The sequence below is a fragment of the Misgurnus anguillicaudatus genome, chromosome 25, assembly GCF_027580225.2.
Source record: "Misgurnus anguillicaudatus chromosome 25, ASM2758022v2, whole genome shotgun sequence".
Taxonomy (NCBI): Eukaryota; Metazoa; Chordata; class Actinopteri; order Cypriniformes; family Cobitidae; genus Misgurnus; species Misgurnus anguillicaudatus.
In genome coordinates this window covers 25,342,501-25,405,201 of record NC_073361.2, presented here as the reverse complement: position 1 = coordinate 25,405,201, position 62,701 = coordinate 25,342,501, and the positions used below count along the sequence as shown (strand labels likewise).

The window sequence follows — 62,701 nt, the reverse complement described above, 5'->3', positions numbered from 1 at the left end:
ATAGGACAGATACTGTAAACTGTGTAGGCTGTGTCACATCTCGCACACATATACAGTGCACTAAAATGTATATACTTGAATAGGGGTGTAAAGGCACATACTGTGCTTATATGGCAAGAATAGATTGGGACATTCCCAAGTATTTGGACATGCAGTGCACATTTCAAAACTTTTGCAAATATTCCAGAGGGCCAAAAACTCAAAGATTTATATCATATAGTGAGTGCTGCTGACAATGATGGTTACAGGCTCAGACTTCAAACCATTTACACAATCTATCTTCACTGACGAATGCAAAAGTTCTCATCACTGCCATCATCAATTAAACGCTGAATCAAATGGAGAGTCGATCTACAAATGGCATCCCGGAAGCCAAAACCCAACACAACAACTGTTCAATAAATTGAAAGGCAGTCAGCAGGCTTCTGTCTCTCATTAAACTTGCAACCATGCGGAGCTCCTTCTTCACAAAACAAATGACAATTAAATATTGTCTGTGGAAAATCTCTTACACCTGCACGTACAGAATCCGCGTATGACTGATACTGCCGAAAACATCGTGTACGTGTAGCATTCATCTCAAAGCTGATACACTGAATAAATAATTCATTTACATCCATGCATTTGGCAGGTGCTTTATCCAAAGTCCAAATATTTTCAGTATGTGTGTTCTCTGGGCACAAAGCACAAATAACTCACATTTGTGAATGCATACAAAATGATTTAATGTGTATCGAACCTATGATCAGTTGATCTACCGAGATGCACAGAATAAAAGCAAGTATTTTTGTGATGTATTAGCGGTGCTCATCTGTGCAAAATTCTTGCATGTTGTAGTTGGTACTGCATTGCTATGCAATTGGTAGGGATGCGGTTGCTATGGTATTCTTGGGATTTGCTATTGCGTTGCATAAACATATCTTTAAAATAGTCTGGTGCCTGTATACTAACTCAGTAAACACCATTAAGAAATGTTAACGTATTTTTTCAGATCAGCTAAAGAATTGAAATCTGTATTAAAAACTGCCATTGATACACACCAAAACATATTTTGCAACACATATTCAACAACAAGCACACACATCTGTTTCACTGATTTATCATAGACATCCATTGCTTTGATATAGGTTAAGTGTCATGGTTCTGCTATCTTATCCTTTGGTTATTCCAGTCTGGTGGCAGGATCAGGGGTGCGTCCCACTCCAGTTTTAGACACGCACTCGCGAACTTCCCTAGACACTTCCCTTCGGGGGAATCCCTGTCGCAATTTTGAAGTGCGTTCCACTTCGTCAAGTGGACGAGGGAAGTTTGTATGGTCAAAATCGAGGGAGCGAGTCTGCTTCATATGTACACTTCATGCAGCTTCATATCCCACAATGCAACACGATTGTGACGTCACTTCAGCAACTCGCGCTTTGCACATGGAGGGGGTCTCCACTTTCCATGTGATCAAGGGCTTAGGGCGATCCATTTGAACCTACTTCAAGTGTTTCAGCAGTAGTGGACACTCGTACAACGTAAGCAATGACGTACATCCGAGTGAACGAGACTGAGGGAAGTTAGCGAGGGAAGGTCATTAAAAAATGAACTGGAACGCAGGGCATGACAGGTCCATGTTTTGTGTGGGATCCAACCTGATCTCACGAATTTCCGTGGCATGGTCGCGGAGTTTTTTGCTGGTTTTTCCGTGACATTCTCACGGATTGGTTGCTCAACTGTTTTGTCCTATTTTCTTACCATTTTCGCTTCGGTTTAGGGTTAGATTTACATGAAATGACATCCCTACCCAAACCCAACTCTAACCCCAACGCCAGGCGACAATTGTTTAAAGTTTAGAAAATATAAAACAATAAATCAGAAAAAAATAATATAAACCAATATTTAAAGTGACATACTAACGCAAACACCAAATCTAACCCTAAAACGAAGGGAAAATGGTTTGAAAATAGGAAAAAGCAGTTGAGTAACCAATCCGTGAGAATGCCACGGAAAAGACAGTCCGTAGCAGGGCCACGGAAAAATGCAGAGATCCGTGAGAATGCCACGGAAAAATGAGCACAAAATTCCGTGACTATCCCACGGAACTTTGTGAGATCATGTTGGTGGGATCACGTGGTCCTAGTATGGGTTTTACTAGACCACGTGTTCCTGGCGTCTTGTCACTTTTACCTCGTTCCCTTGTCACCCTCATTGTTTAATCCATGTCATCTGTTGTCTTCATTAGTTCTCCCCTATTTAAGGTCCTTATGTTTGTTACTCTGTGCCTGTTCATTGTTGTTCCATGCCTCGTTCCATGCCTCGTTCCATGCCTCGTTCCATGCCTCGTTCCATGCCTCGTTCCATGCCTCGTTCCATGCCTCGTTCCATGCCTCGTTCCATGCCTCGTTCCATACCTCGTTCCATGCCTCGTTTCTTCCTGCTCACTACTGTGCAGGACTTGTCCTGAAATCGCTACTGCGCAGACTCAAGACCCAAGATGTCAGCGCTGTATCGGGACACTGACGGCTTCACTTTTCACCAATGGAAGAGAGCGAACGGGCGTCGTCCATCTTTTTGTTACAGTCTATGTGCTAAACGTAGGCAAAGTGTCAAAAAAGCAGTTGGACGTGTTACAGAGTATTTCTGTGCCGAATGGACTTTGCCAGGGTTGGTACAAGTTTCGGAAAAGTTTTTTTTGAATACTGGTCCAGCTGACGATTCTGGGGTAAGCCACATATATATGTATATATATGTATATATATGTATATATTATATACACATACACTTTGGTTAATACACATACACTAGATGTCGCCTTGGGGTTCTAAGCATGTGTCAAAACCGCCGCCATCTTAGAACAGCGGTCTTGTCATTGGAAGTACCTAGGTAACGCTGCTATCTCCGCCTGTACTACGAATTCATGGACGATGCCGGTGTCATAGGGGAGACCGAATTGCCATGGGGTACCGAATTGCTCATGACACCTGACTTTTGTGCTGCGTATGGATGTTAGGCCTACTAGCACTATGCATTATAGTTAGAAAAAGTAGATTTTCAAAATATCAAATGCTAAATACATGTCTGACTGTTGAAACGAACCAAAAGAAAACCAAGAAAATCACATTCATGAAGATTTATGGTGATTTTATTTATGTTACACCATTGCCTACAATGACGCTGATGCGGGATTCCCCTGTTTCAAGATGGCGGCTTTATTTGACGCATTCGATCGAATGAAAATCGTCACGTAAGTGCCTATTATATAAACGACACAAACGTAGTGAATCATAAGTTATCCAGTGTTGTATTGCATGACTCGTGACTCGCTCCTCCCGCACCTTGTGACTCCTCCTTCCGAATATTTTTGTGCGTTATCGGAAAGAATCCCTAGAGCTGATCTGTTTTTTATAAATCTGATAAAACTAAAGACTCTTCAGAGATATGAAGGATGTCATACTACTCTTGAGCTGCTTGAGCTGTTTTAAGCGAACTCAGCTTGCACTAACAGTGCCTTTGTTTTGTGTCAAAATGCACATTACTTTTTGTAAGCTATGTTTATAAAAACGACATAAATTTGATTAATCTAAGCCCTGTCTGGGAAACTTCCCCATAGTGTAATAACTTTTATATTTTAAAACACAACCCACAGCCCCAAAATGTTCTTATGGCTAATGGCTAATAAAATATACATGAATGACTACCCTGTGAAAAATAAGTAGAAGGAATCTTTTTTTTTTATCTTCATCTATGCCTTATGTTCATCCACTGAGCAGAATCCTGTCAGGTTCGACCACAACAGCAGGACACAACAGTGGTGTTGACTTGTGTTAGCAGCAGTACATCAATGACAGCTCCTGTGGCTTTAAGACTCATGTGCATATTGCAAGTCAATTAAACCTTGCTATTTCCCCTTATGTGGAAAGCATTTTCACACTTTGACAGGTACTGACAACTTGGAAGGTATTGGGATTACTGTACTATATATGAACTCCATAACTCCCCTGCGCTGACAGTGGCGGATGCAGAACGTGACATATGGGTGGGCATGGATTAAGTCCGGGTGGGCCTGAATCTATGGGTGTCACTTTTGAATAAGAAACTATAACAAGTCTATAAAATTCGTCAAAACTTCAGAACACTAATTTAAACAGCATACACACACACCCGAACTGCACGTCACATTTTTGACATTATTGATACTTTAAATTGTAATGCAACGTGACATTTATTAAGCCTTTTTGGTAAAAAAAATATTGGGCTCTCATAGCCTACAAAAAAGAACCTGCACAAAGTGACAGGAAATATAAATGAACCCAAAAAAACCCTATACTTTTTTAAATAACCTATTAAAGTGTTTAAATAAATACGGCTACTAAATGCTTAAAATGAAGCTTCTAACATCATATTCTCCTCATGCAAATCACTAAAAATATATTTTCGTTCTCACATATTTAAGTTAACTTACTAAATAAAGAAAGAAAAAGGGAATTGCTAGAATAATGTTAAACTCTGGGGTTAAACGAAATGACAAATAAATAAACATTTTTTTAAATAACCTATTAAAGTGTTTAAATAAATACGGCTACTAAATGCTTAAAATGAAGCTTCTAACATCATATTCTCTTCATGCAAATCACTAAAAATATATTTTCGTTCTCACATATTTAAGTTAACTTACTAAATAAAGAAAGAAAAAGGGAATTGCTAGAATAATGTTAAACTCTGGGGTTAAACGAAATGACAAATAAATAAACATTTAATATACTTTTTAATGAGCACAAGAGCAAGCCTACTCGTGAAGAGCGGAGCCGAGGAGCGCGCATATCAGACGTGAACGAAAGGAATAATGGATTTAATGCTTTCACTTCATTGACAGTTTCACTTGTTAGTGAGGATAGTAATGGCTAACAAGATGACGCCGAATTACATACAATATAATTACCTAACTAAATCTGAGAGAATGCAAACACATTACAATATTTTTTCCTCCGCCCGACGGCCAAGGCGCATCATTTTTTTTAGCCCGACAGGAATTCGCCATAGCCCGTAATGGACGTCGGGCAAGCGATTTTGCGAGGTTTGTTTTGTAGAAAGACTTTCTTTAAAGTGAATTTCGTTTTGTATAAATTGTATCTTAATATTAATCAATGTTTGATCAAACAACTGCCTCGATTTAATAAATAAGAAGCAAACCAAGAACGTCTGTGGTGTGGATTGAAGTGAACCCACTATATTTCCGCAGCCTACGTCTTTCTGCTTTAATGCATTTCTTAAATTAATGTCTCAATTACACAGTAGGCTTATAGGTTGTTATGATAGGCTATTTGTTGCTTAAAAGCAATAGGCTATATTGTATAAAGTGTAGCAATAAACGTGGCGTGACTTATAGTGCTGCTATATAGCTATATCAAACAACATCACTATGATCAGATGTTTTCTTTCTATTTTTTACCCCGCTGTCATATTTGTTGTGTGTTTATGTTATTGAGAGGAAAGCGCGCAGCACATATTTGTAACGTGTTGTTATTCAAAATACGTTTTCTACTTGCTTGCAAAAAAAGTTGTCAAAGTGATCATGGCTGAAAGCTGCTCGGGAATATTTCATTATAACGCAACATTCAACTGCTTTAATAGTTTTTATCAGGCTTACTTATAATTTTACTGTTTTTAACATAACATGCAATAGATAAATTACACCACATAAAGTAGTATACATGTCTAACTATAGAGTAGTATTTTTTACATTTCTGATTGGGCGGGCCAGCTGTCAATCTGGGCGGGCCCAGGCCCGCCCAGGCCCGCCCATAGCTCCGCGCCTGTGCGCTGAGCATAACTCATTAAATGTTGCATGCTAAAATCACCTCAGGTCCTGCATGTCAGACCAAAGATGTAGCACAAAGAACTCACATTTGTGAATGCATGCAAAATGATTTAATGTGTATCATTAGATTGCAAAATGGTCTTCTGTGAGTTACAGTATGCCTTCATTTCATTTTCAAAATCTTATTTCAAAAGATGAAGGTAAACTGTTTTTCATTATATGAGACACCCCTTCATCTCTCTCTCTCTCTCTCTCTCTCTCTCTCTCTCTCTCTCTCTCTCTCTCTCTCTCTCTCTCTCTCTCTCTCTTTCTTTCTTTCTTTCTTTCTTTTATTATGCCTCATATCCAGTTTAAATATGAGCAACAGCAGTCTAGCTTAAATCCCAATTAATTTTATTTAACTAAGCTTCCCTAAAGATGTTTATTACACGGTCCGAACTGACATTCCCAACACTATGATTGTCAGATATCATTTCAAAAGTTTTATCCAGCTGTAATCATACAGTCACACATTTACAATCTAACACAACCCCTAGGGTAGCCTCCTGCCCAGAATAGAGGGTATGCATTGCCGTCACTTTCCACGTGACCATGCCAGAACTCGCCCTGTTGAGTGGCAAACGTTTAACAAAATGGCTGGTTTTCATAGCGGGTGCTGCGAAAATGCCAATAAAAATGACTATCAGCTTAAATTGAATTTAGTTGGACTTTATACACTGAAAAAAATGATTCATTGAATTTAATCAATTTTTTAAGGTAAGTGGTTGCAATCAATTTATTTAAGCTGCATTTAAACAAAAAATTTATATTTTATTTTACTTTACTAATCTTTTTTGTTTAAATGTAGCTTAAATAAATTGATTGGAACCACTTACCTTAAAAAAAAAAGATTAAATTCAATTAATAATTTTTTTCAGTGTAGCAGAGGCGGACAGTACTAGTTACATTACATTTTCCAAGCATCTGTGCTTTATTAGGATGTTGTATTGGGAAAAACATTATTTCACTACATTCTAAAGCATAGAATCATACTGTGTATTCTTTAATATTGCATATTACAATTTATTTAATACCTAATTACATTTAAATTGGGTACTTTTACTTGAGTAAAAGTACGTCATGTACTTAAATATTAAATGTAAAACAAAAAACGTATTATTTATGAAGTGTAATAGAGTAAAAATTATGATAATATGCTTTGGAATCTATGTTTTCCAAAGAAAAACGCGGATAAAATACAAATACTTGAAAAAATAAGTTTAAGTAGAAAGTAAAACCTCTGCTTGATAGTGACCCTAGCAACTTATCAACCCACATGTGGTCTGTGGCCTTTGGAATGAACGATCAATATCTTCTCCTTTCGGTGTTTTTTGGTAGTTTGTAAAACGATAGTTCCGAATTCTTGTTAAAGAGTAACTAAACCCTAAACCAACTTTTTTTAGTTAATGATCTGTAAAAATGATGCTTTATTAGTGCTGTTCATTGATTTTAGTAAGTTTTTTGACATTTGGATATAAAGTGTTTCAATACTGCAATATATGGTGTAAAAACGTCTGAGTGCTGCCCTCTTCAGGTTAAACGGTGGCTACTGCAGTTGAATTTTCCTATTTGATGTTGGGTCCAAAAAATTACACGTGACGTAAGCAGGTTCAAGCTCACCACGCCCTTGTTACGATCTCACCACACACTTGGTACGAGCTTAGTTCGTCCCCTCTATCTCCGTTGGGATCTGCCCACTTTTCTTGCATTTTTCAAATATTGCCAGTGGGTGGAGTCAGGCTCTGACCAGGGGTTTAGTTACGCTTTAATCTGTTAGCAACAGTCTATCGCACAACAGCTTTTTCAATTTCGACGTGTGTTTATCGTGTTTTTGCCGATGTCACGCTGTACTCAAATGCTGCCGCTCTGTCTTTTGCCACTCAGTGGGCATCAACGCAGTCCCTCTTGCTGACAGTGACGTCATGTGCATACCTTCTATTGGACTTCCTTCCTGTAGGGAAGCCTTGACCGGTGAAACGTTAAGACGGGAGGGGGTTGGAACAACTTTCAAAATTTTGTCTAAAAGTCTAAAAAACTTCCTTTTCTTATTGCCCCGTGCCTTACATAACATCAAAGTGACCTTTCTCACTTACAACAGAGTCAGACTTGGGCCCAGAGGGTCAGCAAATGAAAGATAAAGCAAGACTTTCAAAAAAAAAGTTTGAGAAGATTCTTCCGTCTCAACTTGATTCCACTTGGGGTGAAAGAGTAGAGGGAACAGACAGAACAAAAGGAAAGAAATCGGGAACAAGGGTGTTCGCAGAATCCCAAAGCATCCGTGATCCAGCACCTCGGCAATAAAAAGGATGCCTTGGTCTGATGGGTCGTGAGACAGATCCTTTCTCCTGCCATCTTTGTGCAGGGAACTGTGAACAGACACAAAAGTTTCTTGCATTCAACACAGGGCGTGAGGTGGCTCGACCATATCTTCTGTCTGTGTTCCCACAGGCAGACAGTTATGCATTTGGATGCATCGTGCCACACGGGTGTTTAAATGAAAAAATCCCAGAGAGACGCTTTTCTCGCAGACACTTTGTTTAAACTAATCAGCGCGGGGTAATGACGGGAATGATTGAGATGTGCATCATGGGACGAAGTGACCGAAACCCGATGTGGAATAAGCTGTCATTTTCTGCAGAGGTGAGAGAGAGCAAGAGACAGAGAGAGAGAATCGTTTTAAAACCTCGCTGGCTGCATTACAATTTGTACGCATTTACCATGCTTAAAAAGAATAAAGGATCCATTGTTGGCAATAGGGGTAATTGCTGCAATTTATCTCAACAGGTCATTGCTCAGGGTAGGAGTATTTTTAAAGGCATGTTTTGTATTGACACATGCAGTAGGCTGCAAAAAACTAGTGAACAGATTGTAAAACACAGCGTATTAAACACACTTTGACCTATTGTGACAACATGCCCCGCTATTGTGATGTGAAGTAGGCATAATGGTAACCTGCCCTTTAGGAGCAACAGCCTTTATAGACTTTTTAGAGATGAAAAACAACAGAACTATTTAATGAAACTGCAAATGTAAACGCTATGAAGCAAAAATATAAAATGATATGGCAAGCAAAATGTTAAAGGTCCCGTTCTTTCTGTGTTTTTGAAGCTTTGATTGTGTTTACAGTGCACAATATAACATGTGTTCATGTTTCACGTGTAAAAAAACTTGGTATTTTTTACACAGTTTTCTTATCTGTATACCGCTGTTTTCACAGTCCTAAAATCGGCTGATGGCTTCCTTGTTCAATAAAGTCCCTCCTTCAGAAATACTTATCGAGTTTGTGATTAGGGCTGAAACGATTCATCGGGTTACTCGATTAACTCGATTCATTAAAAAAATTCCTCGATGCAAAAATTCTGCCTCGAAGCCTCGTTAAATTCCTATGACGCGCACTACACGCGCAGAGATCTGATTCACACGGACGTGTTCAATGTTCAGGAAGCACATCATAGCGCGTGATACATTTTGAATTTAGTTGGCGTGATGGCGGAGAGTAAATATGTCCATAAACGGCAGAGAAAGAATGTCTAAAGTTTGGGATCATTACATTCTTATCATTACATTACATTCAGCATCTGAACCGAAAACATCCACGTCATTTTCGTTATGCATTATTTGTTTTGGTTGTTTAAAAACACACAATAAAAATTTAATCCGATTACTCGATTAATCGATCGATTCAGTGCTAGATTAATCGATTACAAAAAGAATCGATAGCTGCAGCCCTAGTTGTGATTGTGTACTTTGTTTAGTGTGTTGTGATTCGATAGCAGCTTAGCTTGCTGTTAGCTTAGCTGGCCACGGACGTATTCCTGTGGGCGGAGTTTAGTCAAAAAACTGTTTACTGACGTCATTAAAGCAGGAAGTAGAGGGCTGTAGTCCAAACCGGCTGTTCGCTGTAGGCTTTGAAAGGCGAATTCTGTTAAAGAAAATATATCACCTGGCAGTAAAGTTTGAGCTTTATCATTTTACAAGTATTATTTATGCTATAGAGACAGAGCGCAGCGCGTCACAACCTGAAAACCACGCCCACCGGGGGGGAAATCAATCCAACAGCCTCCATTGACTTTGTATTGCAAAAGGCCGCCTCCTTGTCATTTCTGGCTTATAACAAAAAACTGAATAATGCCTAAAAGCTGCTTTGGGACAATATGTACAGCTAACAAGCCAAAGAACACAGAAATAAGTTTTTATAAGCTGTCGAGCCGTAAAACCCAGTCTTTAAGGAGAATAAAGTGGATCGCCGATTACGTTTCCCCCTATTGGACGCAGTTTTACTAATAGGAGTACTATGAAAAGTTGCCTGTTTCCATTTCTGTGTCTTTAAACGCTCGTTTTTTGAAGTCGACAGCTTATAAAAAATTATTTATTTATTTTTTTGGCGTGATAGATGTACACCTTGTCACACAGCAGCTTTTAGGTATTATTCTGTTTTTAAGTTTAATCTGTAAATAAGTTTTTATAAGCTGTCGACCCCAAAAAACGAGCGTTTAAAGACACAAAAATGGATACAGGCAACTTTTCATAGTACTTCTATTAGTAGAACTGCGTCCACTATGGGGAAACGTAGTCGGCGATCCACTTTATTCTCCTTAAAGGCTGGGTTTTACGGCTCGACAGCTTATAAAAACTTATTTCTAGGTTCTTTGGCTTGTTAGCTGTACATATTGTCACACAGCAGCTTTTAGGCATTATTCAGTTTTTTGTTATAAGCCAGAAATGACAAGGAGGCGGCTTCTCGCAATACAAACTCAATGGAGACGGTTGGATTGATTTCCCCCCCGGTGGGCGTGGTTTTCAAATTTGCATAACGGCGCTCTGTCTCTATTATAGCAACATTACATACTAACTAGGGTTTAAAAAATGGGATCAGAAAGAACGTGACCTTTAAAGAGTAACTAAACCCTAAACCAACTTTTTTAATGATCTGTAAGAATGATGCTTTATTAGTGCTGTTCATTGATTTTAGTAAGTTTTTTGACATTTGGATATAAAGTGTTTCAATACTACAATACACGTCTGAGTGCTGCCCTCTTCAGGTTGAACGGTGGCAGGGATGGGCAGTATTTCAAATACATGTATTTAAAATACGTATTTGAAATACAAAATAGTATTTTGTATTTTGTATTTTAAAGCCTTTGAAAAAAATGAAATGTAATTTGTATTTAAATACATTTAAGATGAGTATTTTTGTATTTTTAAAATACTCAAAATACTTTGAGCCAGTCAACCAGTCAGGGTGCTGTTTTCATGCATCAACCTGTTCAGACCAGACAACAGAGTTCAGGTAAGCAAATATATCTGTGCAGCTTTTAGTGGGCAATAATTGAAATGTTGGAGTGGGAAATAAAGCAAAGGCGATTGAATTATTGGGTGTGATGTGATTTGTGTTATAACTGTCGCAAAAGAAAATTCAAATTCACAGTTCCACGTTGGCAGGCAGTTGCACGCTACAGTTGCACTTGCACATTGCACGACTGAGACAGAGTGTGGAACGCTGACAAATTGGCCTACACTTTTGACTTAAAGGAAAACCACATTTTTTTTTTATATTTTACCATGTTCTTACCTCAACTTAGACAAATTAATACATAACTATCTTTTTTCAATGCATGGAGAAAGAGCACATAGTTTGCAGCATTTCGACCTCAGCGCGCAGTAACATCTTCACAGGAGTAATGATGTTACTGCGCCAGAGGTTGAAGTGTTGCAAACTAAGTGCTCTTCCGCCATACAATATAGTTCTCATTTTTTATTCACTTAAAAATCACGTTTTATTTTGTGCCACCATACTTACTTGTGTAACTATGTAACAGTCTTTAAATAGGGAAAACATGGAAGTGTTTGGTGGCTTCTAAATTCATCCCTGTTTGGATCCAAAGGAATAAACGGGACTAGGCTAAATGCTAACACATTCATGACATGCTGTGCAAAGATTAAGTGCACATACAGTATTGAAAAAAGATAGGCATGTATTAATTCATCAGGTAAGAACATAGTAAAATATTAAAAAACTGTGTTAACCTAAAAGGCTTTTAGGCTTGACGTGCTTTCCATTGTATAATTCTGTGAAATGACAGAGGACGACTCGTGAGTAATTGTTCTCAAAACCATCAAAAAGCAGCAATGAGAGGAATTAGTTTGCCGAATAATTTGTCTCGTGAGACGTTTGTAAATGCATGGATTTCTTAACATATAAACTGATTAGGTTGTGGGTCATTTTGACGACACATGAAAAAGTTTTTATGTTTTTATAAAACATCACTTTACTTGAGGGGGTGTTCGGGCTGGCATGACACATTCATAATCATAACATGACATGTGTCATGAATATGAAGGAGATTTTATGGATGTTTATGACAACTGTCATTAAGTGTCATTTGTTCAATTATGTCATTTTTATTGCAAAGGTGACATTGTTTGAGATGTCTTTGTTATGACAACTTGACATTAAAGCAACACTATGTAGTTTTTTTACCTTTAAATAATGTCTCTAAAATTATTTCAGTGATAGAACAACTTTTAACTGGACAAATTGTACTGTTGCTGCAACCTGAGCAGCCTCCTAGTTGCTACGAGCACACTCTGAAAGTGGCGGTGGAGGGTAGGAAACACAGCCCCGCCCCTCCCCCTGCCTGCAGAAGAGTGTCTGATACCAGGCACTGTTGCACTTTTCAACCACATGGGGGAGCTGTAAGTCATTTCTACATGGAAACTACATTGTGTTGCTTTAACCCATACATCACAACTTGCCATGACAACTTGACATTAACCAAGACAACATAACTGACCACTTTTTACCAGTGATACAAATATAATTTGTCATTAAAATGTCATTAAGTGTTAATACTCTGTTAAATAGTTTTTATAACAGCATCATGAATATTCTTCAGTTCATAATGTTTATTAGACCGAGTATTAATAATATTTGACATAGTATTAACACTTAATGCCATTTAAATCATGGTTTAATGTAATGTTAACCCACAAAGCTAGGTAGTTTCTTAAGTTTGATAATTATTGTTTATAATTTATAACAACTTGTGTTGTATTGGTTTATGTGTCAAGTTGTCATAACAAAGATATCTCAAACAATGTCATCTTTGCATTAGGGGTTACATAATTGAGTAAATGACACTTAATGGCAGTTGTCATAAATGTGCATAAAATCTTCTTCGTGTTCATGACACGTGTCATGTTGTGATTGTGGATGTGTCGTGTCGGCCTTGTGCACACCCCTTCAAGTAAAGTGTTACCAAGTTTTTTTTCTAGTTTTTTATTTTTTACAGGGCAGGGGAAAGCAAGAGGTACGTAAAATAAAAAGAAAGTTTCTAAGCAGTTGCACACATCTAAATGCTTTTTGGCATTCAGAAATAGACCCAGATAGATTTCAGCCTAATAGGGATGCTTGCACAGAATCACCAATTTCACATGTATTTTGAGTATTTTCAAAATACAAAATACTGTATTTGTATTTAAATACATTTTTCCTCACAGTATTTTGTATTTGTATTTAAATACATTTTTCGACACAGTATTTTGTATTTGTATTTGAAATACATTTCCATGTATTTATGCCCATCTCTGAACGGTGGCTACTGCAGTTGAATTTTCCTATTGGATGTTGGGTCCAAAAAATTACTTGTGACATAAGCAGGTTCAAGCTCACCACGCCCTTGTTACGATCTCACCACACACTTGGTAAGAGCTTAGTTCGTCCCCTCTATCTCCGTTGGGATCTGCCCACTTTTCTTGCATTTTTCAAATATTGCCAGTGGGTGAAGTCAGGCTGTGAAGGGGTTTAGTTACGCTTTAAATCGGATCCAAAATGGTCACTGGGGAAGCACCCTTTAAAAAGCTCCTTTAGCTACTGACATGTATACATTTGGTACCAATAGAGATAATAATCAAATATTTAGGTAAAAAAGGTGTACTGTACAACCCCGGTGACAGCTAGGGGCCATATTTGGACATTTTTTTAAACAGTGAATAAAATGAAGACTCTGTACTCAAAGATACTTTTATAGAAAAATTCGTAGTAGGTTAACGTATCATACATTTCCTAAATGTATTAACTTTATACACAGAGTCTTTTATTTAAATACAATATACAGTATGTTATGCTCTTTCTCTCTGATTGAATACATCACTCATGTTCAGTTTCCTTCTGTGGATCTCTCTCACTATAGCTTTCTCTGATACTGTTTCTCATTCCTGTTCTCAAGATAAACCAGACAGTTGTGATAACAGCAGAAATTGATCATTATAGAACATCGACTGTATCTGAAGTCCCCTGTTGTTTCAGGCGTGTGTAATATGGAGCTGCTATTTGTTTGACTGTGATGGAAAATAGGTTTTCAGTGATTTATGTAGGTGCTTTCATTTTCAGTTTTTTGTGGTTTGTATCATTGTTTTGTATCATCAGCTTGCAACTACACTCTAAAAATGCTGGGTTATTTTCAACCCAGGGTTGAAATGGGACAAGCCCAGCAGCTGGGTTGAAATTAACCCAGAAAATGTTTATATTTTGTGTGGAAACATTCTAGCATGGGTTAAAACTCAGCGGGCTGGGTTCATCCCCTTTTGACTCAATTCTGGGTTGAAAATATCCGTTGTTACGTAGTTGGGTCGAAATTGTCACGAAATCCAGACTTAAAAGGTGTCCAGCATCAGAATTTTCAAAAAGCCCTTAAAGCCGAAATTTTTTTAAACATAAGATTAAGGTTTGAACTTACTATAACCAATATTTCCTATAGAATTATTTAATTTTTTTTTTGATCATCATTATAAAAAATTTTCATTACTGCAACATGATATTACATTAAATATATGCATTTACAAACTCATGTTTCGGTAATAAGTTGTCTAGGTAAAAAGTTGTCTATATAGCAAACAAAATTTCAAATTTTATCTGCAGAGAAAAAATAAGAACTGCTTACCTGGAAGCCATTTTGAGTGTGTCAGTCAATTATGTCCCTTCCAACCATTTTTTTTTTTTTATGTTAGTTCCTTGAGGGCTTAAACAATGATTGAAAATTTTTGCGGAGGATGAGAAAATTGGTCTTGGACACATTTATATTCCTTATTATTGTCTCTACATTTTCCAATGATCACCAAATACCACGTTTCTTTACTGTAAATGTTTATAGTATAACATGCACTGAAGCTTTTTATTTATTAGATTTTTTAATTATAAATATTTCCATGTTAAAGAACCTAAATCCAGTAATGGACATGTTGCGGTAATGAAAATCTTCCCCTTAAATGTGGAAAAAACAACAAAATTGGTTTGTATGATGTCATTTGAAATCATGTGCAAAATAGTACATGAAGAGATGTTTGCAACTGTATGCTTCTTATTTTGATACTCTTACTTTGGATTTACTTTTTTTATCAAAATATTTCATGACACCTCATAAGTTGCATTCAATGTCATACTTTCATTAATCCACAATGCAATTTAAAGAAAAAGTGCCTTTCTTTTAAATACTGGTACACTCTCATAAAAAAAGTATTAAATCTGTCACTGAGGTAATACCCTATCAAAAAACACCTTTGGTACCTTAAAGGTACATCTGTACCTTAAGGGTACATAATAGGACTTTTTAAGCGGTACTATCCCAGTGACAGCTTTTGTACCATTTTTTTCTAACAGTGTATATCTCTATATGCCCTATTTGCATTTTATTATTTCCTTTTAGCACTGTTTTTACCTTTTTCCACCATCCACAATACAGACCCACAGCACCTTTAAGTTGCAAAACACTAGAGATTCAAAAGAAGTGCTATTTAAATATAAAAAACATGCGCCTTTGTGTACACACTCACACACTGTGAGAGCTCTTTAAATATCTCTACTATTCAAACCGGCAGTCCCATTTCTCATTCACACAATTTTTTTCAGATATTTAGCCGTGTAAATGCTTGCACAAAAACACACAGTTTTGCTGTACTGTAAAAATCAATGTAAAGACAAGCACAAGCTCGCATTTAAAATCCATAATCATTTTGGAAATGCCGGTCTGAATAACAGTCTAAAAAACTAGTGTGTTAGTAAGTCACTTATGGCTGGACAAACTGCTCTCCTGTGACGTGTAACTGGACTATGACTCAGCCCCGAAAACTGATACTCTTGCTTAATGCAGCATTACAATCCTCCTGTGACTGAAACTGCTGTAATTAGTGTTGTGTTTACCACAGTTATCGTAGTCCTGCAACTTGTTTTGCATTTTTAAAATGCCACCCCTCAAGCACTGCACTGGTTTTTCCAATGTTCAGCGTTGGCTAAAAATGCACTTACATTTATGCATTTAGCAGATGCTTTTATCCAAAGGGACTTACAGGGTGACCAAAAGTGATGTCCACTCTGAAAAATTGACATGTTTGCTCTTTAATTTAAATATTTTTTGCATAAACATGCATTAAGTTATTTAAATGCATGTTGCATTTGGTGTTGGGAGTATAAATTGAGGCTTAACGATGTTTGGGAAAAAATCCACATAGCGCAGGGCAGAGCAATGACTACAAAATATTAACACAAAAGAGGATCAGCAAATATAACAGATACTACTTTGGTCAATGTATGCTTTATTACCTGTGAGCATGTTTTATAAAACCCAGATTCCCTTATATGCTGTTGTTTGCCTTTTGCCAAATTATTTTGTTCAATAAATACTTTACGTTTAGTGTTTTGTCCATGATGTACTCTCTAATATTTTAAAGGGGCAGTGAATCAAACAATCAATTTTAACTTGATATTCTGTTATATAAGAGGTCATCATACTTAAATGAACATCCTGCAAGCTTCAGGACTGAAAACGTCCTCTTTACTGAAATATAGTAGTTTTTGGCACCAAGCCAAGAAAATAGTCAATTCAGGAATGTGCTGAAATACAGTATGACGTCAGATTAGAATTTAAACACCTCCTCCAAACCCAAATACAATGACCACTTCTGTAGCCCCGCCCATAGCTTCGCGTGACACACGTGTGGGCCATGGGCAAAGCAAAACATGCAGTGTCTCAACAATGAGTAAACATGTCATTAAAGATTGCCAAATGTAACCAAAATCACCTTTTAAATAAATTTTTCCTGAGAGATTTTTATTTTGACGCAGTGATCTGTTATGAGTACCCATGGAAACGGAGTGTTCGGTTGTGGAAGAACCGTCTGGGAAGAACACAGACGCTGTATAACCTTAACTCAGAGGTTTGGAACATATAGGAATGGTTAAAGTTTGTTTTTAAAGAAGTTCCAGCTCGCGTGGGGAGTGTTTGTTTACTTTGTGTACCACGGATTCATTTGTAAAGTCGATGCTGGATTTGCAGAGAGACTGTGATTAAAAGCACCACTAATATTGGATCTGACAAAAATGACACAGCAGTAACGTATACACAGTAAGTAAAACATTTTACTTTTTTTAAGTTACTGTGTTTCACTATTGCTTTGTTAGAAGAGATTGTTTTAATTTACTAAAAACATTAAATGATTAATAAAGGTAATTTAGGCGAGTTGCGTTTAAAAGGTCCAACTCTCAACAAAGCTTTTTTTATCATACTGTATAACTGTGGTATGTAACGTTGAGTGTATGTAAGAGCAACCTCACAAGCACAATAGAAATATACAAAGTTAGTGATAAGTACCGAGCCCCTCAGGTGACATTGGAGTAAAAAAAATCGAAAGTTTAGTTTCATGTGCTCTTTCGTGTGTTCACGCGAAAAATTTTTTAAAGTTTAGTTTTGCCTGCGCACGTGAAACTATCTCATGCGCATATGAAACTTTCGCTGTCACGTGTGCGCGAAAGTTTCACGTGGGCACGCGAAACTAAACTTTATTTAATTTTTTCTCCATGTCCCCTTAGGGGCTCTGTAGATAAGGACTTATCAGCCGCGGTTTAGATTCTGATGCATGCTTACTGTGTTGTATACGGTAATTTAGTCACGTCGAGTTTAAAGTTTATTTTCTACTTTACCATACGTATTGTCATTTATGTTACCCAGAATATTTTGTGGCTCAAACCAATATATATGTTCAGCTGCTATTTTTACACATTAATGTTTTTAAAACATTTCCCCACATGTAATGACGGGGAATGAAGCTATCCAATCATAGCAGTGGGCTTTTACGTTCAGGTCTTCAATGCAGCCCGCCCCTTCAAACGAACCATTTCACCAGAGAGCCACTAATCCATGTTACAAAATAGCCTATTACTTATTGCTTTTGATGTTTTTGAATGTAAAAACCACGCAAACATCATAAGTACACCTCAGGAAACAGTATAAAACAATAAAATCGGCAGATTCATTGCCCCTTTAATGGTTTATTCTAACCTGAGGCAGCATTAAAAGCAAATATTGTACAAATTTACGCCATACATATCGGTCTATGTATATCACTTTTGACCATTACTTTATATTTCATCAGTACGTGTGTTCCCATAACCTTTTGTGCTGCTAACAGAATTGGCCTAATTAAGCTACAGGAACAAGTTTTGTAGTGTTCCCAAGCTATTAATGGATAAAATGCAAGAATAATTCATGTGCACTGAAAAAAAAACATAAATCTTGTGCGTATATGGGTGGGTGGATATAAACGTCTCAATAGCCATGATTACAGTATTATGATGTCTTGCTTAATTCAGCTGGACTTAGGTAGGAATAATGTTAGGCTGGTGCATTAGGTTTATCCTAAAACCTGAAGTAATTAGACATCAAAGTCACCATGAGAGCCGAGAGTTTGATTGTGAGGGTGCACTTTAATGGATGGCACACATAGCAAACTCTGACATTGGGAGAACAATAATGGATTGTCATAATGAACCAAGAGCGAGTAGCAATACCGTGCATTTTACAAAAGCAAGCTTTTCAGTGAAACAAAATGTCCAGAAACGCACAAAGTGCTCAGGGTAAGTTTTAGAACCAATGAAAATCATCACCAGGTGTTGCTGAGCAACAAGAGAAACATAATAATGAATGAGAAAGATGGAGCCAAGTCTTATGGCGAGAGAGAGAGAGAGAGAGAGAGAGAGAGAGAGAGAGAGATTTTCTGAACATTCACAGCATTTCGACAGCTCTCTATCTCTCACAATCTGCTCATTAACGCTGGATCAGACCACACACACATCTGCATTCTTTAAGAGTTCCCAAACCCTACAAGCACACAACTAAAACTCTTGTCAATCCTCACTTGTGTGCTTGTCTGTGTTAGAAAGTTTGCATAATGGACAGGTGCAGCAGAAGAATCTGTAAGCAACAATACCGTCTGTTGGTCATTAGCGAAAGTAAACAGTTTTATAGACCCCTCTGAAAGCCTCATGAATTATGCAAGGCAAATCTGAAAGGGCAAATTACAATAAGTTTAACATAAACATGCAGAGATTCAACAAAAGCTCATTTTCAAACACTTGACTTTGTTTTCTCGCAGAAGGCAGTGTGTGCTAATAAATCTGAAATGAGAATTTCTTCAATTTGCCATCCTCAAACAAGAAGCCCTGCGAGCTATGAACTCAAATTGTTTGCTGAGCATAATTTGCCTGTGATGAGGATTTACCGCGTGTGAAGGAAATCTTCCAACATGAAGAAGTTTGATAACTTTGTAGGATTCAGCTGAGAATAAAAACCTGAAAGCAAATAAAGTTTCTTCACGCAGAACTCCAGTCAGCTCTGTGTGAGGTTGAAGTAAGGTTTAATTATCCTGTTGCCTGTGTAATTAACTGATGGGTCTAATATTTGCAAAAATGACTGAAATGTAGGTGATCTTTAAAAAATAAGTTATGGCCAGATCTTTAGAGAATAGCCACTGGAGAGTTCAACTGTATTATCTGGCCAGAAGGTTGCTGTTGTGAGCCTCGAACCTTTTGCATCAAGCAAAACTAACAGATGTGGACAAAAGGTGAAATGTGAGTGTATGTGTATGTGTATGTGTATGTGTATGTGTCTACCCGTTCTCACCAAGATGCGTACAAATGACACGCAGTGTGATTATCGTGCAATAGATACGCCAAATTCCGATTTTGCGTGCATATGATACGCCAGTCCTTCCCATTCACTTATATGGCGAATCGTTTCGTGACGTTTTATTTATTGTTTTCTCATTTGTTTTCTGTTTTTTAAACCATTTTCGCTTGGGTTGAGGGTTAGATTTCACATTTGTTTAAGCAGGTTATTTAATATACAGGTTTCTCTATGTTTTTATCTATATTTAAGCCATGGTCGCTTGGAGTTGGGGTTAGAGTTGGGGTTTGGGTAAGGATGTCATTTTTATATAATAAAAAGTTGTTCTAACCCTAAACCCAAGCGAAAATGGTAAAAAAAAGAAAACAAATGAGAAAACAATAAATAAAACTTCACGAAACGATTCGCCATATAAGTGAATGGGAAGGACTGGCGTATCATATGCACGCAAAACCGGAATTTGGCGTATCTATTGCACGATAATCACACTGCGTGTCATTTGTACGCTTTTTGGTGAGAATGGGTATCTATATCTATATCTATCTATCTATCTATCTATCTATCTATCTATCTATCTATCTATCTATCTATCTATCTATCTATCTATCTATCTATCTATCTATATATATATATATATATATATATATATATATATATATATATATAGACCGTTTCAGCAGTAACAACATAAGCGGCTGTCGCGGTCCGCACGTAACTTCCGGTAAACTCCGCTAAGAATAAATAACAACAAAGTTTTTTAAACGTAGTTTATTTATATAACAAGCAAAAAACAACACATAGATTACCTAGGAAACCAAAACATTTGTTATTTTCAACGAGGCATTTGTTCAAGAGATCAGTTTAGCAACTAGTCAGACCATTAAAAAAACGAAACCGGAAGTAAGGTTCGGATCCAGACGTGTATCACGTGCGTCCGATGAAACCGTCATACAGTATTTTTAAGTGTCAATGATTTATGCAAAAATAAATAAATAAATATACATAAAAAAATATATATATATATTTATATTTATGTATATTTATGTATATTTATTTTTGCATAAATCATTGACAATTAATGATTTACGCAATTTATTTACATTGACATAAATAAATAAATAAATAAATATTTATTTATATTTGCATAAATCATTGACACTTAAAAATACTGTAAGTCAATATGTCCGATTGCAATGAAAGGTATGTATATTTATATTTATTTTCAGTGTTTTCAGTTTTAATTTAGTCAGTGTTAATTCTGTTACCAGCAAACTCTGTTTCCAAGGTAAGTATCTGGCAGTCTCTCTCTCTCTCTCTCTCTCTCTCTCTCTCTCTCTCTTTCTCTCTCTTTCCCTCTCTCTCTCTCTCTCTCTCTCTCTCTCTCTCTCTCTCTCTCACACACACACACACACACACACACACACACACACACACACACACACACACACACACACACACACACACACACACACACACACACACACACACAACACATGCATGACTGTCAGAGTTTGACAGTAACAGAACTTACTCTAACTGGACATTGTGATTTTCAGCTATATACTTTTACATAAATATTATATTGTATAATATATCTATAATTTAATTTTCCTTATTTATGCCGCTTTTTAACATCGCATATTTGTTTATCTGGAGGTTTACATTTTCATTGTAGGTGGTTGAACTTTCTGCATCATAGTGTTGCATTGGAGACGCGTTACTGTCTCGCGCAAACGCTCAACAAGTTATCCAAATCTTTTTTGGCACCGTATCATTCAATGATGTCACATCCGTTGCGAAAGACTCGATCTCACGTCGGTTTGTCAGTATCAGCTGGATGCTGAATCCTCACGCGCGTGCGGTCGTAACTTTGGGTAGCGCGCGCTCGATATTGGCTGCACGCGGGAGCTGGCGCAGCGGAGCATCAGGGTAATGATTGTGGATCTATCCGCCCTGTTCGGTTCGGGCATCATCTCCCACACCGAGAACGTGATATTAAGAGCAGAAAAGTGCAATACAAACGGGACAGCATGCATGCTCTTTTCGGTCTATTGAATCTTCTGCTTTTCCTAATTCTCTCCCGACTGTATCCGTCAATGGTAAGTTGTGCTTATGAGCTGCAACCATAAAGATGTAAAGATTGTGATTTTTCTATGCGACGTATACCATACAGCATGAATTTGATGGGGTGCGCAAGCTGGTGCTTTTGAATATAACATATATATTTTGTTTTGAGAGAGACTAAATTATAAATATTTAACATTGCAAACGTGTTGCAGAGAAATAAAATATGTGCACTTGAGGTTCCGTTAATAAACTTAAAAACTTGATAAACCACTTTTTCAGCAAATCAATGCTAAAACAATGTTTAGATGTGCAGATTCATGACGCAGTATTTATGTTATTATTTTATCATGCAGTCGTTATAAATATGATGTATTGCTGTAATTGCACATCTGTTCGTAGTAAATGGGAAACACGTTGCAGTCATTATTTATTATTTTTCTGTTCTGAGAAGTGCTCAGTATTTTTATTTAAGGGCACTCGAAATGCAGCTAAAATATGTGAGTACTTTAGTCATTATCACAAATGTATGCTATAGCATATAATGATATTCAGAATTATGTGCTTTTAATTTTATAGCAACAGTTTGGGCAGCGCACCTTTATTTAATTCAAAATGACAATGTTCATTTGTACAAAGCAAGGTTGAAAAAGAAATGATTGATTCAGTCTGGTATGGAAGTACTTGACTGGTCTGCATAACGCCCAGACCTGAACCCAGCTGAACACCTCTGTTATGACTTGCAGGCTATGAGCCAAATACTCATCACCCAAACCCGTCAATGATTTGTACAGTCATTTTAGCACAAAAAGTCCTTTCAAAAAGTGTTGCAACAAAGATTTAAATTCTTTGAAATGGATTTGTATGGCATAGCATTCATATTTGTTTTGATTGGAATAACTGGAATAGATAAATATGTTTATGTATGCTTAACACCATTTCAGCATCTATATAGCATGGCTGTATTGGTTGTTCACCAGGTTAAAAATGCAGGATTGGTAAATTTAAGATATCCCTCAGTAGGTCAACGTGTGTATAGTTTTTGGACCGTAGAGGGAAATATACCACCACAGTAAATCCATGCGGACACACAGAAAGCCCTCCCGACCCATGCAGGGCTTTAACCAGGGACCTTCTTGCTGTGAGACAAGTGTTTTGTTTGGGGTGGACACTGTGCCGCTTCAAAAATCTTTATAAGGAGTATATTAGTATATAGACTTCTGTCTATAAAGTGTAAGTACAGTAGCTTATCGTATTGAGAGAGGAGCTGTCCACACGGCCGTGGTGCATGTTGTCTGTGTAACTATATGTCATTATGTCGTTGAAAAACATAGAGAGTACTTGTATGCAATGCACATTTTGACCTTCCAGACCACTTAGTAAAACTAAAACTGATTTTGTGTATTATTTCTGTGATCCTTTAATTCACAGTGCCATGTTAGACACATTAAATTAGCACAAATAAAATGATATACAGTAGGCAAAAATGTAATATACTGTATATGTTATATAGGGGAAAGCGGGGCGCAACCTAATGCTTTTGGTCTGTGGAATATCAATCAAACACACAATCAACACACACATCTCTGCTACAAATGAACACTTAAAGTTGTTTTGTGGGACCTACCGTTATCGTAAAATTACACTGAAAGTGACAGGAGTGCAAACGTTACAACTTACCCCATATGGGTTCATTGTTACAAACAGAGGGTTTGTTGTAACACCTGCTAGAAAATTTAGTTTAAACACAAATAATTCACTAAGATTCTGGTGGACATTGTCTATATATCTGCCTATAATAGATATATATCTATACATTCATCCATCCATGATCCATCATCTAACTATCCTTGTATTGTGCATCAATGCACATAAATAGATTTTTTTTAAATGGTTGCACAATTAAGACAAAATTGATATTGTATTAACAGCATTTAAATTGTTTTCATTTCATTATCATTGTATACTGGAGCACACTGTGTTACAACTAATCAGTTACTAGAAGTTGCTGACATGTTTCAAAATGGTACTATGTTTTAGGTTACAAGACAGTGATTAAAATTATTTAGAAATCGAAAAAACATAAGACGAAGAAATTTACTTTTATGCCTCTAAAACAGTCTTTGTTCAGTATCTTAACCAAAACATATCAAAACTTTTCACAATTTCACAGTTCATCTTCTGACAGTAAGCGAAAATGACTAAAAGCACAGATTGCTCGGCCCTGTGTAAATATGTAAAGTTGTAAATTAACCCCACGTTAGTTTGTTCCCCCGCTCACCCCTACATTACAGTATACAAATCCTATACCACAGGATGCATAGTGACTATATTATATAAAAAACTATACCATAATAGGTAATAGTGACTATAAAATCCTTAGAGATGGATGGATTGTTGTTTTTCTGCTGTCTGAATGAATGCCAGCATGATGGGCTTCTAATTGTTCGTGGGATGAGTGATTCATGAAGATTAATTTGACGTGCTGAAATGCGCTTTTTATAGTGACAAATTGCATTACACACCTAGGGGACCCTGCTTTCCAAAGTCAGTGGAGAGAATCTAATTCCAGCCACCGTATAAACCAACAACACATTCAGCATTCGGTAATTAGTTTTCCCCCAATAAACATAGTTTTGGGTGTGCGTAGAAGGCAGGGTAGTGTTGATATTGGTCTTAATGGTGTTAAAATATCTAGACAGTCCAGCTTACTTGTTTAAACCTTATTAAAACTTATTTTGCTGACTATCTGACTTTCTAGCCCAAACATTTTCAATTATGAAAATAAAAAATCTAGTTTAGTTTTTCAATATCTGCCTAACTTGTTGCTGTGTTTACAAAGCCAATAGCAGCAATCAGGTATTAAAAAACTCAATGCACATCGATTTTGCACAACTCAACGCACAAAATATATCATTAAAATAAATAATACACCAAGACATTTTTATTTTGTCCTTGTGCAATATTCATGCTGATTATAGTGGTATGCATGCACGTTGTGCTTACAATTCATATCATGCTTACACAACATAACCAATTCAATCAAAACCTACCAAGCTGATTACTCTACAGATTTCTTTTAAAGACAAATTGCCGGCAGCTATAAAGTAGTCTTATTCTCTCTAGCCGTCTTTCAGAAGTGCACTCACATATGGAGATATGGTCTAGAGGTCAGAAGACTGATTAAATGTGGGACTGCAACCTATTCCTGTCTAATAAACCTGAAAGAGCCCAATTCTGATTTCTCTATACAGTACTTCTACCTGTTCAACTCCAGAATACCTATATTACAGATATATACTGTATGATTTGGTGTGGTATGATATTTGTATTAGCAATATCTGTACTGTCAACCCAATCTCAAGGCAAGTTGTGTTATATTCACAAAATATTTGATTAATTTATTTGTGTTCATGGACACGATTTTCAGCTTTTTTATAGTTTTTTTCCTATTTTTTTATCATTGTCCCTTAGGGTTGGGGTTAGAACGAGTTTCTGTTACATTTCAGACATCCTAACGCCAACCCCAAGCAAAAATAGTTTTAAAATCGGAAGAAAAAATGTAGAAACCAATACATAAAAATACATCCTAACCCAAACCCTAAATCGACAATGATTTAAAAATATGAAAAAACAATGAGAAAAAATGACATGAAAAAGAAAGTCGTGCAACGGACACGAAAAAGTATTTATAGAAATTCGTTCTGAGTGACACAAAAAAGACATTTGTCCTCAATGTCACGAAAAAAGTGGAAAATTGTGTCCATGAACACGAATAAATTAATCAAATATTTTGTGACTATAACACGACTTGCCTTGAGATTGTGTCGGAACTGCATATATAGTAGGGCTCTTTACTAGGGCTGGGTATCGATTCAGATGTTCCAGGGGTGCATTTCTCAAACAACGACATAACTCGTTGCTGAACGACCATAGTACGATGCATCGTTGGAGAAACGAACTACCTTGTCACGAGTGTTTCCCGAAAGCACAGTTACTTTGTCGCACATTCGTCGTTTGACGCATGTTTGTTTAACAACATAGTTGATGATGTCACGTGGAAGGTGAAGTACTAATTAATCTGTGCAAATCGATTTAATGTCAGATTATTGCTGTAAATAACATATATTGCATCGGAAGACTGATTTTGTTATTGTGATTTAGTTATCTGTTGTTTATTTTCAAAATATTTAATTCACGCGCAAGTTCCCTCTTACGTCACTCCTCCCAGGGATTCCCCAGGGTCTTAAAGCTCGTAGTTTTGTGCACATGCGCAGTTTTCAAATGAAGCGCTTTCATTCTGTTTACAAATTAAAAGCCGTAAAATAAAATTTTAATATATTTCTAATGATGGATATAGACTGTACTACATGTTTTTTGCTTATTTTGTTCAAAAGCATGATCAACGTAAGTCTACATATGATAATAACAAGGAACGATGCTTCTAATGACTGGTAAAAAGAGCTGTCGTTCCAACGACACAAGTTAGCGATTTGTTTGCGAATGTTCGTTTGAAATATGGTTTCGGGAAATACCAAATCGTTATACAATGTTAGTAACGATTGAACTTACGATGTTCATTGGCTAATGATGCTTTTGAGAAACGCACCCCAGATCGTTTCGATTTCGATTCACAAACTATCAAATCGATTCGATTTCGGTTCTCGATTCAAGTTTGGATTCCGATTCTCGGTTCGCTTTTTATACTCGATTCTCGATTCAACTTAATGAATATTAATAATAGATTTAATACAAATACTATATTTATAAAAAAGAACAGTAAACAGAAGTTTACAAGTGGGTAATTAATAAAAAGAAATTAAAAGCCACAACACTATCATCGTCGTCTTGCTTGCGAAATCTAAAATGCTTCCATACCTCAGACTTTTTATATGAAGGTGGCATTAAGTCGACAAACACCTGAAACCGCCATTTTAAACACTGAATGAATGAATGAATGACAGGCTTGCCTCTCGCTCCTTGGTAACATCGCGCAAGGCAAAAAAGAGGGAAACATCCATTGGAGAAGACTAGTAATTAGGTTAACGTTAATCTTATGTTCAATGTTTGCGGAAATAAATATGAAAAAAATCGATTCGTGGCCGTCGATTCTGAATCAACCACGTAAAAAAACGATTAATCGAAAAATATATTTTTTTTTTGCCAGCCCTACTCTTTACCCTTATTAGGACCTGTTTACACGAGAACGCTCGAGGCTGAAAACGTAAAAGTATTTTATCGGATGTGACGGCGTTTTGGTAGCCTGGCTCCGCCCTCCTACGTGCTTCCGCTTAGTTTTCATTTCGCTTTAGTACTACGTCTGGGACTGCTCCGTAGAGTTTTGTTTTCTCCTGCAAAAATCTGCAGGACCAATCAGCAAACAGAGGGGGGTGGCTAAGAACGATGACGTTGAGGTCGTCGTGCGTCAGTTTGAGTTGTAGTTCAGTAATGGCAGCGGAGAAAGACGTGAGAAAATCTATTCGGTCCGTTGTTGCAAAACTGCCGAATATACAGAAGTTAAAGCCGGAGCAAGAGTTATCTAAGTTTTGTTTGCTAAGTTTTGTTCGTCTGATTATTCTTACTTGTTGTTTCCGGCCGGTTTCGGTGCATGATATACGTCTCGACCACACGTTAGCAATTGGTTATGGCAGATTCAGACTGACTCTGGGCAGATCCAATCGTTTTAAACTTCAAAAGAGGACCCTCCTTAACGGAAGTAACGCTTTGCAATGGAGCGTGGTTTGTGACTCTCTGTACAAATGAAATGAATGTACGAGAGTCTGGTTGGACCAGGCTAGCGTTTTGGGGCTTAAAAATGCAAAAAAACACCCTCCAGAGTGGAAATCTTAAAAACGCTCTACCGTCGCATTCCTGTCTAAAGGGTAAAAACGCAAAACTCTGCTTATGGTGACTCTTGTACTTGTTTTCGTCACAGGCATGCGCCAGTTCAGGAAAATAACAACAAACATGTCGGATTATTTCCATACGTTGGACCTTAAAGTTGCCATAGTAGCTCTGATAAATATACAAGAGTCTTTCCAACAGTTGTACGAAATGTTCACAGCTAGTATTACTGCTCAGAGAAGGCAAATTAATTACCTCCATCAAATTGTTAATGCGCCAATTCATTGGAGGCAAACCAGACGGCTTTGGGCGAGACCTGGGAGAACAAGGAAGAAGGTTGTACGCAGGCGTGTGGATTTGGTGTTGTTGTGTGTCAGTGCTTCACATTGCCACCTAGCCGCCTGGAGTGTATACTACATCGAATATCACACACTTTTGCGTCATCATATGCACGCAGATTTCCCCCTCAAAACGCTTGTATAAACGCGGAATAAAAAGTGATAATGCAACGCCACTTTTGCGGTTTCTCTTCAGATCATTTTCGTGTAAACGTAGCCTTAGTTTGTTAATCTTGATTGGTGTAGTTACCATGTATCTCTCTAGACAGACAGACAGAAATATCCAAATGGTCTTTTCTTCTCCTGTATCAATGCATCTCACAACCCTCAGTGCCACCACATAAATAGCCAACACAGGTCTTACTGCTATAATAAATAACACAAGCAACAGGCAAAGGCTTTAAAATACTAAACAGGTGTTGTTTATTTCAGCGGTTAACTGCACCAAATACTGGTGGTGAGAGCAGAACATTGGGGGACCTTGTTGTTTCAATCACAGTACAACTATCACATATGCATTCAGTATTGTGTAAGCACACCCACTAACAACCAGATGCGTCTAACTGCTTGTCAAAACATAAGTGGTTTAAAATGTTTCAGTTTAGTCATCACAGACAATGCCACTTTTTTCCATCAAGAACAAAATGTGATTCTGTTTAAAAAACATAATTATCAGTACCTGTACGTCATGTTGTATTTTCAGACCTCTGCCTGGTGAGTTGTTTTCGGACAAAATATACACAATGAGGCCTGAGACCACTGGAGAACATCATTCTGATTTACATTTTTCTAATTTGTGGTCGTGCCTGTGAAAACCCAGATTAATGTGATTTACATAAAATCATCCTACATAATGAAAAGAACAATATAACCTTGATATATTCAACATCGAATGAGAAAAGCCATTTACAAAGATTTAAATTAAAGTGAAATCAGTGATTGAAATCAAACTTAAAGGATTAGTCAATTTTCTTAAAAAAAAAAAAAATCAGATAATTTACTCATGTCATCCAAAATGTTGATTTCTTTCTTTGTTCAGTCGAGAAGAAATTATGTTTTTTGAGGAAAACATTCCAGGATTTTTCTCATTTTAATGGACTTTAATGGACCCCAATACTTAACAGTTTTAATGGAGTTTAAAATTGCAGTTTTAAACAATCCCAAACGAGGCACAATGGTCTTATCTAGTGAAACGATTTTTGCCAAGAAAAAAAATTCACTTTTAAACCACAACTTCTCCTCCTCCTCCGGCCGTGTGACGAGCCAGCATGACCTCATGTAATACGTCATCACGTCAAGAGGTCACACCACAGGTTTCATATATGTAACACGTGACCTTTCGACGTCATTACGCAATTACGTGAAGTCGCGCTGGCTTGACACACAGCCGAGGAAGAAGATAAGTTGTGGTTTAAAAGTGCATATTTTTTATTTTTCTTGCCAAAAATGACAATCGTTTCGCTAGATAAGACCCTTATGCCTCATTTGGGATCGTTTAGAGTTCTTTAAAACTGCAATTTTAAACTGCATTAAAACTGTTAAGTGTTGGGGTCCATTAGAAAAGTCCTGGAATGTTTTCCTCAAAAAGCATAATTTCTTCTCGACTGAACAAAGAAAGAGATCAACATTTTGGATGACATGGTGGTGAGTAAATTAAATCTGAATGTTTTTTTTTTAAGAAAATGGACTAATACTTTAAATCTTAAGCCTTTAGTTTTGTGCAAAGCCACATGATCCATCATGATATCCCAGTATGATTTTGAATGTTACAAAGAAGAACATATTGTGTGTCCCCAAATAATAGATGTATGCATACTGTCACACATGTAGACACTTCATGTAAGGAGCATGGCAGAAAAATCCAAATAAAGTAAGTCATAAAATAAGGCAGTCATGGATGATGGCAGTAAATTCAGTTTGTGCGTCTATGCACGCTATCACATGGTACGCCTCTATGCCCAGCCAAAAAGCTTATCAGTTTGTCCTCTCACGTGAATCCTCTGAAACATCCTTTTCTATCCTTTCAATCCCTAACCGAATCCTTTCTTCCTTTATGTTTTTGATTTGTTTGTTTTTAAGTCCTATTTGTTTGTCTTTTGTTACTCATCGTGCATACCATATCAAAGACTCGACTGTACAAATTATACGTCGAAGCCTGGGAATTGGATCAGTTTTAGCACAAGTGGATAACATCAGCATTATGCTGACTGGCAGTGACACGCCCACATTTATGATGTCACTGGGTACTCAGGTCTACCAGCAGACAGATTTCCAATAGATAAAAGTGGTTGTACAGTGTGGCCCTTTTGACTTTCAGTCAACCTAAGCGATTTACTTCATTCATCTTACAAGAAACTGCTGTCTGGGGTGCAATAGCAGTCTGTTATTGCCTGTAGAAGCATGCCTTTAACTGATAGGAAGACCCTGCACATCCTTCATACAAAAAAGTAACATTGAATTTTTTTGTTAATGGTGATCTCAAGGCTGCATGTGAGAAAGGATTTATATTCTTTCCTCAGTGGATAAAGCATATGCATCATATTCCTTACCACAGCATATAGTCAGCTAAGATATAGGGGGGCTTAGATGTCCATTTGTATGGGGTACAGTATGCAAGAATATTTGAAGAGTTTGGTTCCAAAACGCAATAAACGCCATTTTTGAAAAAAATGAGTTACTGCCAAAATCAGCATTATATCAGGTCAGTAGTTAAAAGTAAATTCTTAATTTTACGCAAAATCCAATATCCGCCGTGTTATTCTGTCATCTTTTCTCCCTTTTTTCCCAAAATGCGACAAACGCCACTTCCCCTTTTTTACAGAACGCAATAACTCCATTTCTGATATTACAGCCCACCGTTCACGCAATGTAAACAAACAATGGCGGACGCGCTGAGTACACGGAGTCCTGGTTTTCCTCATCTACTTTGTACTACGTGATCAACAAACAAAACAAAATAATACTTTAATTGCATCGCTAAACCTGTGATGGTTTTCTGTGATGGGAAAGAAACGTAAGCCATCAACAGCTAATAATTTCCCTGAGAGGCACTCGGGAGACGGGTGCTTGTTCTCCCGACAGCATCAAGCTTCTCATGCTAACACATTGACCCCAGAGGATCTTATGAAAAACTTTCCATTATTTTACTCAAAGTCAATGAAAATCGAGCAGGACCAAAAACATTTTACAGCTGATCTCTGTGAAAGACGTTAAGCGAAGACGTCAAGTAACCGCAATGACAGTGATCTTAATATGACAACGTAAGTGTTTTGATTAATAACATTAATGTTTATATTTTTAATTAGTGTGTACAACTAGTCAACTAAATGAATATAACATGGCAAAGATGAATGCACATTTATATAGGCTATTGATTCAATAGATTTATAGCATTTTGAATAAAAACTTGTCATGGATTTATTGCATTTTGTGGAAAAAATAATCCGTTTTTATAATAAATCTTTGAAAATCAACTTATGGATTTGAATTTTTTATGTTTTTATAACCTAAAGATGCTGTGTGAAAGTTTGTAACAGAAAATAGTTGTTTTCATCTTGTCACTTTCTTGGTATAGAAAACACGTTTTTACCAAAATTTGTCAAAATGGATTTATTGCGTTTTGGAACCAAACTCTTCATTTCTACACCTTTTTTATTTACATACTGCATGAATATACCAACAGTGATTATATGGACGGAACAGAATATCTTTTTTTCATATTACTGAAGCTACAACTAAAACATTTTAAAGGGGTCATAGCATGATAATTTGACTTTTTAAGTGTTATAATTGGATCCCCAGTGCATCTATCAACATAGAAAATGTGAAAAATATCACCTAGTAACTTAATTTTGGTAAGCCATTCTTTGCAAGCATGTAAAAAATTTGTTCATTCAGATTTCGCCTGTTTTGTGAGGTAGGTAGCGAGTCTTTTTTCCAATAATACCACCTATTAACTCTTTCCCTGCCAATGTCGAGAATTTCCGGCTTTCCGCAATACTGCTATTGTCCACCTGGTGTACAACCGGAAGTAACGCCCACAACCCGGAAGTAACGCCTCACGTGAAAGAGAAAGAACTTTGTGTATGTTTTAAAGATCGCTCTGCATCTGATCTCTATTAAAGGTCATTCGCAAAAATTGAATTTACCCAGCTTTTGCTTAAAATTTGGTGTTTTTGAAGAAACTTACCCATATTTGAGAGGTGATAAAAAGAGAAATAATGAATATAGGACATTATTTCTTTTTTTCTTTTGAAAGCAGAGCGTCTGTTCTTTCATTTGATATATTGTATGTTTATATATTTAACATTTTCTGTAAGGCATTCAACTTTTGTGAAAATCATGAAAAATGCTGGCACTGGCTGGCAATTTTTTTTAAAAACGCTGGTGGGGAAAGAGTTAATCTGCACTATCCAACCACGGCACTGCCATTTGGTGCAGACAGAAAGAGAGAGAGAAAAAAATCTTGACAGCACATTTGAAGTTCAATTGCAACAAACCACCATCATTGTGATCAGTGTTTGTATTTCATCAGCTCATTTGCATTTTAAAGGACACACCCAAAAATGGCGCATTTTTGCTTGCACCTACACAATGGGAATTTTAACATGCTATAATAAATTATCTGTGGGGTATTTTAAGATAAAACTTTACATACGCACTCTGGGGAGGCCAACGACTTATTTTAAATCTTCAAAAAAAACCTCATAATATGACCCCTTTAACTTTTAAAGTTTTTATTACTATAGTTTAAAATGACAAATTAAAAACTCTACCCTTCACAGTTCTAGTAATTCGATGCATGGTGAATATTGATAGTTATTTTAACTTTCCAGTTTCCTTAAGTGTTTTGAATGCACCCAAATAGCCTTATTACACGGCTCTCTGGCATGCTTGATTCTGATTGGTCAGTTGAGACATTTGCAGGTTCGTTCTTTTCAAATAATAACCGCTCCAAAGTAATAACGCATAGCCGGTACTACTTGTACGATTTAAATCGCTCCGCGCCAATAAAGATTACTGTTTGGCGCCATTTTGTGACAAACACTGGACAACCACAATTAAGAATGGAAAATTTAGACATTAATTTTAACAAGTACGGAAAAAACAAAACATTTAAACAGTGGATAGAAGAACGAACAACGACAAGACACGGAGAGCTTACTGAGACTGAACTTGACAAAATAGAGCATGACAGCTACGAAGCCAACACACAAAAAAATACAGAATGGGCATTAAAACTTCTCAAAGACAGGCTTCGCGTCAGGTCCTGATCACACTGTCGGGGCTTATTTCCCGATAACTACCGGCTGCCTCTACATTATCCCTTACATAATGTTCATACAATATTAACAAATGTATTAGCCAAAGTTTTCTAGATTTACGTCCTTTTTTTTAGTAAAGCCATTTAGCAAGAACCACTAATGTCCACAAGTTTGCCCACAAATTTTAAGCACAGATGTTCACTCAATAGAGTTATGAAATATTCAATACTTGAGTTATTGTGTTGTGTATATATAAGGAAAATTGGCTAATTCAATGCCACAGCATGTACATCAGTTCCCACAGTGTCGCAGCACACACAATACACTTCTAGATAAATATATATGAATCCATTAAAAATGAACATAAGCATTTAAGCATTTAGCAGATGCTTTTAGGCAAAGCGACTTACAAAAGTGAAGAAAAGAACAAAGTGATTTGTCTTATGGAGCCAACTACATGAAAAGTGCTATACAAATTTACTTTATGCTTACAAACCTGTTTAGAGAGAGAGAGAGAAAAGGGAAAAAAATTAAGTTGTACCTATATGCATTCAAAAAGTTCCTGTCAGATATGGGAAATAAGTTTATGGGGCTGTTTCCCGGACAGGGATTAGACTAGTCCTAGACTAAAATAAATGTAAGAGCTGTCCAAACTGAAAACAACTTGCACTGACATATCTTAAAATACATCAGTGCCTGTCCATAGGGGTGGTTTCCCGGACAGAGATGTCAAACATGTCTTACTAAAAACATTACTTGTGTGCATTTTGAGGCAAAACAAAGGGCACTGGTGTATTTTAAGATATAAGTTGTTTTCAGTTGGGATAGCTCTTACATTTGTTTTAGTACACTTAAAGATGTGTTAATTTTAACACACTGTTTTGTGTTATCCCATTTAACACATTATGTGTTATTTTAACATGTTATGTGTCATTTCGTGTTGATTTTGAGTTCAAATAAATAGAAGGGACAACAGAAGATGTGTTAAAACAACACAAAGTGTGTTGTTCCAAAAATAACATAGAGATGTGGTAAGTTAAGGACAACACATCTAGTGTGTTGTCCTTAACTTAACACATCTCTATGTTAAGTTATATTCGTTTTAAGAGTGTATAGGACTAGTCTAATCCCTGTCCGGGAAACTGCCTCAAAATGTTTTAGATGTTTTTGGAATGTGGTAAGGGATGCTCTTGACCGGCGAACATGGATTAACAACATTTGCTGCCTTTTATTATTATTATTATTATTGTTGTTGTTTAAAACATACTTTTGTCATTGTGGCCTTTAAAATGTTTTTTAAAAACAATGATTTTAGTGCACCCCTTCGCATGCAGCCCCCCTTTTTGCACCCCTGCAGATATTAAAGTATTTGTGTTTCTGCAGACGATCGGTCCAAAGGAGGGATGGCAGGTGTACAGTTCAGCACAGGATGCAGACGGGCGCTGTATCTGCACTGTGGTTGCACCCGAACAAAACCTCTGCTCCAGGGACGCCAAGAGCAGACAGCTTCGACAGCTACTGGAGAAGGTGTCCTTCATAAACACACATCTCTCTCTCTCTCTCTCTCTCTCTCTCTCTCTCTCTCTCTCTCTCTCTCTCTCTCTCTCTCTTTTCGGAGTTGCACTGTGCTTTTCAAATACACTGTATTAGCGCTGGGCGATATACTGAAAACACAGTAATTCAATTAGGGGTGTGCCGTGTGCGATATTGGAAAAACATTTATATTTGGATAAAACCTATGATTTTGTCGATAGCCATAACAGACAATATTTTGAATCCTTCAAAAATGTTTTTTGTGAAAGTCTTATATTGTTCTAGCTCCCTTTTACAGCATATTAATATGATTAAGGTTAATGCTGGTTTTATTAATCAAACAGTAACCTTATCATTGGCTGATAAGCATTCAAGTAAACAGGACTAAACAGTAGCGTACTTGAAACAAAAAGTCAGAAAATGCAAACTTTCATCAAACGCAGCATAAGTAGTGATGCACAGCTTTACGTGATGGCTTAACGCTTTAAAGGTGGGGTGCATGAAATAAAAAAAACACTTTGGAAAAGGGAGTCGGGCAGACTACCAAAACACACTTATAGCCAGTCAGCAGTAAGAGGTGTGCTACTAACCGACATCGTTGCCTGGGTTGCGTATCTGTGGGGCGGGTCTATCTGTGGGGCGGGTGTAGATTCTATTGGGGTAGGGGCGTGTTTATTTAGGTGATTTCTAATATCAACATTGGCTTTTAGAGATCATGCACTCCGCCTTTAAAGCAACACTAAAGACTTATTGCTCTTTGCTCCCCCTACAGGTTAGAAGCGTAATTGTTCATTACCACTGTCGTAAATACTGCAGCATAGCTGGCTCTGATTGGATTGTAGGTCTGCCGTAAAGCAAGTTTTTGTAGTTTTCACTCGAACTACAGGACCACTACCCGACGGTTGGAAACTTCTTTAGTGCGGTTTTGGCCGATAGAGGGCTGCAAAGCGAATGTGAAAGTGCCATTCACCCTGTTTTGTGTGGATGAACCACTGAAACTTTTTTGGAAACGTTATTTTAAGGTAAAAAAAACTCTTTGGTGTTGCTTTAATGTAGCGAGTTTATCTTCAGCCATTTTACACTGTTATGTTTATATTAGTTCATTGTTCATATTGATGAGCTTATAGTCCATTTGAAAATATTATTTCGATTGAACTTACTGTGTTTGTCAGAAAAACTTTACCTGTCGTTGTTCTCTGGCGTGTGTTCGCATGCGTCCCCGCTCGTGAGTGACAGACATGAGATAAAGCTCGGCTGCCCCGTGACAGAAATTGCAAAGAGCACGATCGTCTAAATCGTATTAAAAATTAATATGACGTTGATTTTTCTAGCAAAACACACGCCGCAATCAAATGTGCTGCTACACCACGCTCTGAAAACACATGCAAATTGAATTTGTGGGCACTGAGGCTGGTTTTTGAAAAGCAAGATACATTCAATAATATAATTTTGCACATCGTTAAAACAATAATATTATAAAACAATATTATCACAAACAATATATCTTGCACACCCTTAATTTCAATATTGTGCAGCATTTTGATAATCTTTAATAGTGCATCAAAGTATGTTTTTTGGTTCTACAAATGCTCCTTAACAGTGATGCCTAAGAAGAACCATGTAAAGAACCCTTTTCCACTACAAAGAACATTTTGTGAAACAGAAAGGTTCAGATATTAAAATCCCCATGAAATCAAAACTGTCAATACTTATTTTATAAAGGAATATTGCTGTGTTCATAATTAACAATTAATCTGTCTGGATCATTATTTTTTTTTTAATTCATGTGCCCTCATAAACTTTAAAGAGCACCTATTGTCCGATTCACGTTTTTAAATTTCCTTTGGTGTGTAAGTGTGTATTAGTACATGTTAAAAATATGCAAAAGGTACAAATCCCAAAGTAAATGATGCGACTTTGATGGACCCCAACATGTAACAGTTTTAATGCAGTTTAAAATTGCAGTTTCAACTGAGTTTCAAAGGACTCTAAACGATCCCTAACAAGGCATAAGGGTCTTATCTAGCAAAACGATTGTCATTTTTGACAAGAAAAATAAAAAATATGCACTTTTAAACCACAACTTCTCATCTATCTCCGGTCCTGTGACGCGCCAGCACGATCTCAAGTAATTGCGTAATGTCGTGGAAAGGTCACGTGTTACAAATATGAAACGCACATTTGCAGACCATTTTAAACAATAAACTGACACAAAGACATTAATTAGTATCACACCACATACAACAACGTCGAAACGGTCCTCTTTCTCCACACTTGTACACTGGGGCGTAGTTTCACATATGTCATCCGTGACCTCTTGATGTGATGATGTATTGCGTGAGGTCGCGCTGGCACGTCACAGGACCGGAGATAGACGAGAAGTTGTGGTTTAAAAGTGCATATTTTTTATTTTTCTTGTCCTTGTTAACTCAGTTGAAACTGCAATTTTTAACTACTTTAAAACTGTTACGTGTTGGGGTCCATTAAAGTCCATTAAAATAAAAAAATCCTGGAATGTTTTCCTCAAAAAACATAATTTCTTCTCGACTGAACAAAAAAAGACATGGATGACATGGTGGTGAGCAAATCATCCGGACTCCTTTTTTTTTTTTAAGAAAATGGACCAATCCTTTAATCCCGCCAAGTTCATCATACGAAAGTAAAGTTGATTGCAACTTTCTGTTCACTAAGACTTTAAAAGTTTTTTATGAAACCATACAGCCAAAAACTATTCCTTTATGGCATTGTGTAGCACATTTATTTATTTAAAAGTGTAAAACAGTTGAAATCCAGTCAAAATAGTGAACTGTACTCGTTGTACACACGGGCAATTGTACACATGGGCTTTCTTTAACTGAATTTTAAAGAGACTCCATTAAAACATCTCTGTCTTTATGCTCTTATACTCATGAGTGAGAAGGAGAAGATGAGTAACTAGCCTCATGAGATGGTATTTAGGAAACTTAATGGCCAAATAAAAAGCACATTAAAATCATTACAATCTTCACAGAGTTGCTTAATAGTACATTGCCAGAAAAAGCAAGAGGGAATATATTATGATTTTATGAATATGCAATATATCACCAGTCCCTGCTGTACACTGACAGATATAACTCTCTGTCTTTCTCTCTCTTTCTATTCTGTGTCTCACACACACACACACACACAAAAGCCCACCATTTGGCGTGCATGTGTATATTGTGTTCAACTAATGTACTGTTTTACCTCAGGGCAACTGCAGCTCACCACTAATATATATAATATATATAATATAATATATATATCTGCATATAGCTGATGGTGCTTCCACTATGTTAGGGAGAGGTTGATTTTATGCGGGGTCATTAATACCTGATTTTATGATAAATGATACATGCCTGAATTCAGCAGGAGCCTGACTGCCATTAATATTGATATGTACATTGATTAACGCCTCTATTTTTTCTAAACCTTGGAAAAGGCTGTGCCCACAGAGAAGAAATCTCATTTATGATTTATAGATGCTTTCTTGACTGTCAAGGTAGCTAATCGGACCATTTGACAGCAATAAACATTGTGAGATTGACGCAACCATTTTTTATCAACCCCTTTTTAAAAATTAATTAACTGGAGTCAATATATTTATACGGGTCAGTGATGCGATTTCAGAAATAGTGTACCTCATACATGTTATGGTTAAAGCAGTTGTTTACAATTATTACTTCACTTCTTGACATCATCTAACATGTAAGATTTTACAAATTTCTTCGCAATGGTACATAAGCAGTTCATGCAATTTGCGCACAATATGTTGTCGATGTGTCTGTAGTAAATTCGTCACGTCGTTGTGTGTTACAGGTGCAGAACATGTCGCAATCTATTGAAGTTCTGAATCTCCGGACACAGCGAGATTTCCAGTATGTCATGAAAATGGAAAATCAGATGAAAGGGTTACGGACCAAATTCCGGCAAATCGAAGAGGACAGGAAAACCATAATGGCTAGGAACTTTAAGGTAGGATTTTATACTGTAATGTGAGGTTGCGTAGATCTGCTGATGGAAATGCAAATGTGAGAAACATCAAAGGTTAAATATACGATTTCACAATAGCTGCATAATGGAATGTGTATTACAAATGGCACTGCGCATCAGTATGTGTGTGCGTGTGTCTACAGGAGCTGAAGGACCGCATGGATGAACTCCAGCCATTGATTCCAGTGCTAGAGCAGTACAAAACAGACGCTAAACTGATCTCGCAGTTCAAAGAGGAAATCAGAAATCTGTCTGTGGTGCTAACAGGCATCCAAGAGGAGCTGGGTGCCTACGACTATGAGCAGCTCTACCAGAGAGTCATCAGTCTGGACAGCCGCCTGCGAAACTGCATGAGCAAACTCAGTAAGAACAACAAGCAATGATTTCACTTTGAAACTGTTGCAGCATCAAAAACTGTTACGCAATTTTTTGTAATAAATTATATACAAGTGATAATTAAAACAGAACAAACAGTAGGTAGATAAACTTAAATGAAAGCTGTCATTTGTGGTTTTAATGATGCTAATTATCCTGCAAATTGACTAAATGACAAATGGTTTAGAAAAATTATATACCATTTAAGTAGACTATCTTTATATATTGTTTCCCCAATAAAACAATGATCTAGGTTTGCACCTTCAGATGAAATGACAGATACTTCTTCTGACACCTGTTCGTTTCTTAAAATGGTTTAAATAAGATGTTACAGATTTAGTCCGAGAGCTGTCTGACCCTCCATTAAAAATGTATGTACGGTATACTGTCCATGTCCAGAAAGGTAATAAAAACATCATCAAAGTAGTCCATGTGACATCAGTGGGTCAGTTAGAATTTGTTGAAGCATCCAAAATCCATTGTGGTCATTCATGTCTGTAGTGGCTGCAAAAAAATAAATTCTTATAGATCCTTATAGCATCCTTCACTTCCCTAAATTTGGAATTGCTGTTTTGGAAATGTATGTTTAAGTTCATACTGCTTATCAAAGTTTTGCAGCATTTCTTTAAAAATGCTGTTTTCCACCATATTGAATGGCATTGTGATGTATCGCATTACACTGTTAGTTAAGGAGCGCCATCTGATATGGTCTCGTTAATACAGGCGCTGCAGCTCCCCCTTGTGTTTTTTAGAGAGATATGCAATCATTGCGGTGATCTGAAATCATCGCAATGAGGTCAAACAATCGCGATGAGACGATTATATAATCATTGTGACAGCACTAATTGAGATTTCTATTTCTAATGTTGGTTTCTATTTATTAACTCTTAAATACCTAGAAGGTTGTACTGTATAATTTTTTTTTTATTGAGATTTACATATCATCTGAATCCTGAATAAATAAGCTGTGCATTAATGTTATAATTGGACAACTATTTGAAAATGTGGAATCTGAGGGTGCAGAAAAAATTGAAATATTAAGAAAATTGCCTTTAACGTTGTCCAAACGAAGTCTTTAGCAACACATATTACTAATGCTAAATACATGTTTTATATAATTACAGTAAGAATTATGGAACATGATCTTTACTTAATATCATTAATTAATTTTGGCATAAAAAAATCTATAATTTTGACCCAAACAATGTATTGTTGGCTTTTGCTACAAATGTGCTACTTAGGACTGGTTTTGTGGTTCAGGGTCACATTTATTGACTAGAGATTTAATGACCTTTAGTCCATTATACATTGAAATCGGCTCCACATTATATAATGATTAGTTCCAGTCCTTGATTCTGATTGGTTAAGCAAACGTATATGCAAAACATTTTGTTGCTGTTCACAGTCTGTCATGTTTTTTCCAGCTTTTAGTGATTTTAAGTCATAAAAGTTATATATTTTTTATAAATATGTTTTTTGCTTTAAAAGTTTTATTGTGTGGAAATTGTGCATTGACTCCGCTTCGCATTGGCCCAACAATTATTCGACAATACAGCACAGCAGTTTCTTCTATTGTCAAGTACATTTATTTTTATTCAAATTTAGATTTCAGTAGAGACTGTAAAAACAAAAATACAGACTTGTTTGACCAAACCAGTGATTTAATAAAAATTATGTTTTTTCATATCACAACACCTGATATTCTTATGATAATGTGATAAAAACATTATTAATAGGCTGTTTAGGCAAATTGATCAGATGTTCCAGTATGCTATTAATATCTCTGATATCTCTAATTCAAATGTAGGAAAAATTTGTTGCACTAAGCTAGTGCATTATTAAAGGAAAACACCACAGTTTTTCAATATTTTACTATGTTCTTACCTCAACTTAGACAAATGAATACATACCTACCATTTTCAATGCGTGCACTTCATCTTTGCACAGCGCGTCGTGAATGTGTTAGCGTTTAGCCTAGCCTCATTCATTCCTATGGCTCCAAAAAAAAAGTTTTATTTTGTTCCCCCATACTTACTCTTTAACTATTCATGTAACAGTCTTTAAACAGGGAAAACATGGAAGTGTTTGGTGGCTTATAAATTCATCCCTGTTTGGATCCTAAGGAATGAATGGGGCTAGGCTAAATGCTAACACATTCACGACGTGCGGTACAAAGATGAAGTATACACATTGAAAAAAGATAGACAAATTAATACATACCTAATTTGAGGTAAGAACATAGTAAAATATTAAAAAACGGTGGTGTTTTCCTTTTAAGAATCAGTGAGCAATAGAATTGCTTTTTATGACTGTTTTAGTTCCAAAGGGTGACCATTATGATGCTAAATAATAAAATGATTCATTGCTTGTTCATTTCCAGCATGTGGAAAATTAATGAAAATCACCGGCCCTGTAACCATCAAGACATCTGGCACCCGGTTTGGCGCATGGATGACTGACCCACTTGCTTCATCGCGAAACAACAGGGTGAGTTTTATAGGGGGCGGAATTCATCTACATCTGACTAATGAATGTATTTTAATTGATTTCTTCATTTTAAGAAATAAGTAACAACCCATTCGCATCCAGTGTAAAACAATTTAGTTTAATCTCCATTTGTAATTCTATGCAGGTTTGGTACATGGACACCTACACAAACAGCAAGGTGGTCAGGGAGTACAAAAACAGTGATGATTTTGTCTCCGGGTTGGAGTCGCGAACCTATTACCTTCCCTTCAAATGGGCTGGAACCAACCACGTGGTGTACAACGGCTCTTTATATTACAACAAAGAACAGAGCAACATCATCGTCAAGTACAGCTTCGAGACCGGACGGGTTCTGGCTCAACGCGCCCTGGAATACGCCGGCTTCCATAACGTCTACCCCTACACCTGGGGCGGCTTCTCGGACATCGATCTGATGGCCGACGAGCTGGGTTTGTGGGCCGTGTACGCCACCAATCAGAACGCGGGGAATATTGTCATTTCTCAGCTGGAACCTGAAACGCTCGAGGTTCTCCAGACGTGGAACACGGAATACGCCAAAAGGAACGCCGGTGAGTCCTTCATGATCTGCGGAACACTTTACATCACCAACTCCCATCTAACCGGAGCCAAGGTGTATTATTCTTACAATACAAAGACTTCCACGTATGAGTACATAGACATACCGTTTCACAATCAGTACTTTCACATCTCCATGCTTGATTACAACGCTCGAGAGCGAGCGCTGTACGCTTGGAACAATGGACACCAAGTCATATTCAACGTTACGCTTTTTCACGTCATTAAGACCGAAGATGATTCATAATGGACTGTTTGAATTTATGCTATTTTGTACTCATTCATGGATCTTCTATAAGCAATTGAAACATGGATTTTAGTTCATCATAACTATGCCACAGACTGTTGACATGAGCATCATTCTGCGACTCGATGATGAATTTACATACATTTTCTCATACAATAACTGCTCTTACTAGGCCTTACTCGCAATATTTCACTACATGAGCCACAGACCGATTGCTCTACTGCATGAATGTCTGTTTGTCATTTGTTATAAAGTTACAATATGTGGTCTTTGTTCTTTTTGTTATATTGCTTTAGTGGCGTAAAGAATTAAGATTTTCCAGCCCCGTCTGATAATCTCCCACTTTGTCATGTTTAGTTGTACGAACCGTAGAGATCTGAATATGAATCTGTGTAAACAACTGTAACCTTCATTGTCACTGTGAGAAGATATGTTTTATATTAAATCTAGAACAAAACAATCCATCAACGAACATCCGTAGATGTTAATAATACGAGGGAAAAGCCATGTGCGACACCGAGGAATTTCAGCGGGATTCGGCATCAAATCACAGAGGTTATAATGAGGTCTGATGATTGTGACAAAGCCGAGCACGGTTGCGTTCTCATTCACTTACGAGTTGCCCTTGATGACTCTGAATGCTGTCCTCTGGCACTTTCAATCAAGATCAAGGGCGTGAGAGGGGGAAGGGAGGGGGAAGCACGATTCCAAATTCTCTGCAATTTCCTCTCCCTTCATGTCTGCGTCAGGTCTCCCTGTCAAGGGTACGAGGAATTTAAATGCATCGCCGTTGATTTAGTTTTGGGAATAGATCACCCAACAGGATTTACTGTTGCTGTTTGCTGCTATCTTGATCTCTATGAATAGTTGCCTTGCAACATACAGTACTGTAGATATCTTGCTTCCAGAATTTCTTGTCCAACAGATACCACATTTACAATTACATTAGTCATTTTAAAATAATAGTGTGGCAAAAAAATGACATTTCCATAATCGTTTACTCAACCCAATGTCTCGCGAAACCAGTATGGCTTTCTTTTGTGAAACACGAAAGGAGTTATTTCTAACAGAATGTTAATGTTTTTCTTTCGTGAAATGAAAGTGAATGATGACTGCAGCTGGCAAGCAAGATTTTTAAAAAGTAATGACCTAAATTTCAGTGATATATAGGGAAGAGTATGGTCTAGATATTTTACTAAACATATTCTTTGATGTTAAATGGGTTTGAAATGACAAACAGATGAGCACATTTCCATTTTGGGTAAAGTTTCACTTTGCACTTGATATTTCCATATTTTTGGCCTCATTATTAAGCCCAAAAATTTAATAATTTACTCATGTGTGAGGAAGCCAATGAACTGTCTGTAAATGTTTTTTTTTTATTATTTTTGTGCACCAAAGTGGCAACATTACAACATGAAATATGGAGTGTAATAACGGAGTTGTCATGTTATAGTCACGCAAAATTGGATTAATTTATTAGTGTCCATGGCACGAAATACAGCTTTTTTGTGCCTTGAGCACGAATGTCATTTTTATGTCACCCGCACAAATTTCTATAAATAGTTTTTCTTATCTGTGGCACTGTGGCACAACTTTCTTTTTTGTGTCATTTTATGTATTCTAATTTTTCCCCCTTTTTTTTTACCATTGTCGCTTGGGTTTGGATGTACTTTTATGTATTGGTTTCTGTATGTTTTTCTTCCGCTTTTAAGACTATTCTCGTCTGGAATTGGGGTTTGTTGGGGTTGTGATCCCAACCCCAAGCGACAATGGTAAGAAAATAGGAAAAAACAATGAGAAAACAATACATAAAATGAAGCGAAAAAGAAAGTTGTGCAACGGACACGAAAAACTACTTTTAGAAATTTGTGCGAGTGACACGAAAAAGACATTCGTGCTCAAGACTCGAAAAAAAGCTGAATTTTGTGCCATGGACCCGAATAAATTAATCACATTTTGCGTGACTATAACACGACTTTCCATGAAATCAGTTTGCAACATCAATATAAATGTACATTTCCAACGTAAATTCATTATTACAATCCATATTTCTACATTGCAAGTCATTTTAAATTCAAGATGAATATAAAAAGCTTCCTAAAGTATTTCTAGTCTCCATGCATTAAAGCTTTATAGATCCATTCCTCTTTTCTGTAACTTACTGGCAAAAATTGCCATTGGAGTACAAAATTTCATAAATCACATGAAACATGAGGGCTCTACTTTAGCATATTTATTTTCTTGACCGAGGAATACTTTAAAATATAATATAATATATATTAGACCCTGCAGTTCACTATTTTCTGGCCTTATATTTATCCGGCTTAGTACCTCAACAAATTGTGAAACTTATTCTGATCCTACAAAAGTAATTCAGTACAAAATTAAACTTTCAGTATCAATAAAAATCAACAGCACAGGATTCCCTTTGGATGAAATGCAATCATAGGCCAACCACTCTTTTCTCCAACCATGTTATTTGGTGGAGCTGCCTCACCACTGCCGGTCCAAAAACTGAACGAAGAAATGTCATCAGGGAGGTACAGTAACCTAATAAGGAAAATGACTTTTTACATCTCAAAGCATTGTAGAAACTTGATTTAGATTTTGTAGTTTTCTCCTAGACACTCAAGACTCAAAACTAACAGAAAACAACGCCAGACATCTGGTTTATCAATAGAGCTGCCAGCATCTGTTCATAATGCTGAATTAAAGAAAGATTGTTACTTATGTGAGTGTGCAAACTAAGATAATGAAGTAGTGTAGTTACAGTATCTGAATAAAACATCTTTAATATAAACAAATAGGGGTGGTTTACCGGACAGGGCTTATCCTGGTCCCAGACTAAAATGCATGTTTGAGCTGCCTTAATTTAAAAACATCTTGGCCTGACAAATTTTAACACATATAAGTGCCATTGTTATGTCTCAAGATGCACACCAGTATTGTTTTTGTAAGGTATATTTGTCAAATCTACTTAAATTTCCTAATATAACTAAGGCCTACATCAAAAACCTGTACGGGAAACTGTCCCATAGAGAATGATTGAAGTGCTGCTGTTTCTCAACATTGTTCCTTCTTCATTTCTCTTAGCCACCATTTAAAAGGTAAATGGCATTGAAAGCTGTGAACGCTTTATGCCTTTCATATTCTGAATTGTTATTTAAACAGCGGGAATATTTCCCAGAAGAACACATCTGGTGTTAAATGTGCATTCTGATTAAAAGACGTACTCTTTCTTGGAAAATTATATAATTGCTGAAAAAATCACTGCAGGACCAGAAATGGAAAACTGTACCCAGGCATAGATAAAAAATACAAGTTCTGTACATGCTAATGACATACAATATTGTGAGCTATAAACACAAGTTTCCTCCTTCTTATGTTTACCTCATGCATGCAAAACCTAACACCAACTGTGACATTAAAGTCGAGATGTACACTCCAACATTAAATTACACATTAAATGAAGTACAATGTTACAATTCTAAAAACAAAGTTGTGACTGATGAGTTAGCGCTATGTGCTAGTTAATGCTGTATGCTAGCGTTTAGGCTGAAGTTCTACTATTGACGTTACAGTTTTTTGCAGGTGCCCATACTGAAAAAAACACAAACTTAACATTCAGAAACATCCATTAACAATCTCCAACCAACTGATTATTCCCAAATACTATTCTCAGTATTTTTTTTCTCTGATACAGGCTCAAACATAAGGTCTGTTTACACACAGAGAGAGCTACTCAAAAGAGCTGCTCTGAGAAACAGCCAATCAGAGCAGAGCTCAACATTAATATTCATGACCCTTTCAAATAAGGTAATAATAGACCATTTCCTAAGGTTGTAAATGGACATGTTAATCCGTCTTTGGATCATTTTTGCACGTAACAAACCCACATACCTTCTATGTAGGTGTCAAAAAAAAATAATTTCAGATATTTTTTCAATGCATTCTTTGGCACCTTTTAGTCATGATGATTTTTGACATTTGAATTGAATGATTAATCAAATTAGCAATAAGTAGCCATAATAACACATATGGGGTGCTTGATACTTATACACTCATCTAAAGGATTATCAGGAACACCATACTAATACTTTGTTTGACCCCCTTTCACCTTCAAAACTGCCTTAATTTTACGTGGCATTGATTCAACAAGGTACCGAAAGCATTCTTTAGAAATGTTGGCCCATATTGATAGGATAGCATCTTGCAGTTGATGGAGATTTGTGGGATGCACATCCAGGGCACGAAGCTCCCGTTCCACCACATCCTAAAGACGCTCCATTAGGTTGAGATCTGGTGACTGTGGGGGCCATTTTAGTACAGTGAACTCATTGTCATGTTTAAGAAACCAATTTGAAATGATTCAAGCTTTGTGACATGGTGCATTATCCTGCTGGAAGTAGCCATCAGAGGATGGCTACATGGTGGTCATAAAGGGATGGACATGGTCAGAAACAATGCTCAGGTAGGCCGTGGCATTTAAACAATGCCCAATTGGCACTAAGGGGCCTAAAGTGTGCCAAGAAAACATCCCCCACACACCATTACACCATTGCATTAATGAGAAATTTAACAGGTGTTCCTAATAATCCTTTAGGTGAGTGTATTCGTTTACTTAAAACATATAGATATATACCGATAGATAGCGATAGTTTTGCCTTTTACTCCTTGTCTCAAAGTGTTATCCATTGAAATCCAAAGGATCCGATGTCCGACAGTGGGGATAGGCTGACGTACCGGTGCATTCCTACAGTAATAATAATGCAAGACATCTTAATATATAAAATACTTTTAATTGACCCAGCTTTCTTTATGTTTCAAGTTGTTGTTAATTTATGTTATTTTTGGGATATTTTTATTTGTTCGATACTAATTAAGGAAATGACAGGAAAGTACAGGGAGTAGAGAGGGGTATGGGATCGGCAAAGGGCCTCGAGCTGGAATTTGAACTTGGGTCGCCGGAAGTGTGTCTGCATTATATGTCGGTGCCCTGTTCACTCCACTATCGGCTCAGACGTCGTCGGGTTTGTTTAATGAAAAACACAGTGGAAGAAAGTGAAATGAATATGACAATTTGCCTTCGTATAAGATGTTAAACCGAGGTCCTGACTCTCTGTGGTCGTTAAAAATCCCAAGATGTCTTTCAAAAAAGAGTAGGGGTGTGCACTGGCATCCTGGCCAAAACTTGCCCATTGGCTTACTAATTATCCCCTCATATACTAATTTGCTATATCACTCTGTCTCGTAGCATTTTTGCCTGTTTTATTTTCCTTTCATGGTTTTTTACATCTAAATACTACAAGGGTTTAACAAAACATTATACTTAAGTCACCATGGATGCATCTGAAGTGTGTATACATACTTGTTTGCTTTTATGTCAAGCTTCTTAAAGCTTTTACAGGGAATTCAATATCTAAACAAGAAATTGATAAACATCCTTCAAATGTAATGGCAACTCAATTTGACCTACAAGATTAAAGCCAAGCCTCAGTACTTTACAGCATTACGAATGCAAAGCAGCATTTACTGAACAACCTTTGATTATTTTCTTCTCACAGCCGTATTATTCGGACCTCAACAGATTTGACAGCCGTTTCATTTCACACACAAAAAATGTTAAAAACACAACTGATTTCCATATCAATCATGTTAACCTGTTATTAATCTGTTCATGTACCTGCGCATATAGTATATGTGGTTTCAAATGTTTTCCCCGGAGCGGTTTTATTGGTATGCTTTATATGATACCTTTACTGTCAGCATGCCGTATCTGGAAATGTAAAGTGTTGTGGTTTCCCCCCTGACAAAGGCGCATCAAATCTTTGTGAAGAATCTTTGAAGTGGAGAGAGGTAAGCACCTGTGGGAAAGGTTTTCCACCTTTATGAATTTTAATAAAGACAGGAAAACGCTGTGAAATCAGCAATTCAACATGTCCATTTCTGGCTAATCAGGTCGAATCGCATTAAGATTAACTGTGTCAGATTAATATTCTGTCCCTCGATGTTCAATTACTGCATATTCCATAAAATATTACAATTATAATTCTTATTATTGCAGTCTCTTATCTGTCACTACACGTCGACAGGCAGAGTTTTTCACCCTCGAGGTTGAGATAAAAAAAATAAGATGATTGACATCATCAAGGGCCATGAAATAGACGCGAATCAAGATGTTGGATGGCATATGGATCATTTGTGGTCATTCGTGGGTGAAAAGCCAAGCGTAAAATCAATTTGGCCACCTCAAGTGTACTGTGTGCATACAAAGGCAGTTTCATAAGTGAAAAGAACCATAAACAAAAGCTAAGAAAATAAATTTCTCGATCGATAGTTATATAATACAATCAACGCAATGAACCTGATCCTGAAGGGGATTTGACGAAATTGATGGAAGTCATTTTGAAGGTTCCCTCTGTCGTTATGATGTCTCAGGTATATTTTTATGCTTGCAAAGTGAATTAACCAAAACATGGGGTATGTTCTATTATCATACAGATTTAAAAAGTAAATAGTTTTATTAGTACAGCGTTGGGAAACAGCTGGCTCTGTGTTTTAGTTATTTGGGTTCAAACTTTTGGAATGCACACAGTCATAAAATTTTAGGCTATACAGATTTGAAATAACTTGAGGGTGAGTAAGTGATGTCAACAGAATATACATTTTTGGGTGAACTACCTTTTAAAAGGAGACATAAGTTAGTATTATCTAAGCATTCTTAGCATTATGTAAGTAAGGAATTGCAAAGTTGAGTGCTGTTACACCTCAGGTGTGCATTCATTTCTAATAATTATCTCATTCCTCGCCAGCCATTTTTTAAAAAGTTGCCCCCCGGCATTTTTTCTGTTTTTCACAAAAGTTTCACAAAATGCCTTCCAGTAAAATTTTCTTCTAAAAATATATAAACATACAAATATTTCAAATGAAAGAACAGACCGTCTGCTTTCGAACAAACAAAAAACAAACAAAAAAACGTTCATCCTATTTACACTCACCTAAAGAATTATTAGGAACACCTGTTCAATTTCTCTTTAATGCAATTATCTAATCAACTAATCACATGGCATTTGCTTCAATGCATTTAGGGGTGTGGTCCTGGTCAAGACAATCTCCTGAACTCCAAACTGAATGTCAGAATGGGAAAGAAATGTGATTTAACAATATTAAGCGTGGCATGGTTGTTGGTGCAAGACGGGCCGGTCTGAATATTTCACAATCTGCTCAGTTACTGGGATTTTCACTCAGTATGTGGCAGTCCTGTGGGCGAAAATGCCTTGTTGATGCTAGAGGTCAGAGGAGAATGGGCCGACTGATTCAAGCTGATAAAAGAGCAACTTTGACTGAAATAACCATTCGTTACAACCGAGGTATGCAGCAAAGCATTTGTGAAGCCACAACATGCACAACCTTTAGGCGGATGGGCTACAACAGCAGAAGACCCCACCGGGTGCCACTCATCTTTACTATAAATAGGAAAAAGAGGTTTAAAATTGGTTTCTTGAACATGACAAAGAGTTCACTGTACTAAAATGGCCCCCACAGTCACCAGATCTTAACCCAATAGAGCATTTTTGGGATGTGGTGGAACAGGAGCTTCGTGTCCTGGATGTGCATCCCACAAATCTCCATCAACTGCAAGATGCTATCCTATCAATATGGGCCAACATTTCTAAAAAATGCTTGCAGCACCTTGTTGAATCAATGCCACGTAGAATTAATGCAGTTCTGAAGCCGAAAGGGGGTCAAACACAGTATTAGTATGGTGTTCCTAATAATCCTTTAGGCGAGTGTATACAGTATATGTGTACCTACATTGGTGGGTGTTTATGGGGGTTTCTGAATACATTTTGTATCTGTGCCTAAATGGTTGGTCAGCTAATAGTGATACTAGATGCTAAAACATGTTAGTATGCCCAAACTGAGAAACACTTTAAATGCAAATTTAGGGAACAATGTAAATATCATCACATTTGCATCAATAAAGCTCTGCACTTAATTGGAAATTTAATAGATTCCACATGATCAGCTTCAATAAAAGAGACACAATTGCATCAAGTGTTCATTCAAAGGATGCCTGTTGTTTCTGCCACGAAAAGTGCTTGCACAGATCAAAAGTTAACTGGCCACTGGCTGATAGTGTGCTAAGTTATGCAGTTACTGTATGCAGACCCTTAAAATGCTTTGTGTTTTGTTCACAATTCTTCATCTTAACACTAAAAAGATTAAAAATACGATTCAATTATCCAACATTCATTGAATTTAGCACATAGTAAAGGGAAAAAGTCTCTTGGTTTGTGACAGAATTGTCTACATATACTGGTCCTGGATGGACAGTGCGAGATCCGGCAGAGTCTCATAAAACCAGTAGTTGAACCTTGTTGGCTGACTGCACACTATTCCCTGATCATCTCTTTGGCACTGACTTAAAATGGCAGACAGCTATAAAGGGATGCCTTTAAATGTCATTCAAAATAATGAGAGCCAAGCTTCTGTCTCTGCCATCCAGGTCCACAGCCAATAAGCGTGTCTCTCTCCAGATTCACCTCTTCCATATTGATAGATACTGGTTGCATAAGACTCACTTGACTCAAAGCTGAATGTGCCGTCGTTTGAGACCTCAAGAAGGTCCCAGTGGGAAAAAACTGAATGCTTGGGGAAAGAGGCTCAATAATTGTTGCAGCTTCAGGCAAGCCAGTAAATCTGATCATGCACTTGCAGATATGCAGTATATTATCTGATCCGTGTGCATCTGCAATGCATGGGCTCTTCTGTACTCTGTGATTATACACAGAGGTGAGGAAATTGTTTGATCCCAGATAGATGCAGGGGAGTCCAGAGCAACAGGAAATTGAAAAGTTTTATTTGCTTGCCTGCTAAAGTCAAATGAAATGACAACGGTGTTCTCCAATAAGATCATGCGTGTTTGTCCTGACCCTTTATCTTGTGCCAACATAAGGAGAATAAACGTGAATGTTTGTGTGTGAGTGCATAAAGATTATCTCTTTACGTTCGTGTTAACATACAAGTGGTATCCAAGGTCACATTTGCACATGGCATTTTGAAAATGCTCATCAGTCAGAGCAATGTGAGGGATTGTGAACCCCTAGTGGTTCGCAGGTGAATTGCAGGGGGTTTGTGAGTTGAAGAAAAAAATTCTCAATAATTAAATAATTAAATATAAAAAAAATAATTTAAGAAATCTAAATAAAACACTTATATTTTATTTGTTTAATCTGTTTTTCATGTGATCATTACAGTCCTAAACAATATTTCATAAAACTGAGAACTTATGCAAAATTGACAGATATAAGATGGAGGTCCAATGAAAGGTAATAATAACAATAACTATGTAAAATACCACTGATAAAAACTTTAAAACTGATGAAAAATAAATGTTTTAATTAAAATTAAACATGAAATTGTGCTAATACATTATTGATTTACTTACAATCTCACGGTTACTTCAAGTAGCTAAATAATTGAGGTTAAGGGGGTTTGGCTGATAAAAAGTTTTGAAAACCTCTGGCCTAGCAGATAGAAAACACTTTAGACAGATTAAGGATTGATACTTTAGTTTGGCCAAAAATTAATATTACCCATGATTTACTCACCCTCAAGCCATCCGAGATGAATATGTCTATAATTTTTCAGACGATCACATTTTTAGTTTTTTTTTTAGTAAATGTCCTAGCTCTTCTAATTTGTATAATGTATGAATATGGGGTCCACCTCCTTCAAGCCAAAGAATGTGCATCCATCCTTCACAAAAGTAATTCAAAGTGCTCCAGGGGAATAAACAAAGGCCTTCTGATGGTAATTCATGTGGTTTGTCTTAGAAATATCCATATTTAAAACTTTACAAACGAAAATAACTAGCTTTCGGTAACGCCACCATCTTAGATGCATCTACATTCAGGACAGAGTATCAGCATAGTGTATACACTTTTCTTAGTGGGTGTGCACACCAAAACTTTAAAACGCGGCCGAAAACGCCCGGCGGACGATGACTGCCATATTTTTTTCAGCCGACTGCCAGCTTTTTTCAGCTGAGTGCTTTGGTTGCTGTGATATTTCTGCTTTGTTTATCAGTCGTTGTACGATGCGTCATTTGGTTGTTGTGATATTTTTCCCACCCCTCCTCCTCCACTGTGATTGGACAGCTGTGTGAGAACTGACATTGACGAGCTGAGCTTTTCACACAAGTATTCACAAAACTCAGTACTCAGCGCGTACTTCGACTCGCCTGAAAAATCCGTTCCCCTTCTCCCTTTCATAATGAGAGGGAGAGAGAGAGAGTGTTACTGCGCCGAGTTGAAGTACTCCCAAAAGTGATATTCCGCCATACATTATAGTTACCCTTTTAACCCCCTTTTAAAAGCGCCACGTTTTATTGTGTGCCATCATATTTGATCGTATAACTCGTTTATATACTCGTTTTAAATAGGTAAAACGTTGATGTGTTTGGTCAATTCTAACTTCATCTCTGTTTGGTACCATTGAATGAACTGGGCTAAGCTAAGTGCTACCAAAGCGTCACCGCGCGCCACAGCGCCCACGTGCACGCACCAAGACGACAGAGGTATGTATCGACTCTTCTTAGTTAAGGTAATAACATAGTTTAAAATGACAAAACGATGGAGTATCGCTTTAAACATCACTTCACGCGACACACCATTTTTGGTTCCCTAAATATTTTTTTCTCGATGAAGTCAAAGAAATGGTCAGAAAGAAATTGTTCTTTTAAGAGGTTTTTGTGGAACCAAAATAGTTTTTTTCTATGGCATTGCTTTTAAAAAAACTTTAGCCTTTAATTTTAAAAATGGTCAAAAGTATGAAAGTAGAAAGCATTGTTGCTCTCAGTCAGTCTTACATAACTTTTTTCTAAAGCTGAATGACAAAAAAATAAATAAAACAAAGACTGCTGGCAGCACACTGAGTTCAGACTGAAAAGGTCTGGCGAAAACACATTTTTATGTATTTAAATTTGCATAGTAAATAAAAGAAAGAATAGAAAGTGCTGTGAATAAAAACAGCATGACACAAGCACTTAATATCAACTCTCACATTAAAACAACATCCGTTATATATAAGCCTATTTAGGCCCAATTTAAAACTGAAAACAGCTAGACTTTACAAGTTGCAATAAGAACTTTTTAAGTGAAAAAAACGACATAAAAAGAAGTCAATTAAACTTGGAAACCAGAATGTTTTGCACACGAAAGGATTTTAAATCACTAATCTAAACGTGTTAATTCAGTCTTGAAAATTAATTACCTGCCTGTTTTTTTCACTCTGTATGGCACGAAAATGTTTTTCACCCCGGTAATTAGTTTCCCACTATGCGTAGACTTTAAACGAATTAACTTTTTGTTCAACGGTGAAAAACAACATGCGAATGTGTCACCGGCCGTATGGTTCAGCGCTCACCTTTCTTTGTAAATAACATCATGCAATCATGTTCCCCAACCGAGAGAAACGTGTAGCGTGAAAGATGAAGCTCGGAGATGAAAGATTTTTAATCATATAAGGTGCTTTTAACACCTGAAACACTAAATTGCATTTCATGGACCAGATGCTCATTCTGTGTAAAGATGAATAAACCTCATCTGAGGTCTATTCAACTAAAGCAAAATGAATCCGGTTGCAGGAGCCCGGCTGTTTGGTCTTCTTTGTTTTTATCATTTTACCTCTCATCAGATGCTCCTGTGGGATTACGGCGTACAGAGAAAGGGTCTTTGGGTCTGGACTGACCTAACGCAGTAGCACCATGGTAACCGCCGGCTGGTGTGTGATGAAGGGCTTTGCCGAAAGCTACAGGCAGGTTTTTCTTGAAAGAAAACACACCGTGCATCAGTGCAAATCAAGCTGTTAAGCCGTCCTCCGTCCCCTTAATGTAGCCTCCTGTTTTTACTGGCTTACTCTCACACTGTGAGCTGTGCTATAATGCGTCCATACACCTTCTGGGGTCCACTTATTACAAACACTTTCTGAGGTACCTTACTAATGTTTAGCTGCAGTATAATGACTGTTTTTTTCAATGCACAATGCCGTCTTACATGCTATTGCATTTTATTTGCCCACATAAAATACCATAATGCACATTAGTATATACTTATATAAACTGTTTTGTAAAATTCCTGTACAACAGTGTTTTGAATACTACAGTATTAAAGTATAAATACTACCAAATACTACAGTAAGTATACAGTATACAGTTTGTATAAAGTACACTACAGCAATTTTTTTTTATTTGGGCAACCTTGCTTTCCTCTGCCAACCCACACTAAAAATACTAGAATACTTTAGTAATTGCTATAGTACACTGTAGTAAAATTTAAAGATACTATAATGTTTTAAAAGTTATACAAATATTAAAGTATACTACAGTATTTACTATAGTTGATCAATTCACACTAGATTATACTACTGAATGGATGATTCTCACGAAAACTTGGTTTTAAAAATGTCAAGCATGAAAATGTAAAAATTGCTTACATTTACTATTTTTTCCCACCAGACATTGAAAAACAAAGTCTGGAGTAAATGGGAACATTAATTTAAAAACTATTACTTATCATTTAACACTTTTTGTAACATAATTTAAAAAATTAGTCCTAAAAAATCTCATTACCGCAACAGTCAGAAAACATCAACACTGACATATTTTCAAAGTGACATGACAAACCTGAAAGAACATAATTTGGAGATTCTGCACATGCATTTAAAATCAAAGTATTATGCTTCTATTCATTAAATTAACATTTAATAAGCATCTGTTGCGGTAATGAAAATCAAAATGTCGTGTAAGCATTCTGACAAGACAATATTTCAAATTAACTGTAAAAAAAATGATCTTACCTGGTAGCCATCTTGAAGTAACTGGTCCATGTGCTTGGTCACTCAAAATCAAACTTTATTAAAATTCTGTATGTGTGCTTAAACTTTTCTCAAAAAGTGTTGCGGAGGATGAGAACATCAGGCATGGACACATCATTTTCCAAATTTTTCTTCATTATTATTATACATGAATATTCAGTAAATATTTTTTCTGTCATCTAAAGTAGTCTAGCAAAACATCCATTTATTATTTTTCTTAATATTTTTGTGTTAATTTGATTAAATTACAACATAACGCATGTTCAAACACAGCCTGACACATTGCGGTAATGAGAATTTCAGCAGAAAATGAGATAAAATGTCCAATTATAAATTCTTATGTTGAAATCACACATTGTGCAAGGTAGAACACAGTATTGTGTTAATTCTGATGCTTTTTAATGTTACTATATTACACATTTTAAAGCTAAAATCATTAGTGCCGTGGTGTTTCAATGGTTTCGTGAGAATCACTCGAGAACTACAGTATACATTAAGTGTATAGCCTACAGTATACATACTGAAGTTTACTTTGAAGTATACTACAGTACTGTAACCTTGGGTTTCGTCTAGTGATGCACCGATGTATCGGCCGCCGATATTTATCGGCCGATTTTTGATGAATTTGAAACCCTCGGCATATTGGCAATAGCACGAGAAAGGCAGATACCGATTGTTTATTCATTAACTGCATAAAGAAATCCATTATATGTAAAAAATGAGTTAATGTTGTTAATAAAATAAATGCTGAATAGCAAAAACCACCTTTGAAGGTTGTCATGCTGTCTTATTATATTTGTTTTAGCTTAATTTGTGCCTCTCTTATTATGTTGGTCAGTTGAATGTTTATTAGATCCAATCCATGTTCAGTAAAAATAATTTGATGCAGAAATAAACTAGCTAATAGACCAACTGTATAGTATTGCATACAAGTGTTTAATATCGGTATCGGCATTGGTATCGGCCAGAAGTTGTCTGTTTAAATTGGTATCGGTATCGTCTCTTGTCTAAATCTATGGTGACTTTGGCGGAAAGTTGAAGGTGATTGCTGATAGGCTGTCCCAATCAGTGGCGCCTGCACAATCCAATCACGTTTGAGAGGGAAACAACAAATTAAGGGTTTCCGAGATTTTTCTTATTTCCTTTTTTTAGAAGTAACAGGTACTTACAGTACATTTATATACTTTATAAATGTACACATTAATATTTGAGTTACTTTTTTATAAAAGTAATGCAAGTTACTTTTCAGTTTAACCTGATAAGGAACACTGTGCCAGGCACGGTCCACCCCCTCCCTTGCATGTGAGGCTGCATTACGTCATTATAACTTTGAAGCATTAAATCTTCAAAATATACGGTCATGCGGCACATCGTTGTAAAGCTTAGACTTTCGGGATTCCATTAAGCGCACACACAAAGCATAAGATGATTTTTAGCAGTCATAAAACTGTAATCTAGTTGTTAGTCACCTGAATCGGGCGGTGACAAATTAGGATATTTACTTACGTTCAAAATCTTCCCTTTATCCGCTTCGGTAAAATTGTCCAAAACAAATTGTTCATAAATCCCCAAAAGTCCAAGGAAATGGAATATCCAAGCCTTTTAATCCAAAGCCTTTTGTTCATCTCACAATCTTGACGTTTCTGACCGAATTACGATATAAATAGTGTATACAATTAGTTCACTATCGGACATTCGTTCGATTCTCACTTTTCATTCACGATTTATAATTAATATATTCGGATGTCACGTTTATTGTGCAACGTCAGAGGAACAAATACGCCCCCTTGTGGAATTTCAGCCGTTCCATAAGAGGCTACTTCATTCAATTTTAAAAAAAATGTACTGAATTAAACTGAACATAGTAACATAGAATTATGCACTAGGTGCACCTAGCGGGAACAGTTTGAGTCAGAAACGGAGATGGCAGGCCAGAGCTTGACATTTTTGCAATTATAAAAAACACCAGCAAGGCCTGAAAGAGATCAAGCCTCAGCCAAGTAAGAAAAAGTAACACAAAAGTAACTTAAAAGTAATGTAAGCATTACTTTTCATGAAAAGTAACTAAGTAACGCAACTAGTTACTTTTTGGGGGAGTAACTTAATATTGTAATGCATTCATTTTAAAAGTTACTTTCCCCAACACTGTTTATCAATTCACTAATTAGTACCATTGAAAACTATAGTATAGATTCACAAAATATAGTAATTACTACGGTCTACTCCAGTTTACAATAAACCAGTGGCGGCTTCTGACTGCTCATCCAAGTGGCGCTAATTCAAAATATGTGTTCGGAGTGTCATGTGTGTTGCTTGCGTTTTCAAAATATGTGTTTGTTGCGTCATGTGAACCATGTGCATCACGTGTCCCGTCAAAACAAGTGCCCGCTGCACACACGTCAAAACTGTTTATGATAAAACAGACGCACACGTTCACAAAATACATGCAAGACACTTCCTGAACACTAAACTCTGATTAAGCATGAGATTATGCATAACTGTAGTATACTGTGTTATACTTTAATATACTGCATTATACTGCAAACATTTACTGGAGTAAGGTACAAAAACATAGCATCAAAGAATTTTACTATAGTAAACAAAGTATCAAGTATACTATAGTAATGTGTCATGAAAAAAAGGAAGTGGGGTATGTTTAGATGAGGTTGTTTGCTTTTATCTCTCTCATCCCACAGAGCTTTGGTTCTTCACATCCACAGAGCTGAGTGAGACTGGAGCTCATCCAGGCTTTCAATATGCCAAGAGCAATGATGTACTGAGACATTGCAGGTGTAGAGGAGCTACGACAATCTCTTGCATTGAAGGAGAAGAATCCTGCTGGTAATAGGAGCCCGACTGCCATGCTTGACCAGTCTGGAACAAGCAATGATTTCATAAAGAAAAAGAGTGGAGACTAAGCGAGTCTCAGAAAATAGGCCAGAAGAAAACAGAATATGATGCATTCAGTCCTCGCTATAAAAAGCTATAAATGAAAGCAGACACAGTAAACATCAGAGGGAATAATAAGCATGCACTCGTTTTAAGGGCATATATCACATGGTTTCCTTATTCAATAAGATAATCTAGGAAAACATTCTGGTTTAGATAAATGTTTAATAAAAGCTACAAAAAACGTATTCAGTTTTGAAGAGTAACTAACTCGCTACAATTAACAATGTAAATAACTTAAATTAATATTCCGCTTTCATAAAAAAATCCTGATAATTTACTCACCCCCATGTCATCCAAGATGTTTATGTCTTTCTTTGTTCAGTTGAGAAGAAATAACGGTTTGTTTTTGTTTGTTTGTTTTTTAAGGATTTTTCTCAATTTAATAGACTTTATTGGACCTCAACAGTTCACAGTTTCTATAGTTTAACACTGCAGATTCAACACCACTTTAAAGGGCTCTAAACGGTCCCTACCAAGTCATAAGGGTCTTATCTAGCAAACGATTTTCATTTTCAGCAAGAACAATAAACAATATATCAACCAGTGTTGGGTGTAACTAGTTACTAAGTAATTAGTTACTGTAATTAAATTACTTTTCCTTTAAAAAAGTAATGTAAGGGATTACTCTTATTTTTCTTGTAATCTAATTACAGTTACTTCTGATGTAACTAAATACTGTGTATGGACAATTATATATACTATAATACAAAAGTGGATTTAACATGGTTTAAGTTTACAATTCTCACTATTACCTGGTTGATTATTAGCATTAATATTAATGAGATGCTGGCTGTTTATTAATACTTAATAGCACATATTAATGCCTGATTCTGCAAAACCTTATTCTACATCCTTAACCCTCCCCATTTCTACCAATACTTAAAATTTATAACTTCTTTAATATTAGTTGTTGGAGTATATTGAGGCAAAAGTAGTTAACAGTTAGTTAATAGAAAGAATTGGACCCTAAAGTGGGACCAGAATAATTGATGTACTTTTATATATTATTTATTCGAGCCATTTCAAGCCTATCCTTGTATCATGTACTAAATAGGATTTAGAAAGTAATTAGTAATAAGTAATTAAATACTTTTTGGAGAGAGTAATTTGTAAAGTAATCTAATTACATGATTGAAGATGTAATTAGTAACTAGTAATTAATTACTTTTTTTGAGTAACTTACCCAACACTGATATCAACCACAACTCGTTTTGCACTAGCCGGGATGCGCCAGCGCGACCTTACGTATTGCATAATTACGTTTTGTGTAGATTTTAGCAGCTTTTAGCGACGAGACTGCGAATTGCAATGCATAGGGAAGCTGCGGTACAAAGCCACAGGACAAACATGTCATTGTCTGAGACAACATAGTCACAAATAGGGATGCAGCGATTAACTGGTTTTATGATTAACCGCGCTTTATTCATGACTTTACATTTCCTTTGGTGTGTAAGTGTATATTAGCACATGTTAATGATATGCAAAAGTTACAAACCCCAAAGTAAACAATGACGTGAGTTATCGTCTCCAGCATAAATCTCTTTTCTTGGACTACAACAAACACACGGATTGTAGGCAACAGTTTTCTTCCTGGGATTTGTGGTGTAGACAGGACCGACATTATCATAATTCCTCCCGCTTCAGACTCACAGCCTGTAAGTTAACTCCTGTTAGCAACCAAATCTTTCAAACATGGTAAGGAGCGTCACGTTTCCAGCTGACGTTAGAGGTATTCAGGCCAATCAACACATACAGATTAGCTGGCCAATCAGGGACACAGAGCTTTTCAAATCCGAGTAAAATCTGTAGCTACAAAAATGTACGGTATGTGGACACACTCCAGTCAGGGTGACCATACGTGCCATTCTTCCCGGACGCATCCTGGCCAGGATTTCGGTGCATCTTCCGGAAGTCGTATTTGTCGACCGCATACGTCATAGAGGATTATTATTATTAATATTACAGAAAAGCAACCGTTACATTTTAAGGTAAAAATGAAACTACAATTGTATTTCTTATGTTTTTAACTGAATGGCGTATGCAGTCAACAAATACGACTTCCGGAAGACGGACCGAAATCCTGGCCAGGACGCGTCCGGGAAGAATGGCAGGTATGGTCACCCTACTCCAGTCGGTCCGTGCAGCATTAAAAACCTCTGCCCACATCTCGTGGATCAAACCCGGACGCGTGCTGGTGGTCTAACTGACTGCAATTAATTGCGTTGAATTATTTGAATGCATGAATGATTAATGAATTATAAACGTGTTAACGTTGCCAGCCCTAATATTTATATTTGATTTTTGTTTTATATTAAGCTACATCTTTTAAAATGACTTGCAGTACTTGGTCTAGAATGTTATTATTCATTTTGAGAGGTTCTTAACATTTTTACTAAAACTTCAATCAAACCAAAATAATAGACATTTTCTCATTTATTAAAAAGATCATTAAAATAAATACAGGTTTCAAAGGGCAGCTATACTGTTAAAGTCAAGAGCTGGCTCGGTTATTTAGCTGGCTGAAAATACAAAATACAAAAAATTCAACAGTCGTTCAAAAGTGTGTTTATGTGATTTTATACATTAATGTTGTAATGTTGAATGAATCCATAATAACCGTACAATCATGATTATTCCTCAGACTATAATCGTACCAACAAAATCAATAATTGTTGCACTCCTACTCACAAAACACGAAATGGCAACACCCGTGTGAGACCCACGGTGTATGTAGATAAAAATGGCTAATTTTAAGGTAATAAAAACAATACAGTTCATTATGCAAAGTCTTTACACACAACTGATAATATAGTTATGTATATTGTATTGAATATCTGCAAGAGATCATCCTAATGGTGCATTCACACCAGCAGCAGTAGAGGCGGCAAAAACGCGTTATTCGCGCGTAGTTGGATGCTTGAACATTTGAGTTTACTCACTTCATCCCCGCATGAAATTCTAGTTTTTCGAGACATTCATGCGGAAATTTGCGTCATGTAAGGGGCTTCTACGACTACTCTGAGATTTCTCTCGCTTCCTGTAATCACGTTACAGCAAGGTCCTGATTGGTTAACGCGGCACGGAAATCCGCCGAAGTTTAGATTTTTCCTTATCGTGTCTTTGCATTGACTTAACATGTAAATCACTTGCGCTTGACGCCTCTACCGTGTCGGGTGTGAACCGTGCATTAAAGTTACACAGTGCACTTTAAAAATGTAGACCCAGTATATAACAGCAAAATTAGCAGCTTAGATTCTAAATTTCCACAGGTTTATCCATGCATTAACCCATTTATCACTAGCAAACAATGGTCAATGTATTCTCAGCAGTTCTGATGATCGAAGGCTTGAAGTTGCTAAATATTTGCTGTAAGCAGAAGTCCTATTGCACTACTGACAAGGCATCTTACTGAATCAGCTGTGTGAGATATGATGGCTCTTTTAACTAGAGATGTACATCACAAAATCTCTTTTGCTTCGAGACACATTCTGAATAAAAAACTGGAGTATTTCTACGTTTCTTTGCCATTTTGTACCCTTGTCATGGGGGTTGTATGCCTGAAATGTAAATGCTAATGGCCATTGGCCACACAGTGCCCTCAGCTGTCACCCACCCCTGCTGTATCGTACGGTGATTTAGACGCCTCCGGTCATGAATCTGAGCACCACCAAAACACCAGCAGTGCTCTACACATTTCACAGCGCTGGATGTCGCGAGCAGTCGCGCTTTGCATGCAAATGCAGGTGCACAAAAGCAGGTGGGGCGTCCGAGTTTTCCATTGCTCAGCGTGCACACAATGGCCCACCAAATAGCACAAACTCCTGGGAGCAATCGTGCGAGGATAGAATGGAATGATGGGAAAGATTCAGGGGTTTAAACTCAAGGTGTGAAGTCAGAGTAATTAGGTAATAAATCACTTCATATCTGGCTGATGCAAGTTACTGAAATGTTAACAGCTCGCTCAACAACATTGAGTTGAGTAGAAGTGCCAAAATGAACTGTAAAGTTATAATCGATTTTATTTGACTTGACATAGTTTTTGAATTCTGTCAAACATCCAGAGATGAAAAGGAGGCCAAGTTGGAGGTGCTGAAACTGAGGTGTGACCTTTTTTCCTGGTTTAAAAAAATCAAACATTGGCAAAAAAAATTTAAATATTCAAATGTGACAACAAAAAACTAATTAATAATTTAAAATCAATATAAAATCAATACTTCCATGTATAGTTTCTTAGGCTGCTTATACAGCAGTAGCCTTGAACCTGTGGTCAGCACTACCTGAATGTTTGCTTACTTCAGCGTTGACATTCAGATCCCAGGTGCACAACGTGTGCC

General features: G+C 36.8%; 1 protein-coding gene across 1 annotated transcript; it reads left to right on the top strand.

The window, feature by feature from the left end:
* Positions 1–21,431: 21,431 nt before the first annotated feature.
* On the top strand, positions 21,432–42,995 carry olfm3a (olfactomedin 3a). The gene is made up of 6 exons (XM_055182510.2): positions 21,432–21,893; positions 34,688–34,831; positions 38,675–38,830; positions 38,992–39,211; positions 41,604–41,710; positions 41,856–42,995. Exons 1-6 carry the CDS (start codon positions 21,825–21,827, stop codon positions 42,531–42,533), a joined length of 1,374 nt encoding a protein of 457 aa, XP_055038485.2. The 5' UTR covers positions 21,432–21,824; the 3' UTR covers positions 42,534–42,995.
* Positions 42,996–62,701: the final 19,706 nt, after the last annotated feature.

Bases quoted from the DNA above. Each gene is read 5' to 3' on its own strand.
- olfm3a (XM_055182510.2), top strand. From the start codon at position 21,825: ATGCATGCTCTTTTCGGTCTATTGAATCTTCTGCTTTTCCTAATTCTC. The intron at 21,894-34,687 runs GTAAGTTGTGCT...GTGTTTCTGCAG, and splicing joins CCCGACTGTATCCGTCAATG to ACGATCGGTCCAAAGGAGGG. The intron at 38,831-38,991 runs GTAGGATTTTAT...GTGTGTCTACAG, and splicing joins TAATGGCTAGGAACTTTAAG to GAGCTGAAGGACCGCATGGA.